Source organism: Adiantum capillus-veneris, chromosome 11 (assembly GCF_014529385.1).
Source record: "Adiantum capillus-veneris isolate H3 chromosome 11, ASM1452938v2, whole genome shotgun sequence".
Classification (NCBI taxonomy): domain Eukaryota; kingdom Viridiplantae; phylum Streptophyta; class Polypodiopsida; order Polypodiales; family Pteridaceae; genus Adiantum; species Adiantum capillus-veneris.
Genome location: NC_140941.1, coordinates 122,900,498 through 122,972,586, shown reverse-complemented (window position 1 = coordinate 122,972,586; position 72,089 = coordinate 122,900,498). Strand labels below are relative to the sequence as shown.

Below are 72,089 nucleotides of genomic sequence, written 5' to 3'. Positions count from 1 at the left end.
ATCTGGTCGTATACTAGCAAACCAAGGCATATTTGGAGAGACCGCTAGTAGAGTATCCACCGAAGAGAGTGTGAATCAAGGCAATCACTTGGACACTATCTTTGAAGAAGTCTCATACACTTTTTCAGACTCAACATCTGAAATGTCCTCCTATTCAACTGATTCAGGAACCGGAACAACAGTGCAATATAAGCACATACTCACATTTTATAAGACGAATGACCATGGAGCTCAAGTTTACCTGGATCCTAATGAAGAGTATGCTATTCGTATTGATGACCATGACATAGAGTTTGAAGAGAAAATAAGGGAAAATAACCAAGGAAAAATGTATGTGGATAGAAATGGGACTCATTATTTAAAAGTTGGAAACCCTGATGTGATAGACAAATGGGGATTAGAGGTGAATACATTCATTCTGGATATGGCAGCAAAAGAAGTACCACCGACTTTATAATTCGAGGGATACGATCAAGTTGATTTGAAGCCTTTGGAACGGCTTAGCACGGATAATCCTAGGATCGGAGCCAACTATTCGGAGGATAGAAATGTCAAAGATCTTCTATGGACTTTTCATGCCAAATTAGGGCAGTTAACAACCATGAAGATCATCTATTTCTTCAAAATCAAAGACAAGGGTTCAACAGATCTACCAACCTACCTATTTAGGGATTGTTATAACAATAACTTTGTTATGATGAGTCGTGAGGAGGTAGAACAAATCAAATACCAAGGATACTCCATAAGAGATTGGATATTGGGCCAAGGACCAGAAACTATTCCAAGAGAGGAACTCCGCTAGAGATCTTTTGGGAGCAATGTTAAAAAACGCCTCTCTTAATTTTGCCTTCCTCTCCCTCCAACCCACATTACCTCCTCTATCTCCCCTTTGTGATTAATTCCCATATCTCCACCGCCTTTGCGTGCATGGTTGTTGAGGTAGTGCTTATGCTTGAGGGTTGCCAAAGCAGAGCTCAGAGATGATAAATAAACACATGCACGCACACACACACACACACACACACACACACACACACACACACACACACACACACACACACACACACACACACACACACACACACACACACACACACACACAGAGAAAGAAGTTACATCTACGGAATTGACAAGCACGATCCAATCCATGATATTACACCTAAGCAACAGATAAGCATGGCCCATGACTAAAAAATAATAGCAATAATGGCACATAGTTTAACAGCCTCATTAGGACTTACATTTGTATTCCGTCCATTAAACAAAGGCAACCTCGCATTATAAGCATTTTGTGAGCTAACATGTATCTACATGGTACATGCTAACAAAGGCTAAAATGAATCTTCCACAAAAACATCTCAACTAATCAAGATTTTCTTACTTTGTGGATGATACAACCTATAGCCCTTACTTTCAACATTGTAACCAGCAAAAATTAATTTAACAGCCTTGTCATCCAATTTTTTGCGTTGTTGTTGCGTTGGCACCAACACATAACCCAAGCAACCTCTGGACTAGACATGTGGTGGATCTCACATTACCAAGCCCATTTTCATCCTGGTGGGTAGATTAGAGATGTATTGGATTTGATTGGTCAAGTGATATATCTATCCCTTCCAACCTTCTCTGCATTGGATATGTGGTGGACCTACATGGGTAAGTGATGGATCTTCCATGCTCCAAGACCATTTGTAACTTGTCCAATTCTATTTCTATCTTGTTTCTATCCAATAAGTGGTAAATTTGACTACCAAAGTGGTGAAGCTAGTTCTTTCATCTTTTATTGAGATTGTATAAGTGGTGCTCTTCTCTTTGTGTTATGTGTAGATCTACACTACACCTATTACTTAGATTCATGTTGTAAAGGGATTAATTAATTTTTTGTTTGTATTTTGTTTTAGGTGAAACATGGCCCAAAAAAGAGAAGTTACAGCACCTTTAAGTGTGGACTTTTCTTGTCATCAAGCCATATGGATTGTAGATGTATAAATATCATCGCCCCTAGTTTCATATGGTCAATTTGTATGTTGCAAAAGCCATGGATGAGAATACATTTCAAGATTTTGGACAAGTGCTACCATCAAATATTTTCCATAGTTGATGCTCATCCAAACGTTCAATGCTTATGCATTCAAGTGTCAAAAGACATTGAGTACCAACTTATACCAAAGATCTATGCCATTGATCAAATAACGAGGGAGAGAGATGTGACTATGTTTACTCAAGGATGGAATTTAGATCATCCTTCTTCTGAAGGAATCCTTGATCAGTGACAAGATGCCTTAAGTGCTTCATTGAGAGGGAAACCAAAGAATCTCCTAAGCATCCAAAAGCAAAGAATAAAAAGGGTGAGTCTAGTCCAAATAAAAGTGAGCTTATTATAGTTGCATGATGTGGTTTACAATGAGTATGAATAGGCATGCTGCATGTGCTTATCTAATGTTGATAATTATTTTGTTGTTCCTGCTCACTATAATTTTTGTCAGCTTCAACCCAAGCAAATGGAAAATTGCATGATGTGGTTTTCATCGAGTATGAATAGGCCTGTTACACGTTCTTATCTCATGACCATTAATAATTGTCAACAGATGGCAGCATGAAACCCAATGAAACTGAATGAATTAAAAGAGGTAGAATTGACAAAATATAGATATTATACCATTGATGGTCAACATTCCATTTATGCTGCTAAAATGTTAAGGTAACAAAATATAGATATTGGACCATCGACGATGCTATGTCTCAAGAGTTAATAATATTCAATGTACGAAAAAAAGGCTTGAATTGTTGTAGATGCAACTCCACATGTTGCTATACTACCATATCTGCTATTGCAAATGAGAAAGACAATGATTTATACGTCAAAGAACCATATAGTGACTTATTGAAATACCTCGAAAGTCAATGGGAATTCCATAAGCTCCATGCAAGGCCCACTCTTGGAATTACAAAGGGTCATCTTGCCCAAGTAGACTGGGATGCAAGTGAGCTTTTCTTTTTTTCTTTTATTTATTATTTCACTAATGTATTTTTTATTGAGCTTTGAAGTATTTTTCTTCTCTATAGGCATTTCTTTCAATGGCTCAACTCTCTACATCACATTCTGTCATTGCAAAGTAGGCTCTATGTTTACATGTAGAAAGGATACTTTCAAAACATGGTTAAAAATTATAGAGGAACTAGAGAAACAACATAAGAGACCTTCAATGAAATTATTTAGGTTTTTGCGTTGGCTTGATGAAGAAGAGGTAAAGATACAAATAGATCTTAAGGAAGGCACCATTATTTTATCAAAAAAGGATCAAAGAATGAAATAGATGTGGAGGATATGGTGGAGCATATCAAGAGACTCAAACAAGACCGAATGATCCAAGATGCATTGCTTGAGAAATTTCACAATGTTGACAAGGAGGTTGGGAATAGTAAGGAGAAGTTGGTTGCAAAGTAGAACATCAATAGTGCTCTTTATAGAAGTTTTTTGCAAATGTATGATGATTGGCTAAGGAAAATGCTGACACGTGGGACAAAAATGATTGATTTTCTCACAAAAGCTAGAGACTACATAGAATCTACGGTCAATCTTATCAAAGATCAATCAAAGGTTGGAGATCTCCCATGGTCTATTTGTGTTGTAAACATTCAAATAGAAGGGATTTCCTACTTGCAACGCCACTTCAATGATCTTATTCCCCTAGGATTATGTGTTTGTGATATCATACAACCTTCTAAATCTAGTTTTCTTTCGGGGGGAAAGGAAAATTTCACGATCTTTTGTAGGGGATCCCCTCTATTGCAGGTGGATACAGTCCTTCACAGTATGTTCTGCTTACATTCTTGAATGGAGAGAAGTATGTAGAATTGCAACAAGCTTTGCAAGAATTGTCAAAATTTGTGCACAAAAATAATTGGAGCTTTGCATTTTACTCAATTGCTATTGTGTATGCTAGTCAACATACAGATACTAATTATGCTATGTATGCTAGCCAACATAGTATGTATGCTAGTAAGCATAGTGGGTATTGTGGATAGCACATTGTATGCTAATTAGCATACCCACTATCCTAACTAGCATACGTGCTACTATGTATGCTAGTCAGCATAGTTTGTATGCTAGTTAATGTAGTGGAAATGGTGGCTATCATATTGTCTATTCTAAGCTAGTTAGCATAGTGGGTATGGTGGCTAGCATACTGTGCATGCTAGACACCATACCCACTATGTTAACTAGAATACATGCTATTGTGTATGCCAGTCAACATACATGCTTTTTATACTATTTATGCTAGTTAGCATAGTGGATAATGGCTATGGTGGCTAGCATACTATGTATGCTAGTTAGCATACATGATAGCTATGCTATGTATGCTTGTTAGCATAGTCTCTATGCCAACAAGCATAGATAGGTATGCTAACTACCACACATTCCATGCTTACCTGCATCTTGAGTTTGCTAATTGTAGTGTTGACAATCCAGCTTTGCATTCTAACTAGCACCCAAGAAATGATCATCAATGTTTGAAAGGAATATACAGGTTTTAGTGATGTGGGAAGTGCGTAGGAAAAGAAGCATGTCAAGTAAAGTATAGAGAAAGAGAAGCCTTGTCATAAGGCTTGGATAAAATAAGCGCTTCAAAGGGTACAATCAAGAGTGAATAAGAGGAAGTTGTGAGGACTAATAGTGGAGAGAATGTGCAAGATGCTGGTGATGACAAACCTTCTCTTGGGTTTTGTAAAAAAAGTCAAGCTGAAGAGAAAAGGTGACCTGGAAGAGATGACACTTTTGTTGCCCCAAAGAGGACCCAAGATGACATAACCAAACTTACCAAAGGTAAAAAGAAATCCATTTGTTCACGCCCTTGCAAAAAACTATGTTGAACCTATTCTCTGTTTTGCCCAAATTCTGTGGTGCTAGCAAGCTGCACATCTTATGGCATGTATCATTCTAAATATTTGTAATGGAGAAACTATTGTTTGCATAATGATGTCTTTGTGAAACAGTTCAATAGTTTTTGTCCTTTATGATGTCTTTTTTTGATACTTTTATTGTGTATGCTAGTTAGCATACCCACTATGCTAACTAGCGTAGCATACATAGTATGATAGTCAACATACATGATTATTATGCTATGTATGCTAGTCAGCATAGTTTGTATGCTAGTTAGCTAGTGGGTATGGTGGATGTATAGATTCCTTGCCTTCCATGTTTTCTTGAGATAATGGTATTGGACAATCTAAGTTCCAAAACGAGTAGCTTGGTTCTTGATTTTATTCCCTCCTAGGACTAGAACATTTTTTAGGAATATGATCTTCCAAATCTTTTGTGCCCATTTGTTGACTTTTTCCGCAAGGCCCCTCATGTGGCTGGGTAGTCTTTGAAGAGATGCAAGGGATCTTTGATAGCTGCTTTACACCTTGAGCATATATTAATGCCAATCCCTCTGATTTTAATCTTGATTCCAATTAAAATAGCCCCCCAAAAGTACCTTCCAAAGGAAGACCTTCATTGAGCTAGGCCAATTAGGACCCTTGCAGCTTGGGTCCAGTTGCCCACTCCCATTTTGCCAAGGAATCATATCTTTTGTGTTGTTCTTCCATAGAAACACTTTGCTCGATTTGAGAAATTCCTTCTAGTTGCATTTGACCATTTAAAGGGTTGGTGGGAGAAGAATGAAAATTATGGGAACACAAAAGAATTGATGAACTTCACTCTGTTGTAGAGGGAAGAAGAAAAAACTTCCATCTTCTCAGCTTACTTCTAACCCACTGAAATTTTTGCCAATAACACAAGGTGACATCTCACAATAAGACACATATACTTAGAGAGAGAGAGAGAGAGAGAGAGAGAGAGAGAGAGAGAGAGAGAGAGAGAGAGAGAGAGAGAGAGAGAGAGAGAGAGAGAGAGATTACTAAAATGTGGTTTGAATCCGACAATAGAGAAAAATATGGATAAACACAAACAGAATTTCTTCTTAAATGAGTGTGGAACCCACTGTGGAGAAAGACCTAATGCATCTCAAAACAACAACTCGATCCAATCACCATCCACACTACCTTTGGCGAAAAGACACTAAGGCTTGTTTAGCAAATTAAAAAAACTAATTGTGGAGTTTCAAAGATTTAATATAATATAAACTTACAAATTTCACCATTTATCAAGCAGAACACCTCGTCCTTGAAGAGCACATAATCTCGGATAAATATTCCACATGACCTGTCCATGGGCCTTGTCCAGTGGGGCCACTCATTGCATCTACCCTCAAACAAGCAAAATGTAACCTAAAGGAAACATTTGAGCTTAGACTACCACTGGCCAACTATAACCAAAGTGCTTGTAAGGGATACCGTCCTCTCCGAAACTGCCTTCATTACATATATGTGTCAGCAATGTGGACCTGGTTAAGTCAACACAAATGCCATCATTTGTGTCGTTGGTCACTCACACTACTATTTTCAATTGCCATAAAAGGTATATTCCTCAATGTGGCTCCAACATCTTCACTCTTTGAGGTTAAATCCTATGGAGTCCCCCCTCCCCCATGCAAATTTATCAGGACCTTTGAGTGTTGTCAACATCTATCCCTATAAGTAGTGCCTTGTACTTCAACCTTCCATATCACAAGCACACCATTGTTTTACTCAAGTTGTTACACAATGCCTACAATGCATTCAATAATTGGGCATATATACTAGGCAATATTTTGAACAATATAGTGCTAAAGGAGCCTAATATTGATCACGGATGCGATGTTTCCATTTTTGCACATGTGCACCATGACATAACACATCCCCTCCCCATTCCCCAATCATCATCTCTTGGAGGACCCTCTACCTTTGAAGAAGTGGTCACTATTGCCCGAAGGAAGTTTCACAAGTACTTCTACATCAAAAATGGTTTCCATCATGCTGGAAGAACCAACCATCATGAAAGTGTTTCTATCAAGGAGTCATCTCCTTTGCCATACTTGTCTCCTTCTACTCCGACAAATGTTGAAGAAGTTACTTACATGCCAACTGATTATTCAAGTGCTAAAGTGTGTGGCCAAGATTCAAATGTGGAATCTCTTTCTTCTACCTTTATCACAAGCATGCAAAAATCGACACAAGATATCTCAAATGGCATTGATGATTCAATAATGTATACATCCAACCTTTTGGCGGAGGATCAATTTCTAGTCCGAGCAGATGAAGCTTTTGTGCAACATGACTCTATGGAGAATGAAGACCTTGAAGGTAACCTTGATCTTATGGAATGTTCTGAGAGTGTATCTTGTCTAAAAGAAGAGAGTGAAGAAGAAGATGAAATCATAGGTGGGGAGATCATAGACCACATTGATCATAAAGAGATGATTGTGTACATGGAATGCCAACTCCAAAACAAAGCAGAAGAGTGTGAGTTGAATCCATGTGAGGATAATCTTCAAGAAGTGTTTGAGGATGTTGAAAAGCATCGGTATGACCCATGTATATTAAGCATGGAGGAACCTATGATGCAAGAAGCCAAAGTTTTCACAAAATCAAACAGTAATCCATCAACCTTTGAGGTGGTACAATGTGAGGAGTTACAACCTTGCCAAAGGGGGGGCTTAGAAGGGGATGAAGAACATGGGAGAGTAGTAAAAAATAAAATCATAAAAGGAAACTATCAGAAGGGTATCATTCTCTCCAATGGTGTTTTAGTGGGTGGCTCTTCATTCATGGGACAATCTCTTAGCAAGAAAATCCAAACTTTTGAAGCCCCAATCATCTTCACATTGGGTTTCACCTCTTCAAAGTCAACTTCTCCTCTCTTCACATATACCTTTCATCGAGGGCACCATACCTTCTTAAGTGGAAGAGGACATGAATACTTGGTGATGAAGAGATGTTTCCAAACCTTCTACATTTGCTTCTTTGGTGTATGGAGGTCGCACATTGTGATGCTTCTGGTCTTCATCATAGATGAAAAACTTGTTGATTGCTACATGTGGATATTTCATCAATTAGTTCTCTTCCAATGTGTTGGAAGCAATAGAAACCTTCATCTATTATCTACTTATGTGGTAAATTATTTGCAATATCTTCCAATAGAAGTTGGAAGCATGGATCAAGCTTTCATAAATCATGAAGGTCATATAATTTTTGACTTGATGAGCCTACCCAGGTTGAATGAATTTTATGAGCTACAGTTTAGGAATTTGCTCATACAAGCTCTTGAAGATCGTAGCAGATACATCAACTTTACACAGGAGGAAGAGCAACCAATCTTTTATATCACATTCATAGTGATAGATGCAATGATGGACAACAATAAAATCTACAAGTTTCTTCAACTAAAATCAGTAAGTGATTCCATACATACATCTCTCTTTGGGAAAGATATTTCAAGATCTTTGATCCTGGGGGGTGCTTATGGAAACTTTCTCAATGGAGGAGGTTTCCTTTGTCACTGCATCCTACTATTGGCTCTGAGAAGCTTTCATATCACACAAGGTTTTTTAATCATACAACAAAGGTTCTTCAAAGATGAGAGCACACAAAGACAGACGTTACACAATCTACATGTTGTATGGTCGGATAAATGGTACATGAATGTACCATTATCTAAGGGGGGGGCTAATGATAGTCGTTTTTCGGCTTTCCATAATTGCCATAGTAAGCTACCCACCCTATCAAATCACTCAAAAATTTTGGTTATCCCTACCATTTCACTGTACATAGGCGTGTGTGAGTTAGGGGACTTTTTCCATATCTTCTTAAAAACCCTCAATTAGCTAGTCACCGGGCTAGTTGAGCCAAAAAAATAAAAAAATAAAAATTATAAGTATATTATGGCCCATTTGTGTGTAAATATTTCATTGTATATAGGACCTAAATAAAAGGATTTTTCATAATTATTTTGGTATTTATTTAAATATTTCTACCTATGGTGTGTTATTTATGCTATGTACATTGACTCACCATTACCATATTTTTTCTTATCATTTTGTATACTCTTTATTTCATATAAAAATAATTTCATGCAAGCCTCTCTTATTTTTGGTGTGACTACATTCCAACTAAAATCCAAAAAAACTAGTTTATTTATGTGTATAGTTTTTCACTATTGTCATTTTTTCCTTCCTATATCTATTCTCTATTACTCTCATAAATTAGACCACCAAAAATATTCATCTTTTTATGGTAGAATTATAATGAGAGAGATTTATTTTGACCCCTTTATATTTTTTCCACCTATATTATTTATATTTGACATGTACATATTTTTTTAGACCCCTCAATATTTGATTTTCTTAGTTATACTATTCACTTATATCATGATCTCAATAATATCTTCAATTATAGACCTACCAAATAAGGTCAAGGGTATGTGGCATGCATGCATGTACCATGGGGAGCTCACTCTTGGAGGTATTCAAAAGAATCATCCAAAGAAGGACCTCACAAGGACCTTGTGCAGTGGGAAAAACAGTCAGTTTTGCTGAATTTTTAAAGATCACATGCTCCCCGAATTTGAAAAGGTGATACAAACAAAAGTTGTAGCTCGTGAGCTGAACTTTCACCTCAAATTTTTTCATATTTTTTTGAGCTACGAGCTGGAGCTATGATTTTATTGGTGGACCCCAATTTGCCCATGCTACGTAGCCACACTCCCTCTTCCACTTTATCATTTTCCTCTTTCACACACACTCCTCCCTCTCCTTCCCACTCCCAAACCTGCAACTCCCATGTCCTAATTCACCCTCTTCACCATTGCCACATCTCTCACACCTCCATAGCCTTCATCCTCCATTTCTACACCCTATGTGTCCCCCTTTCTCTCTACATATATGTCCATATTACCATACTCTCTTCAGCTTTGTAAAGAACTTCAAAAAAATCAGCAAAAATCCAAGGATAACCTCTGCAAATGAAGGCTTTTATCATGAATTTTCCAAGGTTTGAAGATAACATAGCTTCATCGACACGCGCTACTTTGCCATGCTGACCGCTTCTTCTACCGGTGCTGTAAAGAGGTGAATGTCAACTTCTCCAAGCTTCAACCTTGCTTTACAAGCTTATCCCTTCTCTAACTTTTCTCATCATATATCTCACCATTTGGTGAACGATTTTTTAAATATTTTTTAGTGATAATTTCTAACTACTAACCACTAACCTTATTGTAAAATGCACCCTCTACTAGAGTAGGCCCTCCCAAATTATTCACTCAATCCCTCTCTCCTTTCATCCTCAATAATTCTCTTCCCTTGAGCCCACATCCATGTGACTCAAAGGACAAGAGAGACCCACCCTCATTAAAGAAAATAAAAATATGCATAATCTTTTATTCCTTCAAATAAACTTGATTAGGCCTAATCCTAATCGGGGCTTCTAAAACCTATAAATAGAGCCCTTCTCTCCCTTGTAATTCATCACATGATCACACTACACCACACCATTCTCAACACATAACACACCACTCTTCAAGCCTAGTTGTGTAGAGTGTGTGCATTGTGAGTGCTCTATTCCATCACTACACATAGGTGCATGGAGAAGCTTGAAGTTAGTTATGCCATCTAGAGGAGTGGAGTGATACTATACTCTGCAATCACACTTGTAGCCTACTCTTGTCCATAAATAAGATTCATAGTTTTGGGTGCAATTATATGCTGCAGTTACGACTCTTCTCTCCAAATTGACTTGATAAGTTGGCTCATCAGGTGGTTGAAGGTATATTGTCCTTGAAGTTTGTTGTGCCATTTCATGCTTGGTGGTTTGAGGGCTTGTTGAATTTTTTGCCTAAAAGGTCAATTGTAAGAGGGTGCTCGGTGAGAGGGCTCCCGTGACCCTAAGACAATTTGTGTATTGGCAACAAGGTCAAGTTTTGTGTTGTCTCTCTATTTCTCATCAAGCTTTGTGTGCATCTAGTCTTTAAGGCTAAGACTGAGTTGATCAAGTTGTGGTGCGCTTTACCTCTCTCTGGCGTGGTGAATGTTTGTGTTTGGTGTGTGTGGCTATCTTGCATTCCCCTCTCTTTGTGCGTTTGAGTACAAGGAGATATCACGTGCGTCCTAGTTCGCATCTACGACTAGGTGGTGCCCCTTTTCTTGTTTGGTTTCTGGCTATGGGTTGTTGTTGTCTCTGATTGTGCTTGCCCCAGTCCCAATTGAGCAGCATGGGAGCCTAGAAAAGTGCTTAGAGGCAACTCTTCTTGTTGCCCGCCCCGGACCGCCTCACTACTTGATCAATCCTAATCCCCTCCTCTTCCTATCAATGTCATGCCACCATTTTGAACATGTCTCCACCTGTTAGTTTTCTCACATGGGCTTTGATATCTAGAGGGAGAGATGTTGCTCATCAACCTCTCAATCTTTTGGCTTATAACTTCTACTTATATACTATCCTACAAGGCTATTTCAATGTTTTGAATTTGGTTTGCTAATACGCATTGTTTTTTTTTTTTTTTGCCATACTCACAATTGTGAGTGGTATTGTTATATTAAAACTGTTATAAATGTACAATAATCCTAAAGCACGGATAGTGCCTTGAGGATCCAATAGAGACATAATAGGCTATACCTCCTGTTTTCTCTTGTTCCAAGGTTGTAAACCTGTGTAGGCCCAACTGGGTGCCAATAATTTGTCATGGACTTCTACTTATTTCCATGAGCCCCCTTGGGAGAGTATCTTTTTACCTTGTCCATCATATCCCAAGCCATCAAGGCCTATGCTTGATCTTGATTTGTCATTGTTACCATGAATGTGGAACATTGGGCCTTTGTATGAACCAACGGGTTGAGTATATGTTGTTCCTTAGGACTAGCTACCCATTCCCATTTTCTTCCATAAGAAGCACTTATTAGGCCTCAAGAACTCCTTCGAATTTCCTTCATTCATTTTGAGGATTGGAGAGAAGAAGGATAGGTTGGGTATCATGAATGAGTTGATTAATTTCACTCTAATATTGAAGGGCTAAGTACATAACCCCACCTTCTCATCTTGCTTTTAATTTTTTTCATCATTCATTTGTATCTTTGTTTTTTAGAGATTCCTACTCCCAATGGGGCCTCGAGGTGGCAGACCATACCTTTAGGAATTATGTCTCTAGACCATTCACTTGGGTTGAACAAGTCATTTTTTGTGTGAAAAATAAGCCTTGAATTTTTGATACTGCATTTTGATCCTGACGTTGTAGAAAAGGTTTTCACAATATTCGAAGTTTTTTCAAAACATGATCAATGTCCTTTAGAAAGATCAGTAAATCTTTTGCAAATAGATTCATTAGAAGTTGTTTATTCCTTAGGAGAGTATGTACTTGAGTTTGTTCTTTCTCTACACTTCCCTTGAGCATGGTGACCAAGGGATGTGAGCAAAGAGAAGATGGGAAAGAGGGAAGCCTTATTTAAATGATCTTTTAGCTTCAAAGACTCCTACAACCCTACTATTAAATAGGAGCTTCGAGGAACTACCGGTTCTTTCTCTACACTTGACTTGAGCATGGTGAGTCATTTCAAGTCTATGATGTACATTAGTTTTCTCATGGACTTTTCCTCTTCTTTTTGGCAAGCTGCTTTCTCCTAATGACCAGAATCCATTGGCAAGTTTCAAGCACTGGCTGTGATTGTAGTACTCCAATTTTTCCCTAGAATAATTTCTCATTCCTCAAAACCCATAATGCTTTGAGGACTACAACTCTTACTATACAAATTGTTGTCCTTAGTATTTCATCAACCAAGCGCATGGAGCATAGTGCTAGATCTTGTCTAAAGAAAGGGTTTCCAAGCTCGGAAAACACCCATCTACATACTCTTTTGGCAAAGCTCTTGATCGCAAGAAAACTCCATACAAGGTGAGATATGGTCTCAATTTGTTGGTGGCATTTGATACAGATTCTATTTCCATGACCTCGTAGTTTGGCCTTGTCCCCAATCAACAAAAAACCAAAAAGCACCTTCCACAAGAACACTTTCTGGTCATCTTCGCATTCAGATTGCCAAATTTTCTCCAGCACTTGGCATCACTTGAATCTGCTCCACTTTTTTGACCAAGTTTTATTTAGCTGCGCACCCATTTCTCACAGTAAGCCAGTCTCTCATAAACCTGCTTAGTTGAGGGAAACAAGAATGAATGTCTCTTGGGACACTTCCAAAACTTCCACTCGACTGGCATAGAGCAAGGTGGGAGGAAGATGCGGGCAAGCCAATCCAACAACCCACCAAGGAGGACTTCTTCTTGAAGGGACAGGGTGTGATTAGCTTCTAATCGATCAAGCGACTGCCATCCACCTTCACATTGGTTCCACAAAGAGGCTAAGGTGCCAAACCCTTTGTTGTCGAGACATCTAGCAATCGCAATCCAATGGATGTCCAACTACAAACCTTGTAAAATGGGACCCAGGGAGACCGGTGTAGAGTAGAATATTTCCAATATCCGGTCTCTTCATCCCAGATGAGTGTAGACGCAGTCTTACAACATTTTCTGAGAGTTTGCGTATGAAACCATCAGCACTAATAACTACACTCCTTTGGGGGGACAATAGTTTTATTTTGCAAATCAAGATTCAACCAAATGTCCCCTCTAAATTAAGTTTAGCATTTGTCACCATTTCCCCGACCATACAAGCCCAACTCTCATCTGATTCAACCAGAGTTCCAAATAATTTTGCACTAAGTGCCTCACTGTGCAAGGGAGGGTCAAGGATGCCCAAACCTCCTTGAATCTTAGGCTTGGCCACAACTTTCCATTTTTCCCATTGCCATGGTCTGCTTCGAGTTATTTTGTTTCTCCAGAGGAATTCCTTGATGGGGTTGAGGAATGCCTTCCAACTCTTTTCAGAAATATGCAAGATGAGGCAAAAGAAATGAGCAGTATCACAAATGTGTTGATAACCCTTGCCAGTAATAATGAAACGGAAGCAGGATAAATTCCCATCTTTTCATTTTTTGTTTGAGTCTATATTGCAACCAATCAAAAGCTTGTTTGAAAGTTGTCTCCTCCCCCATACATATTCTAATGTGCCTAAAAATTTTTCCCCTCTTAACAATCTCTCCAGTCCATCCAACAAAGTCGTAACTATCAGCTTTTGAGAGAGAGATTAATCGTGACTTCTTCATGTTTCATTGAAAACCAGAAGCTATTGCAAAGATCTGAACCAATTCAAGTGCTTTTCTTACATTCCTCCGATCATCTTGTAGAAATAATAAAGAGTCATCTGCAAACATCGTAATTAAAAGTTGTTTGCCACTTTGGATTTTCAAGCCTAGAGCTTGCTCCAACAAGGCAATTAGAGGATGTGTGCAGGCAACAAACTAGAGCCGGGCCAAAGGCAACAATTATCGAATGGATCTCTTGACATCAAATGAGCCGACTAGTCTTGAGTTACAAAAGGAGCTCGGAGGAGCTATCCACCAAGGGCGAGCACAAATTGACATATTTGTGGTCCAAAACCTAGGTGGCATAGTGTTTCTTGTACAAACATTAGGAAGAGAATGGGGTCTAGGAGGGCCTCTTTATTCGGTCGTTTAAGGTAGTCAAACCTTTAGTATTAAGAAAGTAATCAAAAGATAACTTTTGAATTCAAACAGGCAAAATGGCTAGTTTATTGGATTTTCAAAGTTTCCTCCCAAAATGGAATTTAAAATCTAGTGGGTAAAGCCATATGCGGGAGTTATGGAAGGATGAAAATCATAAAATTGTCCACCTCATTTTTGGGGGGGAAAGTGCATCCTTTGGCCACTCTTACACATCTCTTACACACCCACCATACTTGCACACATAGCGTACACCTATTTGTCAAAATGTTAATCGCCTCCATAAGCTCATGGCAAATAAAGAGGCACTCCTACACCCATCCTCTTCCTAAATGAGACCACTTTATTATGTCATAAGCCTTATCTAAGTCAAGCTCAATCAATAAACATTCTTGCTGAGAGTACTTGGCAAACTTCATTCCAACCAGGGCAGCCAATATGTTGTCATAGATTGATCTTCCCTTAATAAATCCATGTTGATGGGAGGAGATGATTTCCGCCAAGGTAGGAGTCATTCGTTCTGCGATCATTTTAGACGAAACTTTGTAAAACACTGTCAACATGGTGATTGGTTTCCAATGCTTATGTTGAGAGCAAGCAGTCTACTTAGGGATGGGTTTGGCTCTAACTTTCTAGAAGTGAATGATTTATTAATCATGGAAAAGAAGGATGGCCCTAAATCCTCCTAGAATTCTAAACAAAATTTAGTGGTGATTCCATCCCAACCTGGGGATTTCTCTTTGCCCAACTTCTTAAATGTGAAACAACATTGTTCTATGGTAAATTCTCTCTCTAAGAAGTTGGCTTTACCTTTGTCCACCACCCTTGACATTGCTTCAAATAGTTTAGTCTTGGCCTCAATGATTGTGTGTGATAGCGAGTTCTCTTTCCCAATAATTGTACTGAGATTGCCAAGCATCAACTGAGACATCTTGTCCAGATTGTAAATCTTCTCTCCATCATCAAGCACATATGTGATGGTGGTTTGCATTTTTTTACCTTAATAGACTTGACTTGTGCCGTTTTGTTGATTTCCTCATTCATAACATGCATTTCTTTGGCTTGTAGTCTAAGAGCGTTTATCTCCTCCCGATCACTAGTCAAGAGGGATTGCTTAATGTTTAGCCATTCCACATGCTCTTGTTTCCATGCACAACCTTGAACCTTTTAGATTGATCTTTTCAAACCAAGCAGTAAGAGCAGCCACCTCGTGAGCCTTGTTCCTTTTCAGCAATGGCCCAACCCTCTTAATAGCACTTTGAGTTGTTTTGCATTTTTTTTCCAAGGGTCAAGAATCTCTTTTAAAATGTCTTGATTCTAGGTCCCTATGAACACATGTCCCCCGCTAGATCCATCAGTCACAATAACATAAAAGAAAAGTATTCCCCCAAGAGCATGTTTCCACAATGACGCAACATCAAGATGGTGTTTTTGAAAGCACCCAAGACACCCCTCTTCTCCTCTTCATTGCCTGCCAAAGTGATTCTTGTTTCTCCCTCGTCCTACCTTTCACATTCTAAGAAATCACTTGTAGGTTAGGGTTCATGGGGAAAAAGGGACAAATTCCTCAACATTAGAGCCATTACGACCCTAAAAAATGGGTTGAAAGGAGTCTCCCCATGCTTGGTATGAGAAAGTTGACACTCATTTGGTCAAACAAGGCTTTTCTAACAGTCCAACAAAGAGCACTTTGTATGTAAAGCGTAAGGGTGATGTACTTCTCATTGTTGTTCTATAAGTGGATGATTTGCTGATCAGTGGCCCAAATGAGTCAAATATTGCTAAATTTAAGGCTGATTTGAATGCTAGTTTTAAGATGCAATATTTAGGGTTGTTGCATCATTACTTGGGCATTTTAAGCAACGTGATGGTGGTATTGCCTTGTGTCATACAAGTTACATAGAGACATTGCTATGTAAGTTTGGACTTGAGGATTGCAAACCTATTGCCACTCCCATGAAAACAAGTTTGAAATTGAATCTTCATAATGCTGGTGATCTTGCCGATGTCATTCTTTACCAAACTACTATTAGAAACCTTATTTATGTATACAACACGAGGCTAAATATTTAGTTTGCAATCTCACAAGTCAACAGATTTATGCATAGCCTAGGGTTTAAGCATTGGCAACAAGTGGATCTTTCGCTACTTGAGTGGCACTTTACATCTTGGATTGTTTTGTCCCAAGGAGGGATCATTGCCGCCAGATTTACATGATTTTTTGGACTCAAACTGGGCTAGTTGTTTTGACACGAGAGTGTCCACGAGTGGTATCATGGTTGAGCAAGAAGCAACCTACTATGGGCACTTCTAGTTGTGAGGCTATGTACAAGGTAGTCTTCATAGCTGTAGTTGAATGTGTATCGCTCGGACGCCTTATGGCTTATTTCCGTGTTGGACATGACACTACCAACATCAACTACACTGACAGTCAGAGCGCATTGGTAGTTGCAAGAAACCCAGTTTTTCATGCTCGCACAAAGCACATTGAGGTGCATTACCATTATGTCAGGCAAAGACTCTCAACAGAAGAGATCAACTTGGCTTATGTGCCAACACAAGACAACCTTGCAGATCTTTTCACAAAGGCATTATTTTGTGTGAAGTTCAAAGATTTCCACAAAGCTTTGGTCTTACTCCCTTCTATTGCCTCAACCTCATTAGAACTTTTAGCCAAACATTACTTTGAAGAATGAATTTCATACAAGATTTACATGTCTTTTTCGTCAAGATTGCTATGTTGTCTATTGTCTTTGTGCTCATGAAGATCAAAAGGACACACCAAGGTTTGTTTTTCTCTACAATTGTTATGGACTCTTATGTGCATGTCATATACTTTGTTGTCTACTCTTTATTAAGAACATTGTTACTAAGTATCGTGTAACTTGGGGCTTCTTGAGATATGTATTCTCTCATTGTCTACTTAGTTCAAGTCATTTATGATTTCTATACATACATTGTGTAGTTTTGAAGCTCTCTCTCTCTATATATATACACACAGACGCATATGTATAGGATATTCTTGTTTGAGCAATGGTGGAGCTTAATAATGTACTTTCTTAGGCATCATGGCTACCTATCCTTGCAATTTGACATAAATGTTGTTGGCATTGTCAATAAATTGATTACTTTTGTCAGTTTAAAGAAGGTAAAGGCCATTCTTACGGAAAGGAACAAGCTAGCTCTCTCTCTCTCTCTCTCTCTCTCTCTCTCTCACACACACACACACACACACACACACAATAACGAAAAAGGAGATACATAGGTTCAAATTGGTTGAATGCTAATCTAGTAGATGTAGATGATGTCATTTAATTGTGTGGTCGAGAAGGATAAAGATGCTTATTGGTCTTAGTCCTCAAATAGAGGCTAATCTGTGAGCATGTGTCGAAAAGAGTGAAGTACTAGAGGACTAGATGGTACGACATAAACCATTGTTAGAAATAAAAAGAGGTGTTTCAAGGTTTTGTGCATGTATGAGTGGTAGCAAGTGATGTAGGGGCTACTATGCATTACAAGAGCATCACCTTTCTATGACAACGATTGGCGTAAGCTATCAATGTTGGGATTTGTTCTAGTGGTTCTTGTCATATAGTGCCATATGTTAGTAGCAATTTTTCTGTTAAGATTTTGAATTCAATTGGGAGTATTCAAGAACTTAATAACACCTTTGGTTGCAAAATCCCATAGGATCAAGTGTACAAACATATGACAAGCCTTGTTTGTAGAAATGAACTGATCGATTAAGGCAATAACCTTGGGAATACTTCAAGTCTTCTATTTCATTTTCAAAAAATGGCGGAGGAAAACATGTATGCTCTAGATTTTAAAAATGCATGAGGATTGTTATAAAAAGCAACAAGAATCTCTTATATACATTTAGAGTGGATCAACAAGTTTCACAAGGAGAACTCTATGCTATGGTGCTCATTGTCACAAAAGATACACCTCATAGAGAGGGAGGAATATAGAGGATGGATGCACATCAACTATTGCAGAAGCAGCAGAGCAAGAAGATGGTCTAGGAGAAGTAGAAGAGCCTCTCTCAAGATCAGACGATTAAAATTTGATAGAAGGTAGGCAAAGAATTAGACTGACATTAAAATTTTGGATTAGAATGGTCTAGATTAGTGATAACATAAAACGCTTTCACGTAATTTAACATGGTATGTCCTATGGATGAACCCACTTATGTATGACTCTTAGTAATAATGTGAAATGCTTTCATCTAATTTAGCATAATATGACTCTTAGTAATAATGTGAAATGCTTTCATCTAATTTAACATAATATGACCCTTAGTAATAATGTGAAATGATTTCATCTAATTTAACATATATGTTCCATGCATAAGCTAAGGCAATCTCTAGCAGCTCCAACTATCCTCCACTCAAGAAAATCTCTATGGTAGGTAAAGCAATGATAGCGGTAGCCGTTAACTCATCTTCTACAGCTCATAGACAGCCATCCATGTGCTTCCAAGGCTTTAGCCACGAGCTTGCAAGCCACACTTACAGCTGCAACCATATATAGTTGTAGCCATAGTAGCTTCTCTAGGGCATCAGGTGGCATCGATATGGACAAGTATCTATCTTTAAAATGTGGGTTTAAGAATCTTGTTTGGAGAAGTCCCTAGGCGAGGCCACCCCCACCTGCCAGTGCCAACTCCACCCCCGCCTACTAGCCCACCCTCACCTAGACGACCCTCTCCTGTCAGTCCTCTCCAAAAAAGAGACACTCTTGCCTCTTGTCCAAATCACAAAAGTGAAAGGATTCGCTATTGGCATTTACTAGCTCAACCCATCATCCTCTCAGAGGTTAATTCATCTATGTGGAGTCAACACTCTATAGAGTTCAATTATGAATTTAAGAACTCAATTTTTCCAGTGACAAACCCGTTCAAGAGAGTACATAGCATTGGAATATGATCTAGTAACCCCTTTGAATTTGTATCATGCTTGCCACACATATCCTAGATGGCACCCATTATCACTCTATTCCATTAATTAGTACCTGAAGTAAGCATACTTAGAATAACAATCTACCACATCGATGCTTGAGAAATGATATTACAACAAGGCATTCTTAAGCCCGGAGGACCTTGTGAAGGAAAACGATATGGGACATCGATGCTTGAGAAATGATATTACAACAAGGTGTCCTCAAGTATGGAGGACCATGCAAAGGGGAACCATATGGGACATGATGCTTGAGAAATGATATCACGACGAGGCGTCCTAAAGTGTGGAGGACCTTGTGAAGAAAAACCTCAAGACTTGATAAGTACAAGAGTGCATTCCCTAGCACTTCAGCATACTTTGACAAATCCCTATCAAGAGAGAAAAAAAACATACTTGACATTCCTTTCCAAGACAATAGCAAGGCCACTTACATTTCTGTCAATCAGTAAACTAAAATAGTTTGCTTCAGAAAACAGTTAAAAAATTCATTTGTTAACATTCACATAAGAAAGAAACAAGAACTTCTATATTTAAATCCATTCCTAGAGCACAAAATCCATGCTTGACATTCATGTCCAAGACAACAGCAAGACCACTAATATTTCCAACAATCAAGAAATCAAAATAGTTGATCGTAGAAACCAATGACAATCTTGCACCTTTTCCTTTCAACCATGCATACACACCCCTTCCTTGCTTACACACGCATACACTTTCCATTATACTAGTACGGCCGGCCACCCTCTCTCTCTCCCCCTCTCTCCCTCTTTATCGCGTGCAACTGGGCTTTTTTTCTTTTTGGATTTTAGCCTTCAGGTCGCAGATTGCGACGTGTGTAAAGGGGAGCCCTTCCGCCATATTATGTTAGTAGATGAACATAACAACCCACACAACTTGTATCTGACTTGGTCTTCTCCACAACAAGGAATGGGTTTTGCCCACTACACATGATTTCCCCATTGAATTGAAATATGCCTCACTCTATCAAAATCCTCATTAGGCCCAAGTATCAAAACGAATACCTATTTGTGGTCTTCTCTAGTCTCCTCCTTATCAATCTATGACATATACACAAGAAGTTTTATACTATTTCCCATGTGGGAAAAGGTCTTCTTTCTTCCCACTGATTTTCATATAATGTATAACAGCAAGAGGCACCAAATAGACAGCTAGAAGCAGTTGGGGCTAAGGGCACGCAACCCACCCAGGTCCGCCATCCCTTGTCCCTAACCACACATAGCTAAGTATGCGGTACTTTCCACATAGAAGCTCATGATGTTGTGAAAAGACAATGCCGGGATTTGTCTAAAACTTGTGCTCTCTCATGGGAAGCTTGAACTCCCCCTCAAAAAGAACTGGAAGTATTATCAAAACAAAACAGAAAACAAAGTAAGAGGAGGTGTTTTGATGTGTCTATTGTCATAATGGCTAGAGAAATGATGTTACACGAGCCGTGCCAATCTCGAGTCTTAGTAAAACCCCCTTCCTTGAGAAACCAAAGACAATAAATGTGCAGACCCATCTTGGTGATTAACATTTTTCTTAAATGTAGCCTTGTCCTTGTCCCAAATGCTCCCTTTACCAACCATTGCTTTTTTTTTAAAACTGTTACTACTTGACCTCGACACATAAGTTCGTTTCACCTTGTTTTCACTTGATTTTGGACAAGTTCACAAATGCAACCAAACCAAAGGCACAAATCTAGAAAAGGTAGAGGCATGTAACTCTATAGGAATGCCACTAGTACCAAAAATGTAGAAGAGGGGGTTTTAAAACTCTCTCTTGAAAGCACATGCTATACAAGATCTCTATATACTGACACCCCCCCCCAAGCAAAGGGCGCACAACACTCCGAGCTCCCTCCTCTAAGCTTAGTTCTTGGTGTGAAGAGCTCTCATCTAATTTGTCTCATAGTGGATTTTCTAGACCTATCGAAGTGTGTAATCAATCATCGTGCTTCAATAGCACCGGTTTACCTTTCTTTTTGGCTGAGCTCTTCTTAAGCCTCACGCTGGAAGGAGCTCTGTAATGTAGCATCTCCTCATGTGGCTTCTTGCCATAGTAACAGGGAATGGCCGTTATCAGGTCTCCGTTCCCCGTTCCCATTCCAAGTTCCCATTCCGACTCCCCGTTCCGTGTTTCAAACGTGAGTACCCGTAACAAGGAATGGCATTTTGTTCCGGTTTCCCGTTCCTGGTAACTATGCTTCTTGCAGCTCAGCAGCTTCACGGCAAACGGGTGCTCTATTCGGGCACATTGGATTCATCCCCCTTGTCAAGCACAACATTGCCATTGTTTACCTGCATAAAGGAGCGAGCAGAAAATACAACACCCCCTCGCACAAGAAGTTTTGGACAAATTCTCACAATATTTCCCACATTGTGACTTACCTCAACATCATAAGCTTCTGTGAGGGAGACGTCGCATACCTAGCTAGGTACGATTGGGGACAGGGGACCGCCGGCCCCATGCCTCTCGAGCAGAAGCTCATGATGTTATGCATTGTATGAAAAACACTGAGAAAGACTGCATTTTCCTACATGAGAAAATTTCTAAATCTTCTTGTGTCTAAGCAAGCTGCTTGAAGATAGCCTATGCCATCAAGACGACAATGATTACAAATTGCAAGAGTTCCGCAAAAAGATCGCGCGACCTTGTTTTTTTCAAGACCTGTAACTATTTGCGTGAAAGGCTTCTGATCATCACTTCGACTCAAATCATCAATATCCTCATGGGATAAACCATCAAGTATCCTCTCGCCCTAGACATGTATGTCGAAGGGTGGATGAGCATCCTGACAGCATTTATGGCTAAGAACTAGGTTATGGATGTCCCAAAGAGCTAGCAGGACAGAGCTTTACCTTGATATTTTTGTTCCGTGAGCTTTTTCTTGGTGTTGTTTCAGGACAGCATCCTGCAGAATACCATTAAATAAGCTTCAAAATTCACAATTCTAAAGAGCTTCACAATGTCGACTTGAGCTACCACAAGAAGTTTTGGACAAATTCTCACAATATTTCCCACATTGTGACTTACCTCAACATCATGAGCTTCTGTGAGGGAGGCGCCGCATACCTAGCAAGGTACGATTGGGAGTAGGGGACTGCAGGCATGAATATCAACATATAATCACTTAAACACATACAGATATATGCTTAGCATGTACACAAAACCTAACATACATGCAGACTACAGGCATATATGGTTATTAACAACCACCAATACGGATACGAATACACATATTTATGGTACGGTACGAGAAGATAGATAAATACGTGATTGAGATGCAGCCTTGGCACTTCAGAATCTTTATTATAGCTTAAAATGTTTCTGCATTTCACAAATTTTCCCAAAACACAAGATCCACTTGCCTCTCTGATTGAGATCTATGTTCTAAAGCTACCACAAGTTACGTCTACATCCACCATTATGGCATTCTATTTTAGGTCCCTAGTAGACAAATCCCTGGTCAAGACCTTGGTCACCCTGGTCTCCACACAATTGACTCGACCGAGTGTTATTGTTTTTATCTTTGTTTGTGGCAATATGTCTATGTCACCCTTGCTTAGTGATTTCCGTCAATTGAACAAAGAATTTGAGTTGGGATGGTTTGTACCTTAAAGCACTACATGATATTGCTCAATCCATTGAACCTTGAAGAAGGGGATCAAGAGATGCAAAACTTTTTACGTTCATGATAAGTGGACATGAATGAGACATTGCTAAGAGCATAAAATTTAACACGGTCTTGCCAGACAAAATGTCTAAGGATGTTCTGACGATAACATCTTTTCTAGATATGGCGTGCCATCTTTCTTCTGCACCACTAAAATTGGAGAGCAGTAGCACAAAGTACTTGTTCTAGAAGCTCGTTGACTTGCTTCAAAATTTCTTCTTGTTGAGTAAGACTTACCCTATAAGGGGGTTGGTTCGGAGGTGAGATACCCGGTACGAGATCAATGTGATAATTTTCCGAACGTTCCGGAGGTAGTTTATCCAAAAGAGTGTTCGTGAAACAGTTTTATGACCTTTCAATAAATTGAAAACATTTAATTTCCAAATGAGAGAGCAAACCCTTGTTTAGTTTTACCCCTTTTCCGTGAGAAAATCAAGTATGCAGAAACGCACTTCTTTATTTCCTTTTTAATGGAAAGATGGCTTATCATAGGGAATAGCCAATCCCCAGCATCAGCAAAAAATTTAATGTTCTTGCCCTCATGCTCAAAAGTGAGGGTCTTTTCCACATAATTTGAAACCGGTTGACATATGATAATGCCATGGCATACCCAAGATGATATCACATCCCTCGATTAAGGTGCCATCAAAACTTGTACTCACCAATCCGAAGATTGAGTTGTGCTCGCACGGGAGTTACATTGGGGGTCAACCCCTCGAATGTCGATTCAAAAGTAACCAGAGTTCCAAGCTGAGCCAGTGTGAGGCCCAAGCGTTCTGCAGTGTCAAATGAGATAAAGTTGTCTGTAGATCCAGGGTCATAGAGGATCAATACCCGCTGGTTGTTCATAGATCCCAAGCCCCTTTAGAAGCTAACGCTTCCCTTTTTCCGTTTTCGTATTTCGTTGAACATCGGGAATACAATTCGAGCTTGGTGGTGTTCATTCTGTAACAAGCTTGGACACTCCAAGCGATAAATCAATAGCAACACACGAATGGAAACTTCATAATCACTGAACTTTAAGAGAGAGAGAGAGAGAGAGAGAGTCGCCACAGCTCGACGTAGTTCCATACCCAGAGGTATTGGCCTCAAAGTCTGGCGCCCCTTTCGGTAGTTATTTTTCATTAGTCATTGCAAAGTACAATTCCCGAGGGACCTCTGCTCTCACACTCTGCGTCCAGATGCCCTGTAGAGTGAGATCCCAGGGGCTCTTATAAAGTTTACAAGGGATGCCAAAAGCAGCAAAAGCATCTTGTCCAAAAACTGCCCAAAAAGCAGTCGGCGAGATTAGCGGAAATCCGCACAGCCTGCCACATCAACAACTATTAGCGCAAAATGCGGAAATCCGTACTGTCTGCAACGTCAGCATGTCAGCGCAAATTCCTGAAAATCCGCAGAGTTGTCCACGTCAGCCTGCCTGTACAACACACTGCCACGTCATCATTTTCTGTCCGCGGGTGGTCAAGCCACGTCATTAAGCTGCAATACCGCCACGCCATCAGTTTGTGACATACCCCCCTCTTGAAAAAATTGTAATCACCCTCGATTACGCATGTAAAGTCAAACATAAGCCATAAACCAATTCAGTAGACACTGACTCTAAGTACCGATGCACTAGACGACACAAATCAAGCACTTGCACAGAGACGACAATCACTGAAGGTTCACATCACATTCAAATCAAATCAATCACAGAAAAATTCATTCCAAATCTCAGACCATGACTGCCAGCAACGTATTTAGCAATCGCATCTAGATCCATCCGGGACCTCACTGATGTCGGATTAACTAATTCTTATCGCGATCATGTCTATAGAGATTCTCAAGACCGAAATGCTGCAATCATTTCGTCTTTCGGTCCTGCATTCAAACACAGTCACATGTCAGAGTGTTCATTAATCAGAATCAGTTTCGGGAATTGCCATGTCGAAGTACTTCTTTCATAAAGTCATCCAACAGAATACAGTCAGCCCATCAGTATCCCTGAAATCCAAAGAAAAATCAGTGACTTTATTCTTTCTAGGTAATCTGTGACAAAGGAGCGGAGTAACTCCTCTCTTGTGCAGTCCCGTCTACACCAGATTCAACATGCTGATCTCCGGGGACTCTTGGAGTAGCCAAAGCTAGACCAAAAGCGTCAAGATAAAATTCCAAATCTGAGGGATATCTGCTAGGTCCTCCTCGATCCATTTTGCATTCAATGCCGGATAGTTATTGACTAAGAACTTATGTTCACATTACCTTTCTCTTTGCTTTCCTGGTGAGCTAGCATCTGTTCCAGAACGAGTATTCTCCTTGCTCTTGTCCCCTTTAGGTTGCTCCTCACGCTCCCTGTCGACTGGCACCTCACCCTTGAAACTTTTCAACAAACTCACATGAAAAGCATAGTGAATCTTCCAAGTTTTTGGCAACTTCAGTCTGAAGGATATATCATTTATCTTCTCTTGAATCTGGAAAGGGCCATAGTCATTCTTAGCTTTGGAGAAAAAAAAAACGTTGCTTTCCTTTTTGTTTCCTTAGGCGTGCCTTCTCATCTTCCTTCAGCTGCAAGTCGCGTCGAATCTTGTCGGCTGTCCTCTAATGCCTAGCTTGAAACTTCTCAAGTGCCTTGGCAAAAGTAGTGTCCAAAAATCTTATCCTGGGTCTAGGGAATTCTCTGATCTACCAACTGAATCCCTTTTTCCTTTCTTTCCTTGTGCCCTAGGACCTGTGGGTAGCGTCTTTCGCTTCCCCTGTCCATTGGTACGTCGGTCTCAATCATCGGAACCCTAAGACGCATTATCATCTAATCCACTTTCTTTGGAATCCTTTGATGAACTTGCATCTGATTCCCCTAATTCGTTCTTTTCAATCTCGCAGACTCTTGTCTTGTTGAAGGTGGATACTATCCAGTCCGTAAGATAAGTCAATGAGCCGGCATGCGTTCCAAATCGTTCCTTAGCATGTTGCATAAGTCTCTGAATAGGGGCAGACTTCTGGTTCAAACAATAGTCTTGAATCTCTTTTGGCAAAACACAACAAAACCGCTCAATTTGGTCTTTCAAAGTAATCTTCCAAAACGAAGACATTGGCAAATAAGTATCCCAAAACCTCTGGCAGTACTCATCCAGTGTATCGTTCTCAGTCATTTTCAAGTGACGCCAAGCCATGATGACATCTATTGCATGTCCAATTTGACGTGAAAATTGTCTTGAATTTTAATCATGTCACAGGTGCTTCTCTGCATAACAACAGAGTAAACCACCATGTCTGTACAAATCCTTTCAAGTAAGATGACGCCTTTCGCACCCAGGAATGTGCTGAGAACCGTCCTCCAGAGAAGGCGATGTCAAACTGTTGTACGAACTCAAGGGTGTCCTGGTAGTCTAAAAACGTCTCAAATCTGACGACATGAATCCCTTCCTTGAACTCCTTGGTTTCTTGTTGATCTGGTCACTCTCAAAAGAGGACGAACTCTGGTCCTCTAAACGGCTAGATGGCCTTCTATGTCTTCTAGCCTTTTTTATTTTCTCAAAAAGTTTACTTCAAAAGAATCTTGTCTTTGGTGCTTAGAAATTGAGGAGCCTTCTTAGCACCCTCGAATACTTCAAATGGCGCCTTTCCCATGTGTTGTTGTAGGCAAACTCCACCAAGGGCAAGTAATTTTTCCATAAAGTCTTCTGATTTGAAATATAAGACTTCAACAAATCCAATTCCATTGAATTCGCTATCTCAAATTGCCCATCTATCTACCGCTGGAACGAGGACGAGAACTGCAATTGCGTGCCAATGTTCTCCCAAATTTCCCTCCAAAACAACCTAGTAAACCGAGGATCTCTGTCCAAAGCAATGGACTCAAGCATGCCATATATTCGGAAAATCTGTGAGACAAACAGTTTTGCCAAATGATCTGTTAGGTGCAGCGGAATGAATGTTTGCGCTTTGCTCAAGATGAGTGCTCCGAACTGTGCTCAAGGTTCCTTTTGTTCTTATGGAAGGTAGAGCCTTCCGTTCTTAATGAGAGAGTGCTATGATCACAACAAAGTGAATGGACATTGTGCGTGCAAGTGTATGGGACTGAGAGATAGAGAGAGAAGAGAGATACGACACCAGAGACGTTGTAAAACCCTCCTCCGAAGGCCCCACTCTCGTCGGCGAGAGTGGTCTACTTACGATTGCACAATCTGGTACATGGTGATGCATGAGACTGATGCAAGTCTAGGCTATGTCGGCGATGACGAGACCGACCTAAGGGCTGAAATCTGCAATCTTTCTACTGCTGTCCAAAAACCCTATGGGCTGAAATCTGCGCGATAGAGCCAAAAACGCTGATTTTGGGGTTGTTTTCTGTGGGTCTTTGACGCTGAAAATCTGCAGGTTTAGGGCTGAAAACTGAGGTTGCTTAAGACTGAAAACTGAGGTCTTTCTGGGCTGAATCTGCTACTTCTTTAGGGCTGGTTTCTGCTGGTCTTCATTGCTTGGAATTGGCGATGTCTGCAATCGATAGGGTCTTCAAAATGCTAGGTTGATGGGTTTATGAAAAACGCTAGGAGAGGCTCCTCAAAAACGCTGGCTGGTTGGGTCTGCTGGAGATTATGCTGATACAAAAACACTATGCAATGGGACTTGCTGGCGATGGTGTGGTGATGCAAAACGCCAAGTGCTGGGGTCTTCCGTTGCGGTGATCTGCTGATGAGAAAACGCTAGGGCTGATTCTTCTTGCTAGGTGGGGGAAACCGCCAAGGGGTCTTGTTGAGAAGTTGCCTGCTGAGCTTGGCTCCTGTTGCCTCTTCTACCATTTAGTGCTAACTTTGGTTTGCTTATATATTTTCTTACCCAAATTGCCCTACCTACTTAGTACTTTTGTTGGAAAGTCACTTAAATTAATAAGTGAAAAATGCCAAAAATAGGTAAAATAGGCTAAATGCACTAGAAAATTCACCTGATGCAATCTGATGGATTTTGATGGGAATACTGATGATCATGCTGTGTGCAACCAGAGGATGTGCATCTATACTAAGAAACTGGGCATGCACAGTCTACAAATAGACTCACAAAAAGTGTCAGATCACTTCTAATCTAGACTGACTGGAGTGAACAGAACCCTGATCATGTTGTAGCTTGTCCACGGACACATAGGGTTGGATGTGTCACGTGACATCTCCTCCTTTTCAAAGTGAGGTACTGGTACCGAACTGTATGGCGTCGAGGGAGATCGCCAATAGCATCCGGAATCCTGGAAGGGACTCTTTGCCGGCCCACTCTGCTGTGTGGGTCGTGCGGTGAAGGAACTGTGCATGAGAGAAGAGGAAGGAGAAGAGCACACGACACACAGATATGGGTGGGGAGACTCAATCAGTGAGCAGCCCCCTATACACTTATGCTATGTATAAGGTATACAAGTCAGTGGGCGTCCAGACTCTGGGCGGCCGGGTAAAGCACATGCACCTATACCCCAACAACCTCCCACTTAAAGGCGACTGTGCCTCTAAGCAAGGGAACCTAGTCTAAAGACTACAAAAGGCGAGAGAAAATCGCTCTCAACCAATGCCCATTGGCTGGCTGTGATCGTGTGCATCCGGCTGTCCTGCTCCCGTGTAAGTCCATACACCACCAGACGTACCGCACACGTACTGTAAGTATGTACGCAATACCTGCATATCTCCCTCGTGCACTATGCCATCATCAATCAACAAACGACTAACAACCCCAACTGCAAATGCTCCCACTGCAGCTGCGATATCCAGTCTCAAGATCAGCATCTCATACATGAGACCACCGAATGCCGATGCAATACTAGCGGGCCCTGCTAGCTCTACGGAGCATGCATCAACATATATATCCCTGGCAATAGGCATCTCTGACTGACAAGGCGTGTCAGCCACATTCATCTCTTGACTGTCCGCAAAAGACGCATCAACCTGTCGTGCAACCTCAGAGCAAACCAGCTACTCTAAGTGTCTGCTGGAAGACATATCCTGCATAACTATATCCCCATGCTCACTGTCGAGCATAGAAAGGAATGACTGCATAATCGTTGACGTCTCAGCCTCCTCTGCAATCATCCACTGCAAACATGACCACTCAATCTGTTGTGACTCACTAGAGCTCTCATGCTCTAACTCCTTATGCATAGACTCTTGCACAACTTCCTCCTGTCGTGACTCACTAGAGCAAGACCGCTCTACCTGTCTTACCTGCATAGAAGTATCTCGCACAACTGACTCTCTGCTTTGCTCAGTCACTAGCAAAGTATGCATGTCTGACTCTGTCACCTCTCTGTGTGACTGCTCAAGTCGTGCCCCAACTGTGTGCACAACGAGCTCACTACTCTGCACTCCATGCAAAGCACCCTGCAACCCATGAGCAAAAGAGACTGTCTGGGTCTCTCGCTCTCTGCATGGCTGTGACAAGATTGAGACTCGACTATCTCGCACCAATACTACATGCAATGGGTACCATGTGTCAACTCTAGCACCTCTCGCAATCACTAGCGAACCCAAATGCAACGCAAAAGATCGCTCAAGCAGCGATACCCGACATCCACTATCCCTGAGCTGACCAACGGAGATCAAACTCATCGTCAAATCTGGCACATGACGCACATCTCTGAGCACGTACGATGCACCGCTCGGTAATGACAATCTCACATCTCCTGAACCAGCAATCTCATACAGTGACCCATCTGCCAATCGCACACTACCATACACTCTGCTAGAATAGCTACCGAACCAGTCACGATACGGAGTGACATGAAAAGTAGCGTCCCTGTCTAGAACCCACTACAAAAGAAGTGCACTATCCTCAGACGTCAAAAAATCATGAGTAATACAGGAAGCAAATGTGACCTCACTGTCACTAGGGTACTCAGACATTGTATCTGATCCTGCAACTGTCAGTCAACGGAGCCTATAGCATCTACTGCATCCTTGAGACTAGCATGTGTCCTGTGCTGTCTCATACGACGAAAGCATTGCCGTCTAATGTGCCCTATGTGACCACAATGCCAACATCTCAAGTGTCGACACGAACGAGAACGCCGTCTCTCATGAGTCATTGTCCTAGACTCGAAAGTCTCACACATATTGACTACTATAAGTGAATGTCAAAAATAACCAAGAGCTGTAACTCTACTCTAGGTGCGGTAGCAATGAAATGCACTCAACTAATCCAAAAGAAGCAACCTGCAACAAGAAAATGCTCTCAAAAAAGAGCTCACCAGCACCTACAATGCTCATGCGAATCCACGCATAAAATCTCTCGCAGTAGTGTAACCACACTGTGCTCCACAAGTGGCAATGATGCAAATCCCAAATGCCAAGTGTATGAGGCTCCTGTAGAGTAAACCAAGCTCCTGTATGGCTGTAAAATATGGCTGCAAATCAGCCCCAAAATTCAGCTCTTAAACAACTGCATAAACAAGTCACAAACGTGTCCCAGATCAGCCTACAACTGAGCCATACATGGACACCTGCAAAGAGGAAACAATGGCTGAAAATTCAGCGCCCAAATAAACTCTCAAACCTGCCTGTAAACTTGTAAACCTGTAGTTGAAACCTGCTGAAAAACCTCAAGCCATTAGTGCTCGAATCCGGCTACCTAGCTCGTAGCCACACAAGCATACATCACAATATTCACTCCTGTGAGTGTGCCAAGATAATTGTACGCCTGTCAAACCGTGAGCTAATCACCAAACCCACACTGTGCGGTATCGATGCATACATGCACTAAGCTCCCACCTGCAGAGAACACCGGACGTAATCACTGAGTGCAATCGCAATCACAACCTGGATCGCATCAACTTATGCGCATAAAACTCCGGGGAAAATTTCGCCAAAGTTTCGACGCACAATGGCTATCAACACAAAATAACCATTGTCCTGCAAGCTCAATACAATGAGCAATCAATGCGCATCAAACTACACTCAACATACATGCATAAGCACAACCAACCTCTGCACTTGCTCACAAGATCTACTGCTCACCACATAAGCATACATAGAGCAATACCCGGTCAAAGACCATGTATGCAAGCCACAACACTGCAGAAGAACCACTCAACTGCAACTGGCAACACCCGTGGGAGTACTAGACTCAACCTGTACCTGGGAGTCAAACCCGATCTTGTAACACCTGCAAATGCTCACAATCGAGCAAATCAAACCAATCCACCTCTTGCTTACCAATCTACACAAGACGGGTTTCTTTGCGGCTGAAACCTATCTTCTGATATAGTGCTCAGAACGAAATTATGAGGGCATAAACTTGTTGAAAATGCCCCCCGGAACGCCAAGTGTGAATTTCCAAGCTCCGGATCCAGAATCTGCCTGAAAAGTGCGCGCGCGCGATTACGCAAAAACGCACTGAACTTGGCTCTGATACCAATTGAAGGAACTATGCAGAAGAGAAGAGGAAGGAGAAGAGCACACGACAAACAGATGTAGGGAGACTCAATCAGTGAGCAGCCCCCTATACACTTATGCTATGTATAAGGTATACAAGTCAGTGGGCGCCCGACTTTGGGCGGCCGGGCAAGGCACAGGTGCCTATACCCCAACATGCGGTACTTGAACTTCATAAAGGTCTGCAACGCTTGCTTTTTTGGGTCGCGCCGAAAGCGACACAAAGTCTTCTGTGGCTCCTTCAATGCTTCAACTTCGTCTTTAGTCATGCTTCTTTCTTCTAGTAGAATCTCCATGGTTGAAAATTCCTGAAACCATTTCCAACACAAAACCATGAACATACCTATTCCATGTAAAGTGAGTAGACAAAATCATGTCTTCCTCAAAGACTGTGCATGAAATGTAGATGAACAAAGAGACGGAGTGATAATCCGTTCACCACATACACGCAATCAATGAGATCGAATCTTTCTCTTATGTTCTGGAGCAATCAACTATGGCAATTCACAACAGAAATGCCCATGCTTGGTGCTCATACTTTCATGTGCTCTTTCTTCAAATGTGTTGTGCCAAGGAAGAGACATGGAATGTGACTTCCTTACATACATATTTTTCAGCTTTTCATGAAAAATCTGCATACGTTCATGCTCATTCATGAGTGAAACGTGCTCAACGTACAATATGTCATGCCTAGGAAAAGGGATCACATAAAGACGCTGACTAAAATACAGGAAACGATCACGAATGAAACACTCGATCAATGCGTGCGTATCAATCATGTGAACACATAATACTTCCTGTGAAGGTTCTTTGGATCTAGGCTCGAGAACCAAGATCTGTTCTTCCTGAATGATCAAATCGTCCTGTGGGGGTTCTTTGGACCTCGACTCGAAAGCCAAGATCGGTTCTTTGTGATTGATCGAATCTACAACGAGGTTAGCTTCGCTAGAAAAAGCATCCACTAACTCATCATCCTTGTGAACAATCACATCATCTTCATGCAAATCATCATGCTTGTGAGAAATCACATCTTGATCATGCAAATCATCATGCTTGTCTTTATCATCCAAATCATCATCATGCAAATCATTGTCATTCAAATCATCATGCTGCTCACAATCATGCAAATCCTGTGTCTCATGCTTTGGAGAAGAAGAGAGTGAGAGAGTCTCCATCTCCTGAATCTCTTGCATCTGTGCCGGCACTGGAGTAAAGAGTCGCAAGAACTCTTGCATGTGTTGCTCGCGCTGTTCTTGTCTTGCCTTTCTTTTTGCTACTCTTGCCTTTCTTTCTGCTTCTCTTTCTGCTACTCTTGCCTTTCTTTCTGCTTCTCTTTCTGCTTGTCTTCTGCGTGCCTGCGATTCATTTTTGCTATTCTTTCTGCATTTCTTGCTTCGCGTTCTAAATTTTGTTCCAGAAACATCAACTCCAACTCCTCCATTGGAGTTAGTGCAATCTTTGTCGTAGATAGGGAAGGGTCAGAAAAGCCTCCTGGTGGGGAAAATTCTTCTTCGTCTCTCTCATGCTCATCACCTCCAAGCGAAGTATCCATTCCGCTTCGAGTGATGACCATTCTGAAGTCGTGGGTTCTTGTGGGTTCTTAAGTTCACGAGGAACTTGGGTTCTTGGGGGTCTTGGGTTCTTAAGTCCACGAGGAACTTGGGTTCTTGGGTGTCTTGGTTCTTGAGGTTCTTGAGGTTTACTTTCGCTTACAAACCGCGTTTGAGAAGGATCTTCTCTTCACCCGAGTTCTACTCCTTTCCGCGGGCGCACCCCTTGGCGGCCTTGCGTTCACACCAAGGTTGCTTTTTCCCACCTCACGTCGATTGGCGGGCCGCTAAGTACACAGTCCGCTCTCAATGAGTGAAAAGAGGCACAAGGGGAGGCTGGACAAGCCCTTCTTTCTTTGGATTCCTGTCACTCTTCAAAAACACGATTAGGAACCGACACGCCCAAGCAAACTTGGGTTTGTGCGATCGCAACAAGCAAAAAAAATTCTTGTGGTTCTTTCCTTGAGTGATACAGAACACTGCCAAAGCTCTGATACCAATGTTAGGTACATCGGAATGAATGTTTGCGCTTTGCTCAAGATGAGTGCTCCGAACTGTGCTCAAGGTTCCTTTTGTTCTTATGGAAGGTAGAGCCTTCCGTTCTTAATGAGAGAGTGCTATGATCACAACAAAATGAATGGACACTGTGCGTGCAAGTGTATGGGACTGAGAGATAGAGAGAGAAGAGAGATACGACACCAGAGACGTAAAACCATCCTCCGAAGGCCCCCCTCTCGTCGGCGAGAGTGGTCTACTTATCATTGCACAATCTGGTACAATGGTGATGCATGAGACTGATGCAAGTCTAGGCTATGTCGGCGATGACGACGGCGACGCCGAGACCGACCTAAGGGCTTAAATCTAAAATCTTTCTACTGCTGTCCAAAAACGCTATGGGCTGAAATCTGCGCGACAGAGCCAAAAACGCTGATTTTGGGATTGTTTTCTGTGGGTCTTTGACACTGAAAATCTGCAGGTTTAGGGCTGAAAACTGAGGTCTTTCCAGGCTAAATCTGCTACTTCTTTAGGGCTGGTTTCTGCTGGTCTTCATTGCTTGGAATTGGCGATGTCTGCAATCGATGGGGTCTTCAAAACGCTAGGCTGATGTGTTTATGAAAAACGGTAGGAGAGGCTCCTCAAAAACGCTAGCTAGTTGGGTCTGCTAGAGATGATGCTGATACAAAATCGCTATGCAATGGGACTTGTTGGCGATGGTGTGATGATGCAAAACGCCAAGTGATTGGGTCTTCCGTCGCGGTGATCTGCTGATGAGAAAACGCTAGGGCTGATTCTTCTTGCTTGGTGGGGGAAACCGCCAAGGGGTCTTGTTGAGAAGTTGCATGCTGAGCTTTGCTCCTGTTGCCTCTTCTACCATTTAGTGCTAACTTTGGTTTGCTTATATATTTTCTTACCCAAATTGCTCTACCTACTTTTGTTGGAAAGTCGCTTAAATTAATAAGTGAAAAATAGGTAAAATGGGCTAAAATAAGTGAAAAATAGGTAAAATAGGTAAAGTCGCTTAAATTATTAAGTGAAAAATAGGTAAAATAAGTCTCTGTCCGTCCATGCCTCCATTGGCTATGAACAACAATGTTCGTTCATCTAAGCTATATCTTCCTTCTCCCGCTGCCTGTGCAACAGTTAGTGGTCCTGTATTTCCTATCATGCTCCATGGTTCTGGTGTCGAGGGCTCTTCCGGTGGATAATAGACAGGGTTTGCCGAAAATCCATTGAGATCTTCATAATATGCATGCATATGCACCAAAGCCTTATCCTCTGATTCAGTTACGGTTGGTGTGTATCTTATACCAACTGGTCATAATCCTGGTAGAGGTGGTTGTTGCCCCAACACCGGTTGTGGTCTTTCGATACCTACAGGTCCTGGTAGGTTGTCTGCTTGATATCTAGACATCGCTGGAACTTGAGGAGAAGCTATCGGAGCTAGGGGAGCGTAAGGTCTCTCTCTCACATATCCCTTGTTATAATAACATTCCTCGGTCCCATGGTTTTGTCCATTTTTGTTCAATAGCACACCACTTGGGCTGTTTAGCTTGGGGTTTGGCGTACAAGTTAATCTTTTTTAGCACTTCATCTACAAGCTGCTCTTGGTTTACAGCTACTTCTCCTTTCGGTGCTGTCTTAGAAGACTTGCTCCCACTTTGTTGTGAAGATGAATCGTCGTCAAGGTCCTTGAACTCCCCCTCTTTGTAGACCGCACAATTGTCCACAAGGTAAAGAGCCTCCTTGGTCAACTCATTCAACGTCGTGCTCCTCTTCATATGTAAGTCTTTCTGGAGATCCGCATTCCTTAGTCCCTGGATGAATATTAGCATAAGTCTGGACTGAGTTGGCAGTTCTTCCACCGGACAGAACTTAACATATCTTTTTAGTCTTAGGACTGCCTTTCATACAGATTCCCCATCTTTCTGTTTGAATTTATGGATTTGTGAGACAGTATTATGAGCTATCCCCCTTTGTGAGAATTCCTCTATAAACTCGTCAAACACTTCCTCCATAGACTCAAAGTCTCTACTCTCTATAGAGTCAAACCAAGTGGCAACATCATCCTCTAGGGTTAGTCCAAACCCTGCAAATTGGGTAGGAAAGTCTAACACCTCTTCGGCTCTAATTACACGCACAAAGGCCGCTACATGATCTCTTGGGTCTCTGCTTCCTGTGTATTTCTTGTTTACCCATTTTTGCACTTGAGAAGGTCTAATTCTCCGATGGTCTACAAACCTCATCATTGGATCTCCACGTCCTATTCGAAATACCTCCTCAGGTCTTCTGTAATAGGCTGGTTCCTCTCCTAGTGGTGCTCCTAAGCCATAATTTCTAACGGTTCTCGCTGGAGGTTGTTCATCTCTTCGAACTCGTTCTATGGGTGGTCCTCCAGGCTCTGTTGACCCTTGAGTCTTTGGCTTACTTTCTCCTTGATACCTTGAATAGAGTGGTGGTTCTTGCAAATCCCTTAACCCTCGTGCGGCCTGATAACCATCTCGGTTTCGGTCTTGTTCCATTGTAGCACTCTATCAAAGCCATGCCTGCAACGATGGCTGGTTTGCCAGTTGGTTTTGGTTGTTGAATGCTTGCGGTCAGGTGGAATGTGAGATAGCGTCATACTCATCTGAAAAAGGATTCGTTGACTTGCTTGGGATGTAGGTGGCTCTTGGCACTTCTTCAGAGGCATATGTTGATGCTCCTGGACCTGTTGCCCTTTCTACCTCCTCTGGGAGAATACGTTGGTATTCTCGCCCGTATCTATCAACAAAAACTATACCCTTCCCCATAGCTATTTCATAAGAAAATAAGTAAAGAACCTTGTCTTTGCTTAATTCGTTTACGTATGGCTCTTTGCTGCGAAAGTAAGAGACTATACCTTCACTCTCATGCTTGTAGATTCCCACGTTCTCGTTATAAGTTGGAACCCTGGTTGTTTTCTTATCATACATAAAAATAGCTCCGGGTCGATCAATGTTTGGTGGCGGTTCTTGAGCTTTTGAAACCATTTTCCCTTTCGCTACGTTATCTCCATATTTGTTGTAATCTTCAGGGTTACTAACTATCAGATAGTGGTTCCTCTTTTCGTCTCGGAATCTATCTCCATCATCATAGACTCGGATTATCTCCAATCTCTGAGCTGGCCTCTCTTCGATACAAATGCACTTGCGTCCTCGATAGTCAGAATAGACTAGGGCTCCCCTCGAGTTTGTTCCCTCTAAGAAGATCACAGTGAGCTTGGAATCATTCAAAGGATTCAAGGAGGTACTTCCTCTTGGCATTGGTCCATCATAGGTGAAACCTCCTGGTTGTTGACTACCCATCATGAAGAAAGATTTGTCTGACGAAGTGTCAGTATCACTATCTTCCTTATTAATTGGTGCTAGCGGATCTACTCTTGCCTGAGTTACACTCTCCTCGGTGGACACTAAGCTACCTTGGTCACTTGCCACCTTCTGGTCTCTAACAATGTATCTTCCTGATCTTAAATTCATCAAACTTATCAATGCAATTTATCACAACTCCAACCACTCACCCGGCAGAGGATCAGTTTCCGCACAACTTCTTGCTTTATTGCTGAATATACCTGTACACAAGCGTTTAATTTCGGAAATCGAATCAAAGCATTTATCTGCTAGAGGTTATCTTAGTAATGATTGGTATAACTGGAGAGTTAATCTCAACCACTACTGTATTTTATACACTGTTGATGTTCTGGATTAGGTTTGCTAATCTGAAACTGTACTTCCCTCACATGTTGGTCAATTTACGCGAAAAAGTCTGAATTCAGTTTTTGCTCCGTCAAATGGGCATACAAGGTCCAAATTCATTTCTGAAAGAAGTTCTGGAACCCTTAAGCCAAGTGGAATCTCACTGTCTAAGCCCAGTCAAATTTTCTCTTTAGTAGGCCCCAATAGACATCCTACGCGTAGGATGTCTCCTGCTTTGTTTTGCCTGGATTTTTGCACTATGGTTTTCCCCTGATGTGCTGAGTCCACAGCTGTTTTTACTTTTTAATTTGGACACCTATTAGCTGGTCAATGAGTCAGAAATCTGTTCCAACAGCCTGTTGCTGATCTTGATCAGTCTAATCAACTCCAATTTGGACCAAAATTGAATAGGAGGCTTGCCTTAGGCTATACAACACCTTGCTATGCCCATTGTCAATGTCTGGCTTCAATTTCTTGCTTTAGACATCCTATGCGTAGGATGTCTATTTGACTTTTTCATCAAAATGGCTTCAAATTCAAAACACAGGCTCCCCTTGAGTTGCTGATCACTTTGGTATACTCAAAGTTTGGTTTGAAGTCCACAATCACACAGAAGACATCCTACACGTAGGATGTCTTTTTGGCATGTTTGACCCCAGACTTGTCCCACAACTTCCCCTAGATGTCAGTAACTTAGTGGTATGCTTAGATTTTGGTTTGGATTTCAAAAGTCCCAAATTTTAGCTGTTCTTGCCTTTTTCAGTCAAAAGTGCTAAAGTCCGCTTTGAACCCAATTTTCTCACCCAAATGAAGTGAAACCCCTTTCAGTCACTCAATATATCATGCAAGACATGTTCATGCAGCCATATTATGGTTTTGGTCTCAAAATAATGTTTTGGCACAATTTGGGTAAGATGTCTGGCAATTTCAGTCTATCTGGCCTTATCCTGTCAAGATATGGTCAAATTTCCACTTTCCAGTTAAAAGTATGGTAAACCCCACCTTCTGAACACACAGGTCAACTCAAAATCCCAAAATTCCCACCAGATTATAGGATGTCTCCTTGCTTAAAATTATTTTTTTTTCTTGACAGAAATGCTCCTGAGTCTCTGTAGATCTATCAGAAACACTCACAGTAACTTTTGGACTTCACTTAGGCTTTCAAACATACTTTTGCGTCTTTTTGCGTCTTCTACAAACTTGTGATGACTTTACCAAGTAAGTATACATACATGAAATGCTCTAGATCCTGAATCATGATGTTCTACTTACTCTACTCCTAATTATCATGTGAAATGGTGATAATGATGTTTTGGTTGCTTTCTGGCCTCTCCGGACTCTCCAGCTCTCCTCTCACCGCTTCTACCACTCCAACTCCTACTCAAGACTCGACTACTACCTAAACTATCTTGGTCTACCTAATCTACCTAAGTCGAAGGATCTAGGCCTGACACACGCTTCCTAGACTCCCTCTAAGACCTAGAGAGTCCTCCACCCTCTGATCCTATCTAAATGTAAAAAGAGACTCTTGGCAAGCCAAAAATCCCAATCCTCAAAGATTAGTCTCGGTCACCTACCTAAGGTTTTCGTCTCCGGCAGCGGCGCCAATGTTGGACGGATACGCCGCGACGGACGTCAGCACAGCGAGAAGTCACCTAACATATAATGTCAGCTAAAGACGAAGTTCGACCCCAAGGCGCGTGAAAACGTCAACCTACACTCCACCGACTCCTAACTAATTCCTACAGAGGTATCTACCAATTGCGTAAGTCACAGCCTTCAAGAGTGCATAAGAGGAAACTTCCTACAACGCTTTCTAGAGCCGAACACCCATCAAACAATCTCGAAACACCATAGAACTTGAAGGAGACTCTACTAACACCAATAGGTCGCTCTCCCTAAGGTCTATGAATCAAAATCCCAACCCAACACACCCGGTGCAAAATCACGTAGGATGTCTGGCCGAAATCTGCATGTCTTCATTTCCGAAATCTAAAGTGCCTAATGTGTAGTTCTACTCAATGTGAACACGTGGATATGCTGCAATGCAAAATTGGACAACGTATGCTCACCCAAACACCAGATGAAGCTCGTAGAAGGAGCTCGCAAAACCGGACTGTACGCACGCAATGTAGGTATCGGCGCGTAGCTCTCGTCGGGGCAACACACTGCACTTTTCAGCACTCGATTCCGACCACCGGTGCACACGTAGCGTCAAGATGAAGCTCACACTCTCTCTCGTACACAGTACGCTCACTCACAAACTTCAAAACTTTTTTTTTTTAAATGACAAAAGGTTTTTCATTAAGATCAAAAAGTGATATATATACCTTACAATTCTCAAACCCTAAAGTTCCAAAATCAACCATCTACTCAATCTAACTTATCAAAACTGGGATACAATCTGGAAACTTCTGTAAGTCCCAATATTTACAAGGTGAAAAATCAGGTTTTCCTCAATGCCAAAAGTTTACAAGGGATGCCAAAAGCAAAGCCCCAAAAGCAATTAACTCAAAAGCATCTTATCCAAAACTGCCCAAAAAGAAGTCGACGCAATTATCGAAAATCCGTACAACCTACCATGTCAGCAGTTGTCAACGCAAAACACAAAAATCCGAACTCTCAGCCACGTCAACATGTCAATGCAAATTGCAAAAAATCCGTACAATTGTCCACGTTAGCATGTCCATACAGCACACTGCACGTCATCATTTTCTGTATGTGGGTGATCAAGCCACATCATCATGTTGTGAGTCTAGGCAGTATCGCCACGTCATCAGTTTGTGACACATTCTTTAAAGATGCTTGTTCCTACCGTTGTTGAAAAGGGAAGTCAGTCTTCATGTGTACTTCCTCAACACAATAGAAACACCATCTTTGCTCTTTGAAGGCTTGTACTTGGTTTGGGGTGAGATACTTGAGCCGCTTGCGGGTATCCTCGGGCTTCTGAGGTTGATCCGGGTCCTTAAGGGGACGCATTTTGCCTTGGTCACCATGGTCATCATAGACCGCTCTTTGCCTTGCACGGTATGTGCTGTGTTCCATCCGTCTGGGGATACCAGTGAAATGTAGATCCTCGACAATGATTGCCCACTCCATCATCCGCTAAAGGGTATCGTGAGGATACACCTTCATGCTCTTTGGAAGCGGAGGTTGACCGTTGAAGGCCTACTTCAACTTTCTACAACTTTTCCTCGTCAAAAATCTTCATGAAAGGTGTGACTTTCAGAAGAACCGACCAATACTTATCAACATTAGCCATGACTTCTTCATGTTCCTTCTGGCCAACCAGTCCATTTCTCCGAATGTCCTTCTCAAGGTCGAGCGGAATAAATTGTTCATAAAATTCAAATTTGAATTGAGTCCACATTCTAGCTTGTGTACCTTTCACAATCTTGGCTAACCACCAGTTGCTTGCTATCTCCTTGAGAAACATCCAAACATCAGGCAACTTGGATTTTTCGTTAAAGTTTCCGTTGGCAAAAGCAACTTCAAACTGTTTGATAAAAGATAGTGCCTGAGAGATGTCTCTCCGTCTTGTGTAGTTGTTAAACTTGACATCTTTGTCACCGAATTTGAAAACCCACACCTTGTGGTGACGCTTGCAATTATCCTTCTTGAACTTGGCCTTCTCTTTAGTATTACGTGGGGAAGTAGTAGGCGTTCTACTGTATGAGAAGTGGAAGTAGTAGTTTAATCATGAGAGTATGACGGAGAAGAGATAGAGACATCCTTGCTTTTATTCAACAAAGAGAGTTCTTTTTCTTGACCCTTGCTCTTGTAAGGATGTTTGTTCCGATCCGGAGATCCCTTGTGCGCTTAGGAATCTCTTTCCGCGTTTTCCTCATGCGGGTTGTTATCTTGACACCCATCAGCATCTGCTCCTTGTGGCTTATTGATTCCGTCCTTGACCGCCTGCAACGTAAGAAGCTGCTGCAATTCTGCGAGTTGAACTTGTACTTGCTAAAGTTTGTAATAGCATAATAAATTATAAGCATTATCAAAAACGAGAAAACACACCGCATTGCATCCAGGGCCACAGGACAGCAACCGCTTCAACATATCACACTATATACACTATAGCATCCACTCCTATACGTCAAAAGGAATAAAAAATGAGTTGAAACTTTTGATTTACATTATGTACATGCCACCACACAATGGCGCAATGACAAGAGAGGCCCACTCTTGCGGAGGTTGGACGAGGGGTTCGTGCACAATGACCTCCAAACATGATGGAAAAAATACGTCAAGAAGAAGATACAAGATATCCAAGGGAAAAAAATGTTATTAGTTTAAAAACAAACCAGCCATGGGAAAATCCTTTGAAACTATACAAGAAAAGTAATGATGTAATCAATGACCAAATGGTGAGGAATCCACTGGCTACTTGGCTCCTCTAGCTGTAGCCAATGAGCAAATTTGTACAACGGTCTCACCTAGCCGTTGTGCTTTCTTCCTCTGTCCTTCTCCCTTCTCTTGGCCCACAGGAGGTGAGCGCTCTCTTCCACCGGACGGAGAAAGGTGAAGGACTCCCCCTTGGTATCGAGGACCGCAGATACCAGAATGAAGGGGGAGAAAAACAATGGGTAGCTTTTTATACTGGCATAACCAGCAAGCAATTCCTCACCATCAATTTGAGGTCAAATAAACATGTGTCGTGCCCACTGTGATTTGTCACCTCATGATCCACCATCACGTACAACCAATTTCAATCTGATTTCTTTGTGGTGGTGGTGATCTGGTACAAGTTACCATCCAATTTATGCTGCACAATTGTTGCTAACATTCTTTGCTTTAATAACTTCATTTTAAGGTTTCTCCTTCCATATCCATCGATGATTGATAAAAGGACTCAGGCAGTTGAAAGGTTCTTAGCATGTGTGCAAGGCTTATACACTAAGATCGAGAAAAACTGAAAATTTTGTCGAGAAAAGTTTCTAGAAGAAAGGGACTGAACTTACAACACTCGCAGCATCCTTCTGTCAGCCCCAACATTCCAAAATCTCTCATTGACACAATAAAACTCAACTAAATGACGCGAACCAAAACCTCAGATTTGAGCATACCACAACATTCAAATTCCAAAACTTCCAGTGTGAAGAGGGAAATATACTTTCCAATACCGGAAAATGCATTGCCACTTAATTTCTACTACAGCCACAAAGAGGGCAATGGCAATGGCATACCATCTCAAAATACCTCCAAAAATCTGGCAAGGAAGTTGGAGCCCCGGATCAGAAATGCATAAGTGATGGCACACATAAAATTATTGAATAACAAAGCTATTATCATGTAAAAAGTGTATCAATGATCATCATGTGAGAGCCCAGTGAGCTGTAATGTCTTCCAGAATGCAATCACATGTGCTTCTTAACCAAAATGACACAAAATGGGTATTCACATCAGTCCACATATGTCTAAATAAACTTATGTACACATTTGATGATGAAAAGGTGCACCCTTAAGCAGGTTACTTACATCATTGCCTGTTTTGAAAGCATGGATGCTGTAGAAGTGATAGAAGTAAAGACATCTGATCTGGTCCTGAACCCGTCTCAGGTTTTGTCCAGTAGGCACTATCTCATAGAATTACCTTAGTCCTACATTGACATCAAATAGCCCATTGCAACCGGGACAATATGCGTAATTGCTACCAGTATGAAAAATAAGTTAGGTTTTAAATATAAATAGACATACATGTCTACTTATGCATGGCTAAATACATGTCAATGCATGAATATCAACATATAATCACTTAAACACATATAGATATATGCTTAGAATGTACACAAAACCTAACATACATGCAGACTACAGGCATATATGTGTACTTTTATGCACAGGGTTACTAACAACCACCAATACGGATACCACACATATTTATGTAGGTAAATATGTGATTGAGATGCAGCCTTGGCACTCCAGAATGTTTATTATAGCCTAAATGTTTCTGCATTTCACAAATTTTCCCAAAAGACAAGATCCACTTGCCTCTCTGATTGAAGTCTATGTTCTAAACCTACCACAAGTTACATCCACCATAATGGAATTCTATTTTAGGTCCCTAGTAGACAAATCTCTGGTCAAGACCTTGGTCACCCTGGCCTCCACAGAATTGACTCGATCGAGTGTTATTGTTTTTATCTTTGTTTGTGGCAGTATGTCTATGTCACCCTTGCTTAGTTATTTCTGTCAATTGAACAAAGCATTTGAGTTGGGCTGGTTTGTACCTTAGAGCACTTCATGATATTGCTCAATCCATTGAACCTTGAGGTAGGGGATCAAGAGATGCAAAACCTTTTACGATCATGATAAGTTGACATGAACGAGGAAGTTTGACTATCAGTATTAGGCTTGCTCGCTGCTGCTGCACACTCTCGCTGCGCCATCGCCATCGCCCCCCCCCCCCCCTCGCGTGCTGCCCGCTGCCCTCCCTCGCGCTGCCCTCAGCCCCCGCTCGCCTGTCCCCTCCCACCCGCCCTCTGCCCCGCTGCCCCCCCCCTCACGCTGCCCTGTTCCAGCCAGTCCGCCCGCCCTCAGCCCCTGCTGCCGCCACACGCTCTCAGCCCTAAGCCCCAACCCGCCTTATCCCCCCCCCCCCCCCCCCGACTCGGCCCGTTCACCCATCAGTTTGGGCCCTCCGTCTCGGTTGCTCCCTGCAGATTCGGCACTTTCGATATCTCTTCCAACTCCTTGGAGCAGTGTTGGCGCGCCCTTTTGCAGCACCCTCCCGTCGTCCTCTTATTACGCCACAACAGTAGACACAGATGGAGGCTCCAGCTTTGCCACAGAGGGACTCGCCAGAAGCCCCCTTGCCCGACCCCGCTGAGCCCACCATTCGACTTGCTCTCTCGCCTACAGAGCAAGCGAGCCTTGCCGCCGAGGTAGAGCGATTGCAGGCGACCTCGGTCATCTGCAAGATTCTCGGCACCTGACCTAGCAGAGGAGAGCTGCGAGACCTTCTCCAGGCCCGCCTTCTCGCAGAGGTGGGAAAGATTTTGGATGTCCACATTCTCGGACGGGGTTACTATCAGATCGAGTTTGAGTCCTCCGAGATGGCGTCCAAGGTCATAGCTATGAGTCCACTGGCCATCCGAGCCTCACGTGCCCACTTTCGACAGTGGCGACATGGTTTTGACCCAGCTTCGGATGTTCTAGTAGAGGAGGCAGACATCCCCATCTCAGTCTGCTTTCCGGGTTTACGGAGGGAGTACCTAACACTTCTTTCCAGGATCGGTTCCGCCATTGGGACTGTCCTGGAGACACCTCACACGGCAGCATCAATAGCTGCCAAGGCGGCTGGCATTCCCTCAGTTTGAGTTTTGGTCAGAGATACCCACACGCTCCCGAAGGTTATCCTTCTACCTCGAGTGAGTGGGGGTTGGTTTCGACAAAGTGTGGAGTACTCAGGCCTCCCAAACCAGTGCTTCATTTGCCGCTAGATGGGCCATCTAGCGAAGGCCTGTATCGGAGGAGGCCGCGACCTGCACCGCAGCCTCAGCCCCAGCCTGCCAGGGCTGGCCCGCAGCCACAGCCAGCGGCACAGCGTACAGATGCAGAGCCACCCTCCGAGCCTGGGGCTCCAGCGGAGGAGGGGTGGCAGCAAGCCCGTGGCTGCCGACGCCAGGGGCCACAGCGTCAACCTGGCACTCAGAGTGACCCTCGGGTGCCTACTCAGCAGCACAGCAGTGGGTTCCCACGGGGAACCGTTTTGGTCCTCTTGAGCAGAAGGAGATCCCTACGCCAGCCTCCACCTCCGCTTCTCCCTCGACAGCCGCTCCCCCCTAGAGTTCCCTCCCTTTGCCTCATCCTCCCCGCCTTCTGCTCCCGTCGCCTCTCCACCCCGCCCCTCTACCTCTGTCACCACATCCCGCCCCTCTTCTCCTCCACTCCCCCCAGCTCCCTCTCCTCCTCCTGCTCCAGTTCCTCAGTTGGCTCAAGCAACTGGTCCCTCTCCGGCAGCTAGGAGATCTCTTGGCAGCGCCTTTGCCACGAGTCGCCTAGCGCGAGAGGGTCAGCCCTTCTTGCGGCCCCCTCTGCAGATTCAGACATCCTCCCTTGCACCCATCCCTCGTGGGCTGACGAGCATTGACATCAGACGCCGCTGGGACTTCTTCGACTACGGGTTCACTCGTTTTCTCGGCGACTCCGCAGCAAACCATGAGGCAGCTTGTTTCAGGGTCCATGTTTTGTTCCTCGCCGCTAGGGGGATAGAGGCCCTGGACTCAGCAGTTGGTTTCTCCTTCCCCCTCTGTGGTAGGACCAAGACAGAGTGGTCCCTTGACTCAGTGGTGGGATGGTTGCATACACAAGTCTTAGAGTTCTCTCACCACATGGGAGAACTTGGAGTTACAGATATGCTGCACACCTGGTGGCCATTGGCCAAGTTTGCGGTGACACCCCCAAACTCAGCAGGATGTAGGCACATTGTGGTGTATTTCTTTGCTGATACGCAGTGTTTGCCTATGTATACATTCATGAGGACTCCTGGACAGAGGACGTTGCGTTACGTACGGCTCGCTCTGCTTGGGCTTGGACTAGGCACTCACGGTAGTCACGCCTATCTAGAGGACGCTCGGATGCGGATTACTCCCCATCCAAGCCTGCCTCGAAGATAGCCCGTCTTGCTGCTGCTGCAGCATCTGTTCTCTCTCGCTCCCCATGATGATCGTCTCATGGAACGTGCAAGGACTAGGTGGGCCCCAGTTTCAGCGACAACGGGGCCGATTGCGTCAGGAGCTTCAGCGTTGCCTTGTGGGAGGAGAGATTGATCTCCTTATGCTTCAGGAGCACCATCTGTGTGAGAGCCGCATTCGGAGTTGTGGTCAGATTTTGCGTGGACGGTATGATACCTTTTGGTCAGCTGCTTTTGGACCTGGAGGCATCCAGGGAGGGGTATGTATGACTATTGCGGACTCATTGCAGCAGGCCATTGTAGGCAGAGGGATTATTGTGCCAGGCAGGGCTCAGTGGATTACTATGCAGGTTCAGGGTGGTCTTGTGGGCTTCCTGAACATATATGCGCCCAATGTGGCGAGTGCTCATGCAGAGTTTTGGTCACAGATTGTTGAGTCTTTGCCGCAGGCCGATCATTGGTGTATAGGAGGGGACTTCAACATGTTGAAGGACCCTTCTGACAGGATTGGTGGCAGCCATGCTACTGTGCATGGAGTCGAGTTGACAGCTTGGGAGAGGTTTTGTATGACTTTGAGGGTCTCGGATACATGGCAGCACTCAGGTTTTGTGAGGCCCCCAGATAGTCTTGCCTTCTCTAGATCGGACCGCAGAGTGGGAGGAGTGAATCTATCGTGGATAGATCGCTTCTACGCCAGTGACCACTTCAATGACTTGGGGGGTTCAGTGGGCATCCTGGCACGGAATTCCTTCTTGGACCATGCACCAGTGATCCCTCACAGTGGCAGACAGGCAGAGGAGTGGGAGCACAATGCTCCGCATCCCGGAGAGGGTCTTGTTGGACTCAGCACTCAGAGAGAGGGTAGAGGCTCTCTGGACAGAGGGTATGGACAGACAGGATTCACCTGCAGACAGAGTGGCCTCAGGCCTAGCTCAGCTTAGCCACTTTTTTCTTCAGGAGTCTCTGGCTTGCCGGGCTGCAGCGAGAGAGGCGGAGCAGCGTCTCAAACGGGGCATTGCTTCACTGCAGAGGATGCACGAGTAGCATCCAGACAGTCCATGGTTGGAGGAGCAGTTTTACAGCAAGCTCGACAGGAGCTTGCTAGCACAGAGTAGAGGCGTCATGAGTTTGCCTTCCACCGACAGGCATCTCAGTGGACTCAGGTGGGTGATAGAGTGACTGGTGCTTTTTTTGAGACAGTGGGGTCAATCAGTTGAGGAGGCCCGATGGGTCAATTGCTTGTGAGCCCGAGGATATGCGTGCAGTCGCTACTGACTTTTACCGCGAGTTACTGTCGGTTGAGTCTCAGTCGGAGCGGCAGGGTGCATGCAGGGAGCAAGTTTGGGCACAGATGCCATGTCTTGTGACAGAGGAGATGCACCAGAGGCTAGAGATGCCACTTCAGCTTGAGGAGCTGCACACAGCTCTGAGGGCCCTCCCTCGTGGTAGCTGTCCAGGTGAGGATGGGTTGACTCCCAGCTTTTTCTTGGAGTACGGGGACCTGCTTCGCCCAGATCTTTGTAGAGCTTTTCAGTACATTTTGCACACAGGAGTGATGCCTGACAGCATGAGTGAGGGCCTGATCTACCTCATTCCAAAGGAGGGTGGCTCCTTGGATGAGATTCGACAGTGACGCCCCATCACCATCCTCAACTCAGCCTACAAAATTCTTGCCAAGGCTCTGAGTTTGAGGATTCAGCCACTTTTAGAGAGCCTTATACATGGGACTCAGACAGGTTTTGTCAAGGAACGTAGTATCCTTGACAACATCTTTACTTTTTGGGAGGCTTCTGCCCTGGCACGGCTCCGTGGTGAGGACCTTGTGATTCTTCTTCTCGATTTTGAGAAGGCCTACGACTGAGTTGACTGGGACTTTCTAGAGGGCACTCTTCGCAGGATGGGCTTCTCAGATGCTTGGATCAGAGGGGTGTCATCTTTGTACAGGCAGGCTCACAGTCAGGTGCTTTTGGCAGGGAGGAGAGGTGAGCGCTTCATGCTCACACGCTCGGTCAAACAGGGCTGTCCTCTTGCCCCCTTTCTCTTTTTGTTCTATGCGGAGGCGATGAGCAGATTTTTGGTGTCACAGCAGGTTGGTCTTCGAGGCTTAGCACTCCCTATTCGGGGAGAGGAGCTACTGGACGCTGAGTTTGCAGATGACTCAGCCTTGTACTTAGATGGCCAGGAGGCCAATCTTCACAGATGTGAGCAGGCTCTGGAGACCTTCTGTTGTGCATCGGGCGCACTGATCAACTGGAGAAAGACAGTGGCTTTCTCGGTTGGTAGTGCTCCTATGCCAGATTGGATGCCAGGAGAGGGTTTCAGGTGGATTCCCCCAAGGACTGCAGTTCGATACTTGGGTTGTTAGGTTGGTTTGGACTTGTCTCCCGAGCAGCAGATTGCTCCTCTTCTCCTGTCCATCAGGAGAAAGCTGTTACATTGGAGCTCAGCACGTCTGTCGCTGGCTGGTAGAGTAGTAGTTGCCAACCAGGTGCTGTTGGCGACTATGTGGTACATCACCTCCTGCTGGATCTTCTCGAGTTCTTATATCAGCCAGGTAGAGAGGCTGATCAGGAACTTCCTTTGGTCAGGACGTGACACTCAGATGGCCCGAGCCAAGGTGGCTTGGTCGGTCATCACGCTTCCTTGTTCTCAGGGAGGGCTTGGGATCATTGATCCAGCACAGCAGAGCAGAGCCCTTCTAGGGAAGTTCATAGTCAGAGGACTTCTTCCAGGTGAGGAGCCCTGGAAGGAGTTCTTGTTGCAGAGGCTTTGAGCCAGGGTGCCTCAGTCAGGAGGCCCTTGGCAACCTTCGACCAGATGGATCTTTACAGAGATGCGCCGAGTTGGTTTGAGCAGGAGACTAGAGGACCGTTTCACTGTGAGTTTGCTTCGTTCTTGGGAGCTCCTACAGCGTGGCCTGGAGCAGCAACAGCCAATGTGCACGGAGGAGCGCCTACGGCAGCCCCTCGTCTGGAACCCCATGGTTAGCACTCAGAGAGGCCACTTGGTTGGTAGTCGACCTCATGTTTCCTGGGGTCCCATGGCAGCAGGTCCAGCGCGCTCTTTAGGTGACTGGCTAGAGTTCACAGGTTTGTCAGAGGAGGTACAGGGTTTCCAACTGCAGGCATGTGTCAGGACATCTCAGAGTCAATTCCAGCTGAGTGGCTCACGCCTCTCGAGCCAGTAGCACCCCAGTGGATGGGAGCCTTCACACGACTGGAGGTTCTCATTTCAGTCAGGGCCTGCTCAGAGACTGTCCGAGCCCTGTTCTTCGAGCTTCAGGGTGGGGGACAATTACAACGAGTTGCAGTAGAGGCCCCGCAGGTAGCAGAGTGCTGTTTTCAGAGGATCCGAGTTGTGGGCATCTGTGGGAGGACTTGCGTCATAAACCCTGACCCAACAGCTCTTGAGACTGGACACTGGAGGCTTTGGGCTTGGGAGTGTTGTCCACTGGCACGAGTACAGTGGGATCCTAGTGAGTGGCTATGGAGGGACCCCTTCTCTTCTGCAGACCACCCAAGAGTCCCCTTCTTTCAGTACACTGTTCGGCTTGGACGACATATACTAGCAGCACACAGAGAGGCCCTCCCCGCTACAGCACGTCATTGGCAGGAGGAGGGTCTCACCATCGAGTTCTTGGCAGACTTTTGGGAGAGGTTGTGGGACTCCGAACAGCCGAAGCGAGTCACCTTGTTTCAGTGGCTGGTCGCACATAGAGCCACAGTAGTAGGGAGCTGGCTAGTGCATAGTGGTCTCTCGGCCACATGTGCAGCTTGTGACCATTTGGTGGAGAGTCAGCGTCACTATCTTTGGGACTGTCCCTCGGCCCAGCAGGTGTGGCTACGAGTTCTTCGGCCGATGCCTGCTCTCTCCACGGCTCGACAGTACACTTGGGGGGCAGCGGCTTGGTCCACCCTCACGGGCCCGGCACTTCAGTTTGAGCTATCTTCCACCAACATGATGATAGTGATGCAGGGGGAACGTCCTACACTCCAGCCTGCTACAGAGCTTACTCCACACAAGTGGTGCAGTGAGAGAGAGGAGTGTTGGGAGCTCATCAGTGGCTTGACACTTTGGTTCATCTGGCGGGCCCGCTGTTTCCGCATCTTTGAGGCTCGCCCTGTGCCACCAGCAGAGACTGTTCGTGACTTTTGGCTAGAGCTGATTTATACTCTCAGAGGACAGCTTGAGGGACTACAGGGCAACTCCGACCGCATGCAGGAGCGCCGCGAGGCTTTCCTTCGACTCTAGCGCCCTGGGCCTTTCTACACCATAGTCCAGGGGGTGCTCAGATGGCACTACTGCCCACCTGTGTGGCTCTTCCCTCCTCCCATCTCTTGATTTAGCCTCATTGTATATATGCTGTTTTTTCATTGGGAGAGTCTCCCCATCATGATTGTTGTAGCCCTCTCTTGCAGAGGTGGTTGTAGCCCTATGGGCAGTTTTCATTAACTAATAGAAGGATCTTTTTCTCGGAAAAAAAAAAAGTTGACATGAACGAGACATTGCTAAGAGCATAAAATTTAACACAGTCTTGCCAAACAAAATGTCTAAGGATGTTCTGACAATAACGTCTTTTCTAGATATGACATGCCAACTTGCTTCCGCACCAATAAAATTGGAGAGCACTAGGACGAAGTACTTGGTCATACTAGACCTTTTCCCAGAAGCTCGTTGACTTGCTTCAAAATTTCTTCCTGCTGAGCAAGACTTACCCTGTAAGGGGGTTGGTTCTTACCCAGCACGAGATAAATGTGATGATCTTCCAAACGTTACGAAGGTAGCTTATCCAAAAGAGTGTTCGTGAAACAGTTCTTATACCTTTCAATAAATTAAAAACATTTTATTTCCAAACGAGAGAGCGAACCCTCGTTAGTTTTATCCTTTCCCGTACGAAAATCAAGTACGTAGAAACGCACTTCTTTATTTCCTTTTTAATGGAAATATAGCTTATCATAAGGAATAGCCAATCCCCAGCGTCAACAAAAAAATTTAATTTTCTTGCCCTCATGCTCAAAAGTGAGGATATTCTCCACATGATTTGAAACCGGTTGCATATGATAATGCCATGGCATACCCAAGACGATATCACATCCCTCAATTAGGGTGCCATCAAAATTGTACTCGCCAATCCGAAGATTGAGTTGTGCTTGCACGGAAAGTTACATTGGTAGTCAACCCCTCGAATGCTGATTCAAAAGTGACCGGAGTTCCAAGCCGAGTCAGTGTGAGGCCCAAGCATTTTGCAGTGTCAAATGAGATAAAGTTTTCTGTAAATCCACGGTCATAAAGGATCAATACCCACTGGTTGTTCACAGATCCAAAGCCCCTTTAGAAGCAGACGTTTCCCTTTTTCCGTTTTCGTATTTCGTTGAACATCGGGAATACAATTCAAGCTCGGTGGTGTTCATTCTTTGAAGATGATTGTTCCTGCCGTTGCTTTTAAAAAGGGAAGTCAATCTTCATGTGTACTTTCTCAATACAATAGAAACACCATGTTTGCTCTTTGAAGGTTTGTACTTGATTCAAGGTGAGATACTTGTTGGGGTATAAAGCCCAATGTGGTCGCCCAAGCAAGTGGGCGGGCCGCCAGGTATGTACACATTCTTTTGTAAAAACCTAATAAGAACTCACTATGCTCTACACATTACAGTAAAGCGAGTTCACCATATCGTCGTGCTCTTCTTCTCGCACTCTCTCTCGCGTCACACTTCCGCTCGTACTCTTTCAACTGGTATCAGAGCTCAGATCGAGGCTCGGGGAAGCATTTGCAAGTAGCCAGAGTCACCTGCTCAGATTGGAGTGAGATTCGAAAGGCGAAGACACAGCCCCAATTTCATTCTGAGGTCATCTCGGCCACCGTTCGGCTTCGACAAAGTTCTACGCAGGCCATTTTCGACTACGTGGTCTCGGCGGGTGCTGATCCGACTCTGCAAATTTGAGGTTTCGGTCTACGACTGCAGGTGCTGAGGATATCGGCACTCCCAGAGTGTTGATTTGTGGTTGTCTACACATTGAAGGACGGCTCACAGTTCTTGGAGGCGTCTCACATACGACACGGGCGCATCTACACACAGACTGTAGGCGACATCCACTAGTTCATCAGGTAGCTTGTGTTTGCTGCTTGATATTCCAGATTTCATCCTGACATTGCAGGTACTTCCACATGGGATGTATTGTCAGAGATGATGTATGTCTATTGAGGGTTTGCTGGCTGTGAGTCACGCAACAAACAACCGCCGCAGCGGTTACAGCATACAGTGGGAAATTTGTGGATGTATGACTTTGTGGGAAGTCTATGTATTGTCAGATTTACTGCAGCCTTTGTTGAGGGTCGAGTTCGGTTTTATTGAGCTGGGGGATTCTCGAATGTTGAGATCCTTTCGGTGATACAGGTCTTGGAGCGATCCCTCGAGCACCCTTAGATAGGCAGCTAGGATGTATTGACTGTGAGTTAGACGGTTGGGATTGCATCTTTGCTTTACTGCCGTTGAGGCATTCTCGCAGTCTATGCTTACAGGACAGTGAGAGACAGTACAGGCGCAGGACAAGTTTACCCACAGCTTACAGTGTTAGAGAGACAATGGTTTTTTGAGCTGTTTTTGGTCTGTTTTTTGAGTACACTAGAGCCATTTTACATTGGAGACTCTGCCGAAATTTCTGCAGAATCTGAAGCTTTCTTGGTTCATTTGACAGGTTGATATTGGTTCAGAGGTCAGTTTATAGGGGAAACTCTGCCGAATTTTTCCCAGGAAAGTAAACTACCGTGAAGCGTAGCTATGGCTGGATCACAGGACACTGCTCTTTACAATATCAAGAAGCTGGATGGAACCAATTTCCCATTGTGGAAGAAGCAGATTTGGCACGTGTTAGTACAAAAGAAGCAGATAAAACCTATAAAGCTCAAGGGGATAAAACCACAAGATATGGACGAAGATTAATGGAGCGAAATGGATGAATTGGCACTTTTTACCATTATGCTGACTTTGGCAGAAAGCGTTTACTTCAATGTAGCAGACGAGATGTCGGCTTATCAAGCATGGACAAAGCTGAGTGATCTTTATGGGAAGCAGAGTGCAGCTTCACAGGTATACTGGCTTAAGAAGCTTGTTGACTTGAAGATGAAAGAAGGGACCCCTATGTCCAATCATCTGAATGAATTCAACACCACCTACAGTCAGTTGTCAGCTCAAGGTGTCAAGTTTGATGAACCTGTTAGAGCTATGTTCCTGTTGATTACATTGCCGGAAAGTTGGGACACTTTTCGCACAGCTTTGATTAATTCTGCACCTCCAGATGGTTTGACCATAGCAGGTGTAGAAGGCAATCTGCTTACTGAAAAAACCAACAGAAAGACAATGGACAAAGGCAAAGGAACAGCCTTAGTTGTCAGGGGAAGGATCAAAGAAAAGTACAAAGGCGGAAAGAGGGATCAGTCTCGTAGCAAGTCCCGCAGTGCTAAAGGCAAGAGTGACATAGAATGCTACCATTGTGGCAAGAAGGGTCACATGAAAAGAGACTGTAGAGAATGGAAAGCAGAAAAAGGCAAAGAGAAAGCAGAAGACCATGGTGAGAAGAACAAGTCATCAGTGAAGATTCAAGAAATGAATGTGACAAACACTGTTGCAGAGGATGACAGTCTAGTGTCAGGAGATATCTACTTCTTGAAAAATACAATGGACTCAGCTCTTCTTACAGCATCTTATGGAAATGCACTGAGTAACTGGATTATAGACTCAGGGACATCACTTCATGTGTCTCCAAACAAGGAGTGGTTTACCTCTTATGTGACCACTAAAGATCATGTTCGGCTAGGCAATGGGCAGACATGTGAGATCTTAGGTGTTGGATATGTTCAATTGAAGTTTCAGAATGGCTCTTCTTTCACGCTGAAGAATGTGAGACATGTTCCCACAATCACAAAGAGCTTGATCAGCACAGGTTTACTTGATGATGCTGGCTACGTCACCACTTTTGGACAGAACATGTGGAAGATATCCAAGGGTTCTATGACAGTAGCACATGGAGTAAAGTCTGGAGGACTTTACATGATTTATGTATCAAATGTCTCTAAAAATGTAATCAATGTAACCGAGCAGCCGAACGTTTCTTTGTGGCATAGCCGGTTAGGACATATGTCCAAGAAGGGAATGGAAATCTTGTCTCGTTCTGGTTATTTGCCTGGCTTGTCATTTAATGATTTTGAATTCTGTGAACATTGTCTGTATGGTAAGCAAACACAGCAGCCACATAAGCATAGAAGCAGTAGAAGAGATACACACTTGGCACTTGTTCATAGTGATTTGTGTGGACCTATGCCTAACCTATCTCTAGGGGGAGCTTCTTACTTTATGACATTTATAGATGATTACTCGAGGAAAGTATGGGTTTACTTTCTCAAGCACAAGGATGAAGCGTTTAGTGTTTTCAAAACGTTTGTGACACTTGTGGAGAATCAGAGTGGCAAGAAGCTTAAATGCTTACGCACTAACAATGATGGAGAGTATGTTTCAAAGGTCTTTCAGGACTTTTGTGAGTCAAAAGGTATAAAACGTGAACTTACTGCTCCTTACAATCCTCCTCAAAATGGTGTTCCTGAGAGGATGAATAGGACCATACAAGAGAAGGTCAGAAGTATGTTGTCTAATGCACAACTGCCAAATGGGTTTTGGGCTGAAGCTGTATCAACAGCTATTCATCTTATAAATAGATCTCCTAGCAAGGTTTTGCAGAAGGATTTAGTGGCAGAGATGGTATGGTCAGGCAAAATGTCCTCATACAAGCATCTCAGAGTCTTTGGCTGTGAGGCATATACTCATGTTCCAAAGGAATTTAGGAACAAACTTGAGCCAAAGAGTAGAAAGTGCATCTTTCTAGGCTATGGTAATTCTAGTGAGATGAGGTACAGACTTTGGGATCCCGAATCCAGAAAGGTTATCCGCAGCAATGATGTTCACTTTAATGAAGCCAAATATCATTCTAAACCAGAGAGGATTGAGGAGATTAGAAGAGTTGTCTTCCAAGAAGATGGACCTGCACGTGCAAGACAAAATGTCAGGGCTCAAGAGGAGCAAGGACAGGATAGATTGGAACAACAGGTTGTGGCTGAGCCTGAGCCACCTATTTTGCGTAGATCTAGACGTATCACGCGACCTCCTGATCGGTTTGTTCCATCTATGAACTATGTCATGTTGACTGATTGCAATGAGCCTTCATGTTACAAGAAAGCAGTGCAAATGAAGGACTCCGAGAATTGGCAATTGGCCATGCAGTCAGAGATGACAGCTCTGCATAAAAACCAGACATGGAAGCTAGTTAAATTACCACATGGCAAAAAGGCTCTACCTTGTAAATGGGTTTACAGGTATAAGATCACCGCTCATGATAGTCAGCCAAAGTACAAAGCAAGGCTTGTTGCCAAGGGCTTTAAGCAAGAACAAGGCATTGACTTTGATGAAGTCTTCTCTCCAGTGGTCAAGATGACTACATTGAGATGCTTTCTTACATTCGTTGCCATATTAGATTTGGTGTTGCACCAAATGGATGTCAAGACAACGTTCTTGCATGGTGATCTAGATGTGGAAATTTACATGCAACAGCCGGAAGGGTTTGTTGAGAAAGGCAAGGAAGATTTGGTATGCCAGTTGTTAAAGAGTCTTTATGGCTTAAAACAATCACCGAGGGCATGGTACCATAAATTCCACAAGTTTATGCTTTCTCAAGGCTACAAACGTAGTGAGTTCGATCACTGTCTATATACAAGGAAGGCTAAGGATGGTAGTTGGCCGATCCTTATTTTGTATGTGGATGACATGTTGATTGCTGGTAAGCACTTGGAAGAAATTTCAGCTTTGAAGTCAAAGATGGCAAAATCGTTTGACATGAAAGACATGGGTGAGGCAAGTCATATACTTGGTATGCACATTGAGAGAGACATAACAAAGAAGTTGATTTGGTTATCTCAAACAGAGTATATTGACAAGGTTTTGCAACGTTTCAATATGGAGAAGGGAAAGGCATTGAGTGTTCTATTGCCACCATATGTGAAACTTAGCAAACAAGATTGTCCTGTGTCTGAGGAAGAACAGGCTGAAATGGATAAGATTCCATATGCTTTTGCAGTGGGTAGTTTGATGTATGCAATGATTGCTACTCGCCCAGACATTGCATTTGCAGTGGGAGTAGTAAGTCGATACATGTCAAACCCAGGCAAGAAACATTGGGAGGTAGTGAAAGGAATATTGAGATACCTGAAAGCTACAAAGAGTATGCGTATATGCTATGAAAGTCAGAAGCTAAGTGTAAAGGGTTTTACAGACTCAGATTATGCAGGTGACTTAGACAACCGAAGGTCTACGTCAGGGTATGTCTTTACATTGGCTGGTGGAGCGGTATCATGGCGTTCTAGATTACAAGATTGTGTTACTCGGTCTACTACAGAGGCTGAATATGTTGCATCATCAGAGGCATGCAAAGAATCAATTTGGCTTAATCGACTAGTAACAGATTTGGGAATCAAAGAAGAGATGCCTGTGTTATATTGTGATAGTCAGAGTGCTATACAATTGGCTTGCAATCCAGTTTATCACTCAAAGACAAAGCATGTGGATGTGAAGTATCATTTCATCAGGGAAATGCTCGAGGATAAGCAAATTCAGCTTGTCAAAGTTCACACCACAGAAAATCCTGCTGATCTACTTACAAAAGGACTTCCCTCAGAGAGCTTTGCGCATTTTCGCAAGCAGTTAGGTGTAGGGTAGTATATCACTTCTCTACATCTCTTGTATATTAGCTTGTATAGTAGCTTCTCCCACACTTAAAGTACCACATTGGACTTTAAGTGGGAGGTTGTTGGGGTATAAAGCCCAATGTGGTCGCCCAGGTAAGTGGGCGGGCCGCCAGGTATGTACACATATTCTTTTGTAAAAACCTAATAAGAACTCACTATGCTCTTCACATTACAGTAGAGCGAGTTCACCATATCGTCGTGCTCTTCTTCTCGCACTCTCTCTCGCGTCACACTTCCGCTCGTACTCCTTCAATACTTGAGCTACTTGCGGGTACCCTTGGCCTTTTGAGGTTGATCCGGGTCCTCAAGGGGAACGCATTTTGCCTTGGTCAGCATGGTCATCATAGACCGCTCTCTGCATTGCACGATACGTGCTGTGTTCCATCCATCTGGGGATACCAGTGAAATGTAGATCCTCGACAATGATTGCCCACTCCATCATCCGCTAAAGGGTATCGTGAGGATACACCTTCATGCTCTTTCGAAGCAGAGGTTGAAGGCCTGCTTCAAATTTCTGCAACTTTTCCTCGTCGAAAATCTTCATGAAAGGCGTGACTTTCAGAAGAACCGACCAATATTTATCAACATTAGCCATGACTTCTTTATGTTCCTTCTCAGCCAACCAGTCCATTCCTCCGGATGTCCTTCTCGAAGTCGAGCAGAATAAATTGTTCATAGAATTCAGATTTGAATTGAGTCCACATTCTAGCTTGTGTACCTTCCAGAATCTTGGCTAACCACCAGTTGCTTGCTATCTCCTTGAGATACATCCCAACATCAGGCAACTTGGATTTTTCGTTAAAGTTTCCGTTGGCAAAAGAAATTCAAACTGTCTGCTAAAGGACAGTGCCTTGGAAATGTCTCTCCGTCTTGTGTAACTATCAAACTTGACATCCTTGTCATCAAATTTGAAAACCCACATCTTGTGGTGATGCTTGCAGTTATCCTTCTTGAACTTGGCCTTCTCTTTAGTTTTATGAAGTGGAAGTAGTAGTATAATCATGAGAGAATGACGGAGAAGAGATAGAGACGTCCTTGCTTTGATTCAGCAAAGAGAGTTCTTTTCTTGACCCTTGCTCTTGGAAGGCCGTTTGTTCCGATCCGGAGATCCCTTGTGCGAGTCGGCATCTCTTTCCGCGTTTTCCTCATGTGGGTTGTTATCCTAACACCCATCGGCATCTACTCCTTGTGGCTTCTTGATTCCGTCATGGACAGCCTGCAACGTAAGAAGCTGCTGCAATTCTGTGAGTTGAACTTGTGCTTGCTAAAGTTTGTCTTCAATGGTTCTCTCATGGCTCGTCATAATTCTTCCCGTTCCTTCCCAGGATCGTCCTCCTTTGTAGAAAAAGAGAGGCAACCCATCTTTGATACCACTGTCACAAACGGCAGCAATCGACAAGCTAAAAATTAAACTATTAACCAAAATAGACGAGGGAGAAGATCAACACAATACTGGGGACGAGAAGATGGGCCATTCCCCCCCTTTAAAGAGAATCTTTATTAAAGAGAATCTTTGTACAAGCAGAAGAACTGAAGAAACCACTCCGTTCTAAATCTTAGATTTGATGGTTGATTTCTTCCCGTGCGGGAAATTCTGAGAGGCAAGCTCTCAATTCGTGCGTTTTACGAAAATCGTCCTCAAAGTTAAAGCTTTGGGTTTCTAGGGTTAAGGTTCAGTTCTTCGGTTTTTGTTGTCCACGTGGTCATTTCTTTTCCAGTTGCACATGCCATGCCATCACTTTGTGACATTGCGTATATAAGTTCTTTCCTACCTACTTTTTATAAATGTCATATCAAAGTCGCTTAGTAATAAATGACTTAAGTGACTAATCATATGTCTATATGTTAAAGTGACTATATTGTGCAAGTGAGGCTTTTTAAGAGAGACCTAGAATGACCTGGTCTCTTCAGAAAGCTATTTTAGATTGGGCTAAGAGTTAGTTAAGTCAGTTTAGACGGGCAAACTCCAGACAACGTTTCAGACAAGGACACCAATATTGAAATGGAAATGGAAATAGTAAATGAAATGGAAATGACAAATAAACTGGAACTGCAACTCAAACAGGATTATATTCAGATCAATACAACTGGGATAGAGTACACTATTAGCCAAAGGATTGCTATGAACTTATCGACAAAAGAGTACAAGAGCACATTGAACTCCAAGACACTAGACTCAAGAGCGCAGTACAATAGCGTATCAATCCCCAAATGATCCCTACGTGATCCTCGTCAATTGAAGTAATAGCCCCTACTTATAGGTGCCGACGGACTGGGTCTTTGATTGATTGTCTACTGTGCAGTTACCGCAATAACTAGCTCGGTGATTACCAGCTCAACCGCCAGTCTGAATTCCTGTCTGGGAACTGTTCCCACTATCTACAAGACCATACAGAGAACTTGCGCCAGTTGTTAGACAAACACAAGGACATACCTGTTTTCATCGGTCATTTGGCATTGCTCTCGCCAATCGTACCACATTCGAGCAATATAGGCTGGTTGGTAACCTTCGAGAAACATGTGGAATTATTATTTTTAGCTCCAAAGCATGTTTACCCATCATATTTACATTTTTTATGGCTTCCAAAAAATATCTTTGAAACAGCGCAAGCCAATTACCACATATAGGCAGTGAACTGCCTGCATCAAAACTTGCCATGCAAGACGAGTGCTCCATCATGATGCATTCGGCTTATTCACATTCTAAAAGCATAATTAATTATAAGCATATCGAAAACAAAAGAACACACCGCATTGCATCCAAGGCCACAGGATAGCAACCGCTTCAACACATCACACTATACACACTAGAGCATCCACTCCTAAAAATGAGTTGAAACTTTTGATTCACATTATGTACATGCCACCACACGATAGCGCGATGACAAGAGTCCCACTCTTGCAGAGGTTTGACGAGGGATTCGTGTACAATGACCTCCAAACATGATGGAAAAAATACGTCAAGAAGCAGATACAAGATATCCAAGGGAAAAAAATGTTATTAGTTTAAAAACAAACCAGCCATGGGAAAATCCTTTGAAACTATACAAGAAAAGTAATGATGTAATCAATGACCAAATGGTGAGGAATCCACTGGCTACTTGGCTCCTCTAGCTGTAGCCAATGAGCAAATTTGTACAACGGTCTCACCTAGCCGTTGTGCTTTCTTCCTCTGTCCTTCTCCCTTCTCTTGGCCCACGGGAGGTGAGCGCTCTCTTCCACCGGACGGAGAAAGGTGAAGGACTCCCCCTTGGTATCGAGGACCGCAGATACCAGAATGAAGGGGGAGAAAAACAATGGGTAGCTTTTTATACTGGCATAACCAGCAAGCAATTCCTCCACATCAATTTGAGGTCAAATAAACATGCGTCGTGCCCACTGTGATGTGTTACCTCGTGATCCACCATCCCATACAACCAACTTCGATCTAATTTCTTTGTAGTGGTGGTGAGCCGGCAAAAGTCACCCACCCATCCAATTTATGCTTGCACAAATGTTGCTAATATTCTTTGCTTTAATAACTTCATTTTAAGGTTTCATCCTTCCATATCCATTGATGATTGATAAAGGACTCATGCTGTTGAAAGGTTCTGAGCATGTGTGCAAATAAGATCGAGAAAAACTGAAAGTTTTGTCAAGAAAAGTTCTAGAAGAGAGGGACTGAACTTACTACACTTGCAGCATCCCTCTGCCAGCCCCGACATTCCAAAATCTGTCATTAACACAATAAAACTCAACTAAATGACGCAAACCAAAAACCTGAGATTTGAGCATACCACAACATTCAAATTCCAAAACTTCCAGTGTGAAGAGGGAAACATACTTTCCAAAACTAGAAAATGCATTGCCACTCAATTTCTGCCGCAGCCACAAAAAGGGCAATGGCAATGGCATACCATCTCAAAATACCTTCGAAAATCTGACAGAGAAGTTGTAGCCCCGGATCAGAAATTCATAAGTGATGTCACACATAAAATTATTGATCAACAAAGCTATTATCATGTAAAAAGTGTATCAATGATCATCATGTGAGAGCCCAATGAGCTGTAATGTCTTTCAGAATGCAATCAAATGTGCTTCTTAACCAAAAATGACACAACAGTCCACAAATGTCTGAATAAACTTATGTAGACAGTTGATAATGAAGAGGTGCGCCCTTAAGCAGGTCACTTACATCATTGCCTGTTTTGAAAGCATGGATGCTGTAGACGTGATAAACGTAAAGACATCTGATCTGATCCTGAACCCGTCTCAGGTTTTGTCCAGTAGGCACTATCTCATTGAATTACCTTGGTCCTACATTGACATCAAACGGCCCATTGGAACGGGAGGGGATCCGGGGACGCCACCCGATTGCCTTCCTCTTGTCAGTATGTAGTAACATGGCAGTGTATGGGGACGGAAGGTAACTTTTGCCATGAGGTTGGACGCTCAAAAAACATGAGCTTTCTACCAGCTAAAAGGTGTCCGCTAGCTAAAGGTAAACAGGTATATAGCTCCACTCCAACAAACATCCACTTGCATATGCTGTCTCTGTATTTCGACTCTAAGTGACAAGGTCTTGAGCTTCATACTCCTTAAAAGTCACTAGTCATGGGCTGAAGGAAATCAGTATCTTAATTACGTAGCCCCAAAATGTGTGAAACTGTCAGAGCATAAATAGGGTTTTGACCACACTCAAAAGGCAATCTCAACCAATTAGAGCAGCTGCAAATGAGACACAATTAGAGCAATCAGAGAAACAGCAAACCAGGCACACTTTGAGCAACAGCAAATGAGACATGGTTTGAGATGAAATGCAATCTCAACCAATTAGAGCAACATCATGAAAGCAATCTCCACCGGTTAGAGCATTAGCATGAGAGCAGAGACGAACCTAAATACGCATCCCTCCCTTGTACTCATTCCTTGCACCAATCCCTTTCAACCACACACACACCCCTCTTTGCTTACTGCCAGGCATGGTGTTGTCCAAACCATATTCGTGGAGAGAAACATGTTGTTCAACTACTCGCAACAAGACTTCCTATATTCCAACCACAACGAAAATAACATCAAAACAGTTGGTTGCAAAAACCTAATACAAAATCTTCTATTCCACGAGAACTGTTTGACAAAAGGGCATCAGGACATTTGACAAAACATGTCCATGAAACAGAGGTTCTACATCACTATTGTATCCTTTGCCACGAGCAAGAGGGCCTACATCACTATGGTATCCCAAAGATTTGCCTGCTGTAAAAGAGGCCTATGCTTCATAAGATAATTCTCAACACCTGATTTCACAGAAGACGCTTCATTTGAAAGTAAAAGACTTAGATGGGGTCCTAAAACAGCAGCATATGATAAGGCAAAGAAAGGATGATGAATGGAGAGAAAGTGGTTGAAGGTTTTTTTTGCCGAAGCTCCCACATGCACACCTTCCAAAAGTTTTGGATTTCGGAGGTTCAATACAGCTCCTCCCGACATTCCACCCCAAGAAGATCCTAAAGAAAAACAATTAAAGCAAAGAAAAAACAGTAATTAGAGCATATCTACAGTACATTATAAAAATATCACGAAATAGAAAAAAAATCAAGAGATACTACTAAGAAACGTACCATTGTCTTTAATCAATCGATGATCAGCTCCAACAAGATGAACTTCAGCCGGAGCAATGCTGAACACTGATTCCATTAACACAAATTTGCGAATGTCACCTAAAGCTTTCTTTACTTGAGCATCATTCATACCGGAACCATGGTATTGTTTGAACTTGTCAAAGGTGACAACACCTATACATACACATGAAGTGAAGTCAAATCTCAAAACAACAAGCTCTCTTTGAAAAACACTCTTACTTATGTAAAAACAAAAACACTCACCGGGATATCCAAGCCTTACAACAAGATCGAGTGGTTGAAGTAAGTCTCCATGGGGCCAAGCTACTTTAGCATTCACCCAATCCTTGTTGGAGCTATCACAAGAAAAGAAGAGAAAACTTGGATAGCCTCGTTTCATCGCTCTGTCAACTTTGCTTCTTTTTGAACCAACCTTCGATGTTGAAGATGAGAAGTCCTGGCTGTTGAATAAGCCCACAAAGTCACGGTCACCCCTCTTCAACACATCAATGGAGAGAGAAAATGCTGAGATGTTGTAGTTGGGAAGCTGCAGCACTTCTGGATTGACTGTGCACTGAGCATAGCCATTGCCTCCTTCTAAATTATGAAGTGCAGTCACCCAAAAGGTTCGATACTTTCCATTCTGAGTTAAAAAGGGAGAACATAAGAGAGTGGCACTCCCAACGTAAGCCTTCCCATCATTGCCTCGAATTCTGAGCCTGCCTCCTCCTAAGTCCTCAAAAGATGCAAGTTTATTAAAGAACTCTGACTCTGCTGGAGGAGAACTACCAGATGAGCGTCCCCAAATAGGGTCCTGAGAGACTTTTCTAGAGTAATGATAGGGGAATATTCTTTTATATCGACATGAACCTAAGGTAACATCTCTATAATCAATGGAAGCTAAAGTTTCTTCATAGTCGGGTCGTCAACAGCAACTCCATCTTCTATGGCTATCCCCTCTTCAAGCCTCCTCTCTTCTTCGTCGTCTGTCCATGGAGCACTATCATCGTCCCCTGAGCTTGTAGACATGCAAAGATCAGACTGAAACCCACTAAGCGCCATTGAGCTTTTCTCCTCAACCTCTTGGTTTTCGGAGCAAGCTTTCAACTGCCACGGCTTCATTTTTCTCACACAGACTTGTAATTCAAAGGAAGGAGAGAGGGAGAGAGGACGCTTTCACTACTAAAGAAGAAATCGCGCCCCTTTGTACACAATCTCGGGAGAACCACACAGAGAGAGAGAGAAGCAGAGGCTTTCACTGTCTGTTGTACAGAGTATAATAAATAAAACTTCATTCAAAATTTTCAACGATTTGCTTTTCTTCTTGCTTTGGTTTTCTTTTCTCTTGTCATTGTCAAGTTTTTGTTTCCATAAGATTAAAGAAGGTTAAAGACATTAAGAAAATCACATTCTAAAGGTGTAAAGAGTGATGTCCCTATGGGGTTGCAGCGCTAACATTAGCCTTGTTGGCAATGTTGGCAATGTCTGCTTGTAGGTAGTGATATAGGCATGGTGCCTACCAAATTGTGTACACATTTTTTAGACGTTTTTTTATGCTTTTTATGCCTTGTTTTAAGCTTTCTAATAAAAATAGCGCATCTTTTTGCCTCGCATTGAAAAAGGTCCTCATTGGCAATTCAGTGAGTTGTCTTCCTATAACCATGGGGCATTCCTGCATTAAAAAAGGTCCTCACCGACAGTTAAGTTAGCTGACTTCCTGTATTCCTCTTCACCATGGTCTCTAAAGATCAACCCCGATGTATCAAGCTCACAAACATCAGTTCAGTGCTTTGACAACGCTCCATGGGCAACAAATTAGATAAAACTACTCTATGGTGGTATGGTGGCTTACTAGCCAGTTTCAGCTTTTCACCCCACCATGGTATGAGGCCTTGCCATGTAGTTATCATGTGCAATGATAATTGCACGACAACACCTCAAGAATCGAGCGTGTTGTAAAAGCCCTACAAATAATAAGGCTAGTTTTAGCACCAAGTTTGCATTGGTATTCATATAACTATTCTGATTAGTAATATTTAGTGGCAAAGGAGTAGCCTCACTAGCTTAAGGGAATATACCAAAGCTGTAGAGATTTTGATCGTGCACGCTCCCACTAGAAAATCAGAAGCCTCCCTTGCTTTTTGATTGGTTAGTGTTATCAAGGTGCTCTTGATATAAGGAAAAAAATAGGCATTGGTAGCTTTAATACGTTTTAATAGCATGTCTCCTTGATTGTGTGACCATCAGACAAACTAGACATTCTTAATCTCCAAAAATTTTATTGATGGTGGTGAATGAGAACCAGCTAGAGACGAATTGCCTACATTGCAATCAAATAGGTCTTAGCTTTATTTCTTTTTAGAAGACTCGTTTCAACAAGGAATCGCACTCTCAGGTAGCCCAATGATCCCGAGGTATACGTTTAGCACGTTGTTCACCATGATCTACAATGGGAGGGAATGTTTGATAGACTTCATGAATGACTATATATGAAGTTTGATAACTTTGCACAGGGACACTTGAGGGTTTGGGTCTGAAAATCTTTGGAACCTTATGCCTAATAGCTTGAATTTTGTCACATAGGAGTTGAATTAGTGTAACAATAATCCTACATGAAGGTGAAAGATAAATTCTAGACATGGGTACTCTCGCAAGTATTTTGAGCTTGCTTCAAGCCTACCAAATATATTGATGAGAGAAGAGGCTTTGTGTCTAAATTAGGCGTCCAGAAAGCGAGATATCCCTCAATCAAAATCCATGCAAGCCAAGAAGACAAGGAAAGTAGATCATACTTAATGTCGAGAAGGAGAGCCCAATAGTACTCGGAGTGCTAATAAAACATGATTTTCACACATCCCGTAATCTTTTTTCATGTGATTGATGACAAGATCACTAACAAGGCAAGAAGGGTTATGGTAGAAGGGTCTTGCACTAAAGAGTTGTTGTCTTTTGCAAATTGCTTCGAACACAAGCCATAGAAGCACTTGGATGATGGTATATGTATTCTTTTGATTTGGCCCTTTTTTATAGGAATCTTCAGTAAGCAAGCTAAGAACATATGAAGTAACAACATAAAGCAAAGGAGGGTGAGCATAGTCACAATATAACACTTGGGGTTCCTGGAGATACTGACTACTCGATGATCATCGAGTGATCATTGCCGTTAAAATCCTTCATGGCAAGAAAAAGTGGCGCCCCTTGCATGTCCCGAGTTTGGTCCCACGGCCTCATACAATCAACACAACAACCAAGCTATCACACGATTTGTGATAACAAGCAAGCTTGTAACACATTTAGTTAAAGTTGTTCAAACATTAATCACATTATGATTACACTGTGATCACGATAAGTTTCAGTGATCCCAGTGTTGATTCGAGGTTCTAGAGTACCCCCATGGTTCACTCCATGATTACATCCCAGGGGATGTTGGAAATAGGGTTGCAAGGAAACACACACAATCTAGAGAAGACGAAGAAGCTCAAGGAACACAGCAAAGAGTAGTATTACTTAGTGTGCAATGGAAAGATAAGTTAGCCCTAGAGTGATGTGTGTATATACAATGCACGGGGGAGAAACCTCCTAGTGAGGGAAAAATGCCTCGACGGTCCTAAGTGTGTTCACACACACCACTACCACATATGTATGGTGACAAATCCCCCCTAGGAGTGATGCGATGAACGAGAGCTGGCACATAGAGTATAGGGAAGTGCTATGCTCTAAGGACACGACCAGTCCACCAAGGGGAGTAAGCCTAAAGCTTTGCGGAAAGCTTCGAACTTCTCACGAGACAGTGCCTTTGCGAAAAGATCTGCAAGCCAAGCGGTTTGGCTAGAGCATTACTGAAGTGCATCGGATAAAAACAACGACGCGCGGATAGAGTGGGGGACATAGGCGAAAACTTTTTGTTTATTAACCACATCGCTCCTTGGACATCAAGAGTTGTGTGGTGGCTTGGTTTGCATCTGTGCCTCATATGTGCCAGCTCTAGAGTTCGCGTCCCACACATGTTAGGCGGGGTTTTGCTCTGTGTGTGTGCTGATCTGAGGAGGTGGAGGCAGAATCCGCAAAGATTTCACCTAATGAAGATGAATGGAGCAAATACCGTATGTACCAACGATTTAAAGAAATTCCTATTAATAGGAATCTTGAGCGATTCCTCGGCAAGGACAGTATGCGTGCAAGACGATGATGAGCTGTGATGGTAGTAGCAAGTCGATGAGCAGTGAGCAGACAAGGCACGAAGCCAAGCAAGAAGATGAGCAAGCAATGGTAGAGCAGGGGCCGATGACCGCAACGATTGAGCTATAAACGGTTTCTTTTATTTTTAAAGGGTCTTGGATCACATATCATAACAGCTTCAGTGGGATGGTGTAACATTTAATGGCCTAGTAACTTGTGTGTAGCGGAAAATAGCATGAACATAGTGAGCATTTCATTAGAATAGATTCCTAATGAGAATAATAAGAGTGCTTGGGTGGAGAGAGCGACAAAAAAGCATAACACCTAGTTAGATAGCATGAACAATACTTCAAAAGGGAGAGAAATTAAGCTATTGACAACAGTTGAGGACCGGATTTGCATGGAGCCGGTCCCCCCTCCAAAAGGCTTTGTGTTATGGTTTCTCCCATCAAGAGAGACATTTTACAATACAATTCTTTGTGTTCCTTCAATACTAGCTAGTACAATGAAGATGGAAACTTCAAGCACAAAGCAAAACACTTATTAAACACAACATCAATTCCCTCACGGCCTCGGACCCTAGACCTCACACACCTTCAAAGATGGTGAAGCTAGCGGGGTATGAGAGTAGATTGAGAGGAAGAAGGAGTAGTCTTACGAGAAAGATGTACATCTCCTCACATAATCACTCATATTAGCATAGCTTAGCTTAGTAATTAGCATGGTAGAGGCGATGAGCATGCATTGAAGCTTGGCTCTTGGTTGGATTTGCATCACAAAGCCAAGAGTTGTTGGTGTAGGCCTCCCTTCTCACAAGCTTGGAGTAGGTGATAACCTTTCCATTAAAGCTTGAGAAGGAGAGAGAGAGAGAGTCTTCTTACTCCACATGGAATAGTGTAAGTGTGTATGCAATAATGCCTTGAGAAAATCAGCCCCCCTCCCTCTCTTGGTCGACCCCTCTTACTATTTGCTCATCCTGACACCCCATTGGACTATGCCAGGCTTAGCTAATGAAATTTCAAGAGCATAAGTAATAGCCTTCTGACATGTGTCCCCCTTTCTCCTTTTGTGAGAGCTTTAGGTAATTAATTAATGCAACTAAACTCTCATTGGACCCCTTTGCCTGGAATCAAGCAAGCCATTGGGCTGCTGAATGCTCATTGGAGCCCTTGGGAGACTATCCAATAGTCTTCTAGAGAGCTTAATTCTTATTGGTTCTTTTATTAAGTGTTTGTAAATTAATTAAATTAGATTTACTCTAGCCTAATCCTCATTGGTCCACCTCCATGGCCATCCAATAGGATTTGAGTACACCTTGTGGGCATCTGGGCTAGGGAGCTGACATGTGTCCCTCATTCCCTTTGTGTAAAGGAAGCTTGTGTGTGTGTGTGTGTGAGAGAGAGAGAGAGAGAGAGAGAGAGAGAGAGAGTTTCTCTCTCATCCCCTACTTCCAGGGCTCGCCCCCTCCTATGTAGGAGCCATGAAGACTTTTTGGTACACACACAAAGCATCCAATTTTCCTACTATGTTTGACCTTTGGACACAACCTTTGAATTTTGGAACCTTAGCATTTTGGAAGTCTTGATGGGCTGAACCTTAGGGTGTTTTAAGCCCATTGTTGCACCTTGCTCTTTTGCAGATGGCCCCCCTTTGGATCCCTATTTTCCCTCCTTTGGATCCCTATTGTGGTCGGTCTGCCAGTTTAACCAATATTCTAGCTTTTTCTCCCCTAGCACTTCCCCATATTAAATGATCAATTTAACATGAGAAAATCATTTAGGAGAACTAGATATTAATTATTATGACATATGGTTAGTGCAAAGTTCACTTTACGATGGTGCACGTCGTGTGCTCGATTCTTGCATACAATTGAAGTTTTGCTCAAGCTTGCAAGAGAACGAGGCAGAAGAGGAATCTACAAACAAGCGGATGAGTATGAACGAGTAAGTGTGCCAAAGTCATGGCACATCAATAAAAAGCTCATTAGGTATGCCATCAAAACTGTAGATTTCACTTGCTTGAGGCTACCAATAATCTCCCTAATCTCCCCTCAGCACTATCTAACACACGGGGTCAAAATGAAGCCAAGGCAGTGGGATCAAGTCAAAATGAATCCAAGGCAGTGGGATCAACGCCGAAGAAGTGCGGACACGAAACTAGAGACGCGCACAAACGTCGAATGCGAAAAAAAAACAAGGACTGCAAAGTGAGCACGAACAAAAAAAAAGTAGACAAGGGCATGAGGGGGGGTAAATAGTGACGAGCTTTATAATAATGTGAATTCACTTGGGTGTGAACAAGTTGCATGCACTTGTGTGGTTAGCTCATCGGACTACGTTCGTCGAGATATCCGCATGCTTTAACTTGGACCGTTGATCCCACCGCTTGGAGGCCATTAAGACCTCGTGTCAAATAGTGTCAAGGCTACTCTCCTCGTGAATAGGAAGTTGGTCGGATATATCTAATATCGCGTTAAATGATAAGGGATAAATCTCTATTACATAATATGAGTCATGTACTTATCACGTTGCATTGTTCCATATTGAATATCACTAGTTTTTTTGCCATCCCAAAGGGCTAAGGTCATAGTGGTGTGTTCCCTTTTTTATAGTGAAAAAAAGAGAGAATAGTTTTTATTTATTTTTTAATTGATAAAAGTAATTTAAGGGGCACTCATTGTGATAAACACTCACTTAAAAAATTGATGATATTTTAGGTGAGCTCGAGAGTCGAGAGCCATGGAGTGACTTCTCTTTTTACTTGTTTCAAAAATCCAAACTCCCAAGATACCCCCGATATTTGTCATAAATTCCCGTAATGCTCTTCAAATTTTCCAAAATTCCCAAAATTTCTCCAAAAAGAGACAGATGCTGCGTGGGGCGAATACAGGGATATGGAGAGAGGGCACGGGGGTGTCGTTCTTTTTCTCTGTGTGCACCATTAGTTTGGTGAGGAGAGTAGGCAGCGGGGGAGGTGTAGGTGTCTCTCTCTCCATTTCGTTACCCTACAAGGCTCTCTCTCTCTCTCTCTCTCTCTCTCTCTCTCTCTCTCTCTCTTAGCATCAAAAAGTAATCGATGTGTGTGCTCAATGGAATGGCTGATGGTGGTGGTCTCAGCTGCGAGCGCAACAAGAGAGGAGATATTTGTGTGTGTGTGTATGTGTGTGTGTGGAATTCTCTTCCTCTCTCTTTCGCTTCCCAGGTCGGCATGGGAGACTCTACGAGAAAGAAGTCATGGACGCCATGCGTTGCAGCAATCCTAACCCCTCTCTCTCTCTCTCTCTCTCTCTCTCTCTCTCTCTCTCTCAATTCAGAGATCCTTAGGCTCTCTCTCTCCTCTCTCCCTCCCTCCTATTTGTGTGCATCTGCACAATCTCTCTATCCTTTATCGCTCCAAGGTGGAAGCTAGAGGTGATGGTGATATGAGGTTGTGTGTACAATACCAAGGGGTAGGAGCATCAGCAGGTCCAACCCCAGTAGGGCGTGTGCATGTTTATGATATTGCCACATATAGTCATTCACTCTTTTTGGCGTCGATGAAGTAAGGTGTCCATATCTTTTACTTGCACTTTCCCTCCTATTTCCGTAGACTCAAGTCTTGCTCAAGATTAAAGAGATTAAGAAAACCACATTCTAAAGGTATTAGAGTGGCGTTCAAACGGGGGTTATTGCGCTAAACTTAGCATTGTTATTATTAGGACTTTTTCAAAACTCAAACCCAATTTTCAAACCAAAATTGGCACGACCTACTCGAAGCATGCACTTTTTCAGTCTTGCATTAAAAAGGGCCCAACCATCTTCTTATAACTATGGACATTAAATTTTTGAAAAGGGTGCTCACCGACAATAAAGTTAGTTGTCTTCCTATATTCATGCACTAGTAAAATGGCGCCGCCTTCGATAGCGGCATGGCCCCTCTCACCCTCAAACCCCTCCCTCTTGACAAATTTCATAAAAGTAGATTAAGAAAAATTCTCTCTCTCTCTCTCTCTCTATTTTCGTCTACCTATCTCTCTCTCTATCTCTATAAAAAAATTGGTTATCTCAATTTAATGTAATATTTAGTGTCAGTGATCACTCATACCCAACACAGCCCTATCTATTCTAGTAGTTCTTCTCTCTTCATTTTATTTTACTCTTTGTATCCCTCCTCTTCATTTACGCTACCCTATGTTATGTACCCAGACATGGTATCAGATTCACCAGTCTGTAACGGTTTGGTCTCAATATACATCATTTTGGCCTTTTGAAGATGTTAATATATCATGTCTCTCTCTCTCTCTCTCTCTCTCTCTCTCTCTCTCACCCACCGTATCTATCCCTCTATCTCTTCTCTCTCCTACTTCTACCTTTCTCACGATCTCTTTTCCTCCTCCTCCTCTCTCTCTCTCTCTATTTCCATTCCCCCCCTCTCTCTATTTCTATATATATATATATCCCCCCTCTTCTTTGTATTTCCCTCTCATCACCTTTTTGTTCTCATTTGTCAAGATCTCCCCCCCACCATCTATATCTCCATTTCACCAGTTTGTAACATGTTGGTCCCATAGGTCATTTTTCCAACTACCCTAGTAGTTCTTCTACTTTCATTTAATTTTACTTTATTTTATGTACCTAGACATGGTATCAGATTCAACAGTTTGTAACGGTTTGGCCTCATAGGTCATTTTGGCCTTTTGAAGACGTTTATATATCATTTCATCTCTCTCTCTCTCTCTCTCTCTCTCTCTCTCTCGTGGAGTTCACAGAAGCTCTTCCTCTCCCTCTCTCTATCATCAATGGAAAGAGCCAATCCAAGCCGCATTCAAACTTAAAGTCTCTAAACCCATTTTAGCCATTAATTTGTTAAATAAATTTGGATGCAACCTTCAAACTTGAATCCTGATCTCTCTACTTCCCGGTTCCTCTCTATGCCTCTTTCTCTCAACTTCTCTCTCTATCTTTCTATATCTCTATTCCCCCCTCCCTTCTCTCTCTCTATCCTATACATCCCTTCCTACTTGCTTCGACCTAAATATCTCTTTTTTCCTATTTCTCTCCATCTCTCTCTTCTTCTCTATATTTTCCTCTCATTTCCCTTTTTCACTCTCGCTATCCCTATCTCTCTTTATTTATGTGCTTCTCTCTCCCTCCCTCTATCTCTCCATATCTCTCTTTATTTCCCTCTACCTAAATCTATCTTCATTTCTATCTTTCTCTATTCCTTATCTCTCTTTATTTCCCTCTACCTAAATCTCTCTTCATTTCTATATTCCTCTATCTCTCCATATCTACTCTATCTAACTCTTCTTTAACTATTTTCCTCTCTCTCTCTCTCTCTCTCTCTCTACCTCATCACTCTCTATTTCCTTTCACCTAAATATCTCTCTCTCTCTCTACCTCATCACTCTCTATTTCCTTTCACCTAAATATCTCTCTCTCTCTCAAACACACACACAGAGACACGCACATGCATGGATGTATATTTTTAATCTCACAAGTCAACCTATATAGTTTTTTGAAGAGGTTAACATTTTATTTCAATGCTCTTTCTCTCCCCACTACAACACTAAATGAAGATATCGACGCGCCTATATCGACGGCCATGCCTTTCCACGCGTATATCGACGACATTAGCGG

The 72,089-nt window shown here is 42.9% G+C and overlaps 1 protein-coding gene across 1 annotated transcript; it reads right to left on the bottom strand.

The window, feature by feature from the left end:
* Positions 1–19,796: 19,796 nt before the first annotated feature.
* On the bottom strand, positions 19,797–63,561 carry LOC147447943 (uncharacterized). The gene is made up of 12 exons (XM_086523840.1): positions 63,223–63,561; positions 62,557–63,106; positions 62,293–62,466; positions 62,113–62,178; positions 60,589–60,611; positions 60,516–60,524; positions 60,363–60,404; positions 59,127–59,199; positions 42,747–42,868; positions 22,484–22,550; positions 22,309–22,361; positions 19,797–19,815 (listed from the first exon to the last, which is right to left on the bottom strand). Exons 1-8 carry the CDS (start codon positions 63,412–63,414, stop codon positions 59,140–59,142), a joined length of 1,116 nt encoding a protein of 371 aa, XP_086379966.1. The 5' UTR covers positions 63,415–63,561; the 3' UTR covers positions 19,797–19,815; positions 22,309–22,361; positions 22,484–22,550; positions 42,747–42,868; positions 59,127–59,139.
* Between the last annotated feature and the right edge of the window lie 8,528 nt (positions 63,562–72,089).

Excerpts from the sequence above, each read along its gene's own strand:
- LOC147447943 (XM_086523840.1), bottom strand. The coding sequence starts at position 63,414 with ATGAAGCCGTGGCAGTTGAAAGCTTGCTCCGAAAACCAAGAGGTTGAG. Across the intron at positions 63,107-63,222 it reads CCATAGAAGATGGAGTTGCT|GACCCTATTTGGGGACGCTC; the intron begins GTTGACGACCCG and ends AAAGTCTCTCAG. Across the intron at positions 62,467-62,556 it reads TGTAAGGCTTGGATATCCCG|GTGTTGTCACCTTTGACAAG; the intron begins GTGAGTGTTTTT and ends GTGTATGTATAG.